General features: G+C 38.6%; 6 protein-coding genes across 6 annotated transcripts; 2 read left to right on the top strand and 4 right to left on the bottom strand.

The window, feature by feature from the left end:
* Positions 1-7,068: 7,068 nt before the first annotated feature.
* On the top strand, positions 7,069-9,546 carry LOC130713042 (protein FAR1-RELATED SEQUENCE 5-like). Its single transcript, XM_057562846.1, has 5 exons — positions 7,069-7,154; positions 7,734-7,908; positions 8,258-8,584; positions 8,764-8,964; positions 9,010-9,546. Exons 1-5 carry the CDS (start codon positions 7,069-7,071, stop codon positions 9,544-9,546), a joined length of 1,326 nt encoding a protein of 441 aa, XP_057418829.1.
* A 13,272-nt stretch (positions 9,547-22,818) lies between these two features.
* LOC130713041 (uncharacterized) lies at positions 22,819-23,628 on the bottom strand. Its single transcript, XM_057562845.1, has one exon. The coding sequence runs from the start codon at positions 23,626-23,628 to the stop codon at positions 22,819-22,821; it is 810 nt and encodes a 269-aa protein (XP_057418828.1).
* Positions 23,629-24,188: 560 nt separating this feature from the next.
* On the bottom strand, positions 24,189-25,027 carry LOC130713040 (uncharacterized). The gene is made up of 2 exons (XM_057562844.1): positions 24,418-25,027; positions 24,189-24,280 (listed from the first exon to the last, which is right to left on the bottom strand). The coding sequence occupies exons 1-2, from the start codon at positions 25,025-25,027 to the stop codon at positions 24,189-24,191; spliced, it is 702 nt and encodes a 233-aa protein (XP_057418827.1).
* A 4,565-nt stretch (positions 25,028-29,592) lies between these two features.
* LOC130711529 (pentatricopeptide repeat-containing protein At1g74850, chloroplastic) lies at positions 29,593-34,886 on the bottom strand. The gene is made up of 4 exons (XM_057561198.1): positions 32,900-34,886; positions 31,019-31,333; positions 30,457-30,564; positions 29,593-30,200 (listed from the first exon to the last, which is right to left on the bottom strand). The coding sequence occupies exons 1-4, from the start codon at positions 34,684-34,686 to the stop codon at positions 29,864-29,866; spliced, it is 2,547 nt and encodes an 848-aa protein (XP_057417181.1). The 5' UTR covers positions 34,687-34,886; the 3' UTR covers positions 29,593-29,863.
* A 1,495-nt stretch (positions 34,887-36,381) lies between these two features.
* Positions 36,382-43,795, top strand: LOC130711315 (uncharacterized). Its single transcript, XM_057560874.1, has 4 exons — positions 36,382-36,582; positions 36,777-36,953; positions 37,776-39,581; positions 43,423-43,795. The coding sequence occupies exons 1-4, from the start codon at positions 36,568-36,570 to the stop codon at positions 43,456-43,458; spliced, it is 2,034 nt and encodes a 677-aa protein (XP_057416857.1). The 5' UTR covers positions 36,382-36,567; the 3' UTR covers positions 43,459-43,795.
* Positions 43,796-62,502: 18,707 nt separating this feature from the next.
* LOC130710885 (TORTIFOLIA1-like protein 3) lies at positions 62,503-65,696 on the bottom strand. The gene is made up of 5 exons (XM_057560269.1): positions 64,768-65,696; positions 64,537-64,645; positions 63,726-64,252; positions 63,249-63,648; positions 62,503-63,124 (listed from the first exon to the last, which is right to left on the bottom strand). Exons 1-4 carry the CDS (start codon positions 65,545-65,547, stop codon positions 63,256-63,258), a joined length of 1,809 nt encoding a protein of 602 aa, XP_057416252.1. The 5' UTR covers positions 65,548-65,696; the 3' UTR covers positions 62,503-63,124; positions 63,249-63,255.
* Positions 65,697-71,433: the final 5,737 nt, after the last annotated feature.

The raw sequence follows: 71,433 nt of genomic DNA, 5'->3' as shown, positions 1-71,433 counted from the left end.
GTGGGATTTTTCACCCTTTATTTAAAATAAGTATCATCCAAAGAAAGAAAGTAATATTTGAGTCTTGAACATCTATATTCTTATATTCTTATGATGCTAGTTTAGTGGATTATTAGTGATTTTGTAAACACATTTAACTTATTTTTTTCTTTGTTTATCATCAACTATAGTTAATTTTGTTTGAGCTGAACACATTTGTACAATAATTTTTTTATCTTAAAAACAAGTATTGTCTCTAAATCAATTTTTGCTCGATCCAAGTGTAGTGAAGGTTAATATCTTCCAAAAAGTACGACTTTTAAAAATTAAAGACTGAATCTTAGGAATTCAAACAATGACTTTTAATCACTATGACTGACATTCATTCAATATATTAGATTAATATGATTGGTCATAAAAGGGACTGGGGAAGTTTTTTATTCATTATCCCTTGGCGCAGGTACACACTTCTTTTATCACTAAATATATTATAAGATATTTGATGATATCCTGATTGATTCAGTGGTAGTCTACCACCGTTGTTGGTGGGGTGCAATTGGAAATGGAGGATAAGCCTCGGATAAGGCTTTGTGGGGTTCCACTGTCGCATTTTGTGATTGTCTCCTTGCCATCGATTATTACCTTATTAATCAGCCACAATTATTGGCTCTATTCACTAAAGCTGCATCGATGTTGAGAGGAAACATCCAATATATAGAGCCTTTAGTTCCTTTCTCCATTCCATTCTTGTAAAAATTCTCATTTTCCTTCATGTGCGTTTAATTTGTTAAAATGTTTTATATTTTTTATTAAAATATAGAGCATTTTTCTTCATATTTTTAAATGTTTATGTGGATTACGAAATGACCAAAATTAAATTTGAATTCTTAGAAGACACTCAAACCTTACTCACATTCTCTTTTTTCTCTCCAATCATCATCCTCAAGATCCCTAAACATTTGCCCTGTTGGAAAATTGTTGACATTTCAAAAGCTTCAATGTCCCACATTGCTTGTGCTATGAACTTTCAAAGACTTTATATACTAAATCTCTTCTATGAATGCTAAAGAGCCTAATATGATATGGGCCTCACGCGCATGAGATTTGGGCCACGATTGGCCCAACGTAGTGCCCCCTTGCACCCACGTACATGGGCTTGGTTTGCTTTTTGCTGGAATTTTCTTTTATTTTTGGAACTTATCTGGCCTGCCTTCCAAATATATTATCTCTATTTTATTCACCAAATATTTATGTGCAGCTTTCATATTGTTCATCATCCTCATCTCTACTACTATCTCATTTCCCTTACTTGATTCCTGAGCAATTATACTGTTATTTTGTTTCTCACCAGTTCTGTTACTCGCCCGTCCACGCCGGAGGAAGCTGTTTAATCCTGGGGAGGTGTTCTGGATATTCCGGGGTAAAACCTTCAAGGACAACGAATTGATTTTCGTGACTCAACTTATTTTTCTTGCAGGTTCTGTTCGCGGTTCTGTTGCTGCCCAACGCACACCTAGGACACGTTAAAACACCATTTGTCATAAACCCGAGTTCTAATCTCCGCCTCCCTCTCCTGCTGAATTATAATTTCCAATAAACTCAAAATGTTTATAAATTATGAAATAGAAACCATACCAATCAAGCCTAGGATCTCTGAATCCCATCAAATTCTTGATCCCTTCATTTCTCCTTTCCAACAATCCAAAACCTCAAACAGTTCTAACCCTTCATTTCTCGTCTCGCGTAAACTCAACCTGGTCACCACTTTCTTCTCTTCCACCATCAAACCAACAATGATAGCAATAGCCCCAAACTCAAACCCTCATTACTATCTTCCCTCCTCTTCATGACAAGGAAGAAAATACCACTAGAAGCCTTATCTTTCTGCTTTCACCTTGTCACTCATAAACCAACTCCTAAAGTTATAGCCATCAAATCTGTTAGAACAGCAACACGAATACAGATCAGAGTAGAGAGAAACACACGAAAGCTTTGTTCATGCAGTTCGACCAGTTGTACCTACCTCTGCGGTTATAGAGTAGCTATAACTCATTTTCATTCAATGTGTTATGAAGTACTTCAATTAGGGTTAGGGACCTTATCTATTTTATCGGACACTACTAACTCTAGTATTACAAGATAAGATAATCTAAACATCTTATCTAAACCCATAAGATAAGATAGAGTCCCTCTAACCCCATATCATAATCCCCTTAAATCAAATTCAAATAAATGATAATATAATGAGTCAATCACAACAAAATCTTAAGCCTTCACAAAATCACAAGCGAGAGGAGAGAAGGCAGCATCGATCGATTCAAGAGCAGAGAGAGGCCTCCACGAAACCCTAGGAGGTGGCGTCGAGTGATTTCACAAGGATTTGGCAAGATTTCAAATGTTTCGAGGGATTGGTTGGGTTTCTCGGTTTGGATTTTTAGGTCGAGATTTCTGAGGATTGGGATGAGTTTCTACGTTTAAGGTTTTCAGGGCAAGATTGGTTTATGGTTCAGAAGAGATATTTTTTAGGCTTTGATGGTCTAGGTTAGGGTTTTGAGGTTTCAGTGGTTCCAAGGAGAGGTTAAAGAGAGGAGGGAAAGAAAAAAAAATGACAAGACAATAGATAAATTGACAAAGATGTTACACACAAAATTCAAGCTGGCCAGTGTGAGTAAGAAAAGCGTAAGGAGTTTTATGTGATCGCTAAGTACCTAAGAAGAAAAGTGTCAGGATAAAGTTGAGGAGATAATAGAGAAATTGACCAATATGTTACACACAAAATTAAAGCTGGGAAGTCAAATTTGAGAAAAGTTTTAGGAGTTATAAGTGACTGCAAAGTACCTATCAAGTTCTAATGAATGTTAGATTTTACCAGGCAATGTGAGAAAAATGTTTGAGTAGCAAAATGAGAATGTTAAGATGGATAAGTGGTCAATCTAGAAAGGATAGGATATGCAAAGATCATATAAGATTATATATTTGGATGGAGTCGACGAAAAATCGGTTAAGGTGATATGGGCATGTATAAAGAAGACCTTTGGAGGCACTGGTGAGAAATGATCATAATATGGTATTTAATCCTATGAAGATGGGTAAAAGAAGACAAAAAACAACCTTATTATCAATAATATTCTTCAAGATATGAATTTTATCGAGTTAAATAGCTTTTGTTTTTGTTGTTGTACACTTTCCCTATTCTTAAAGGTTGAACACATCCTCTCAATAGCAGTTGTTCTTCCTAAAAGCAGACCTGGAACACCTCTTTGGTCTTAGCGGCGAAGTATGACCAAGAGTGGCGATGAGAATGCAGTGGTGTTGGTTACAGACGTCGGAGGTACCTAATACTCCAACTGAATTCAGTGCATGAGAAGTTAGAGAATCCAAGATCTCTATAAGCACTCAAGGTGAAATGTCAAGAATGAGTAGCAAGCTACGCAAATGAATGATGAAACTTGTATTTATAGAGTCAGAGATTGTGTTCAATGTTTTTGCAAGTGTATAGGAAGCCCTTAAGTGGAAACTCCCATATGCATGGTTGGCTTCGCGTCATCATGCTTTACTTGTTTCATCTTAGCTAGTGCGTGGCCATTCAAACACCCGCTGGGGACACCGTTCCTTTACTAGGTCATGCAATCTGCCTTTATGCCACTTAGTGATGACATCGGGTCAGGTTGGGTTTAGCCTTTCCCAAACCCGTCAGGTTTAATTTCGGGTTTACCCAAACACGTAGCCTCAAACCCATATCCTAATCTAACTTGATGCATAGACTTTTTTGTAAAACAAAACGTAACTTATATTATTTTGATGTGAAAAAACTGTTTTATATCTTTTTGCAAGAAAGTATGGTATCTTGTTGTTCAAATATAACCAAATTGTTAACAAATTAAGTTGTTAACATGGTATATATAAGAGTAACTTTGTAATTTCATATATATTGTTCAGGTGAGGGTGACGGTTTCGCCAATACCAAACTCAAACCCGAACCAATCATATCGGGTTTTACCCGTAAAATCAGGTCGGGTTCAGGCACCAACCTACAGGTTCGAGTAACATTGTCATCCCTAATGCCACTTGCTAAATGGAAAGTCTTTTGGATTAGCAACAATGCTTTTGGGCCTAGTGGTCGGGCGGAACATGGGCCAAATTAATTTTTTTTTGTTTAACCCTTAAAATATATAGAAGATAATTATTGTAAAGGACACTCATAGCTTGTGGCTCTTCGATTCGTTGATTCATGCAACTAAAATTTGTAACACGGTGACAAATAATTTGGATAAGTAGCTTGCGAATAATGTAGGCAGTTTTTATTTTGGGAGACCCTTCCTTTTGTTGTGTAACTTGTATTTACAAATCTCACTTCTGATAAAAAGTTAGTAAGAGAGATATGCACCTTTTGTGTTTTTTTTTAGTCATGTATTTATTTCCATTGAAAGAAAGAGAGAAAAAGATGTAAAGGTCTAACATGTAGCTTTAATTACTTTGTTTTGTTTATAGCTTTTACTTGTCTGAATTAAACAAGTTGAAGAAAGCTAAACCCTAAAGCAGGTCAATTAATGACAGCTACAATCCCAATTTCAAACTAGATCAGTAGATCACCTCATTCTCAAAAATAGCTTGTGTCCTCTCCTTGATTTGTTATTCATCACGCATCTATCACGATCACGTACGACTACAAACTTACTTTGCAGCATTAACTTATTGTCCAAGCATTTGAAAGATCCTCACCCACACAAATCTATCGGCTGGGTTTGGATAAAAACTTAATTAAATTCTTAGAGCAATAACCAATAATAGCTTATCGCATTAGTGTTTGTAAGCATTTATTTATAATTAAATTAATTTGATGAAAACATTATTTAAATATGTTTAAAATAGCTTATAAGCTAGTAGATAACTTAAGTGGTAGAGTTGAGAGACATATGAGTTGAGTATGAAGAGATTCAGTGATCGATTCCTGGCGATGCAATTTATCTTTCCTATGTAAATTTTTTTTTCTGTAATACATCTATAAAAATAAGTTCAAAACGTACAATATGTCATAAAATGCTTTCATAAACTAGTTGATTATAAGGTGCAATACTCAGTAGGTCTTGCACCGGTGCAAGAGGTGTTTATGGCCACAGAAATGGAATATCCTATAAAGATGCCAAACTTGTAACCTACTAATCCAGTAATTTTACTTTTGTAATTAATTATAATAATTTTCAATTTGACATTAATGTCCTAGGTCTCCTTCCTCCTCCTTCTCCCTTGTGTGATGCTGCTCAGTCACCAGGCCACCGGCCCCGACCAACCTTCCACCGTTGTGCCACCGCGGCGGCGGTTGCAGAGCTCCGACGCTGTGGTCCGAAAAACCACTATAAAATCATCTCTTTGCCTTTCCCCCTTTTTCTCCACTCTCCCCCTTTATGGGTTTAGGAGAGAGAAAACCCAGAAATGTTGCAACAGATCCATCATAATCTCAGCAAGCAAAATACAAAAATCAGATCTCACCAATTTCCTTTGAAGCATTGACTAATCAGATCTGATCAAAACTAAGAACTTACCACTTGTGTGAAGAATCTTGAACAGAGAGAACAGAGATAGATTTTCAGCGATGATGACCAGTATCTTTGTCTGGACCGTTGGCAGTCTCCTTGTCTTTGCCGTCATCGCGAGATTCATCATCTTCATTAGGGGCTCAGGGATTCTAACGTTGATCTGGGTTTCAAAGATTTGAACGTCGATCTGGGTTTTCAGGCAGATCTTGATTTCAGGGATTCGAATGCAGATCTGGGTTTTGCATTTGTCGCTTACTCTTCTTCCTCACTTTACCTCCCAAACCCATCTCACTTTCAACCCAAACTCTGGTATTTTTTCTGAGACGCTAACCCAAGGTGGAAGAACCTTGTCTCCATGTTCTTCTCATAGCCATTCCTCCCAAACCCATCTCATTCTTTAATTCTAATCGCTCCCGGTTTTGGCATTCTGGGCATTGATCATATTGATCTTCATCTATGAATATGTGGGGTCATTATTTATTATAAAAGATAGTGGAGTGTGATTACTTTTATTTTATATATGCTGAATTGTGTTGTGAGAAAGAAGATTGTGGAAAAATTATAATTAGATACTTAAATTTTTTGATTGATTCAAGATGGGCGGAATCAAATCTAGATCACGATATTGAAGGGACAAGAGAGAGACAGAGGGGAGAGTTAATGTAATGGGATAATGTAAAATGTAAAAGGGTATTTTTGTAATCTTGATTTTTTATTTTATTTATCAACAGGTCACTAAACCCACCATTGTAGGTAATTTTTGCTCTTGCATGATGCAAGACCTAGGATGCACTTGCACCCTAACAGCCACCTCATAAACTCAATTTGAATATTTTCATAATGGAAACTATAAAGTCGTATTCCAACTCTAGAGGCCTATTCTCTAGTTCTTTATTCCAACTCTAGAGGCCTATTGTCATGGGCTCCAGGTCTCATGCAAAACAATTACGACCACCCATGAACACCCTGGCCTCCACCACAAAGTGCACGTGATGATAGACAAAAGAACATTATCTACGTAAATATCAACCAATGGGTAAAGTTAAAAGTTAAGTGTGGACCAACTAATCCTACTTTCTCTAAATGAAAATAAGTGCGGTATGTTATTCTGCAATGATGTAATGTGGATTGAAAAATGTGAATAATATGCATTTGCACGTGTACCAACCTTTTGCCTTTGCCCATAATCTGATCCGATGTATGATATAAAATTCTGGCAAGGATTTTGCCTCTAAGGTAAATAAGGTTTATAAAGTATCACCATTTTTTTTAGAATAATATACCTTTAGTTCCTTATTTTATAAATCAATCCATTTTACCATATTGAAGCAATGAAATTGAGAATAATGAAAACTCACTTTCAATTATCAGAAAAATGTGTTTATACTTTATATACATTAATCGTAAAATAACGAATAATGTTATTTTCACACCTCAAAATGAGGTAGAAAAATGTGGAGGAGGAGAGAGATAAAAAGAAAAGAAAAAGTAAGAGAGAGAAAGCATAAGATATGATAGATGATAAGATGAGTAGAAATAAAAATAGGTGAAAATGAAGGGAGGAATTTACGGTGCACAAATGAATGCTTGTGTAAGGTTACACAAGCTACTTTTGACCTGCAATAGCAGGTTTAGCAGGTAATTTGTATTTTTTGAAAAATAAAATAATTAATAAATTACAATATAATTAGGAAAATAGTTAGTTAATGATTATAGTTAAGTGGGTGTGGTAACTTCTTCAGTTACTTATTCAGAAAAAAAAAATTTAAGTTAAACATTCTTCATTAACAAAATAATTTCATCCATCCCTTTCACCTTTCACCTTCAGTAACAAACCTAATGAATGCATTCCATTCACCTTTCATTTTTTCAATATTTTCCAAACCTGATTGAAGCTGGATCCATCTCGTCATTCATCCCTGTAGCTAGCTTGTTCATCACCTTGTTCATCTCCAGTTAGGTTACACCTACTTCCAAACCCCCAAACCCGATTCTCCTCTTTCAAACATCATCCCAAACCCGATTCGCCTCTTGCATCTCCTCTTCATCATCGTGACCTCCATCGTGACCTCCATAGTGCAGTAGCCTCATACACATCAACGATGATGTAGCCTCATCCCCAAACCCGATTCCTCTCTGTTGGAGTTCCGATTAGGTGAACCCCATCCATTTCCTCTATCGTTGCTTCGATTTGGCCCTCGTGTGTTCTGATTCTAGGGTTTCCTCCATCGCTGCTGACATCGTGTGTTCTGATTCTAGGGTTTCCTCCTTCGCTGCTGACATTGTGTGTTCTGGTTTGAGCGCTGAACTCGAAGGGAGACCTGAGTTTGCTTTCTGGGTTTTTGGTTCGGTTGCTGGAGTTGATCATGTCTTCTCATACCCAGGAGTCTCGGTCCAACTGCCATAACGATGAGCCCCACTGTAGTCCCCAGTTCATGTAACTACTAAGGCCCCCCTGGTCCCTATCTTCTAGCAGCAAAGTTCTGAAAATTACATAGCTGGGTTAGGAAGTTGTGTTTTACCTGCATTTGATACCTTCATATTAAGTTGACCTGCATTTGACCTGTCATTAATTTTAAGTTGTGGTTGTTAATTTGTAAGCAAGGATTTTGAAAATTCCATAGCTGTGTTATGCTTTGTGTGGAAAATTAAGTTCTGAAAATTACATAGCTATGTGTGTATAGCTTTGTGTGGACAATTAATTTCTTATTGGTTGATTGGTTGATTTCATTGCCTGTCAGTATGCACAAGATGTGGTTAGAGTAGTTGTTGAAGGTGATGGTGATGTTCTAGTGCAAGAACATCATCTCACTGGGGTAGTTGGCTCTCTTGGTGAAGAGGAAGAAGGGTCATTTGGAGAACACGAAGAAGATGGGAGTGATGAAGAAGCTGTTGAGGAACAAGTTCATGATATGGCTGAAACTGAAATTGCTATCAATGGTTTAGAAGACTTGGGGGGTGTAAATTTCAAAGAACTATGTGTGAATGACATTCTTAGATATCATTTTCCGGATCGCGGAGTTGGTTACTTGTTCTATAGTTGGTATGCTCGGATGCACGAATTTGCTGTTAGAAGTGCAGGACACTTAAAAACAAAGATGGAGAGGTTATTCAACAAACATTAGTGTGCTTTAGAGAGGGTAAAAGGAAAGACTATGATGGAAATGCGGGTCAAAAGAGAAAGCGTTTTCCGAAAAAAGACACAAGATGTTAGTGTAAGGCTCATTGCATGCTCCATGTTCTCAAGGTTGACAACTGTTGGCATGTTAAATCTGTTTGTGATGATCATAATCATGTACTTGTTGGAGACAATTTGATTGGATTGGCACCTGCCCATAGAAAAATGAACGAGGCTGACATTACTCAATTGAATTGCTATAGGATGTCAGGAATCAACACTCCAAAAGCTTATGGTGTGTTTTCCAACCAGATGGGTGGATATCAAAATGTTCCCTTTGGACCGAGACAAATGTACAATGAATGATTTAAAAAGAAGAAGGACAAAGTATGTGATGCGAGAGGTGTCATTGGTTTCTTACGTAAGTTGAAGGAGAAAGATCCTGATCTGTTTTGGAAACACACTTATAATGAGGATCGAAGACTAGACAAGTTGTTTTGGAGTGATGGTTGCAGCCGTGACAACTATTCATTGTTTGGTGATGTGTTGACATTTGATGCAACGTACAAGAATAACAAGTACAAGCGGCCACTTGTTATATTCTCCGGGGTTAATCATCACAACCAGACAATTATATTTGCTGTTGATCTAGTTTCCAATGAGCAAGAGGATACATATGTTTGGTTGCTTCAGAATTTGTTGGATGCAATGCACAGGAAGTTTCTAGTGTCGGTGATCACAAATGGAGATCCGACAATGAAAAAAGCGATTAGAAAGGTTTTACCAAATGCTCATCACAGGTTATGTGCTTGGCATCTTCTCCGGAATGCAGTGAGCAATGTTGCTGAACCAAAATTCATTAAAATGCTTACTAGATGCATGCTTTGGGATCTTGAAGTTGCTGAGTTTTAGAAAAAATGGGCTGAAATGGTGATTGAATGTGGATGTGAAGAGAATGTATGGGTTCAAGACTTGTATGCGCGGAAGAAGATGTGGGCTACTGCACATATGCGGGGTGAATTCTTTGCGGGCTTCCGTACGACCTCTCGGGTTGAGGAATTACATGCCCAGGTTGGCAAGTTTGTGGACTCATGGAACAACTTGACAGATTTTATGCACAATTTCAACCGATATTTGAGTTATCAGCGACAAAGGGAACTTGAGGCTGATTTTGCATCTATGCACGGAGACCATGTTCCTCAAACCCAACTAAAGAGACTTGAAAGGTCAGCTTCCAACCATTATACAAATAGCATTTTCAAGCTTGTCTCTAAGGGTCTTCATCGGTCAATGATGCTAAAGGTGGATCTTTACAAGGAGACTTCAAGTTCCATCATTTACTTTGTCTCGCATTTCTCATTGTCTAGTAGGAAATGGGTTGTCTCATTGTGCCAAACAAGTGCTGTCTTTAAATGCTCTTGTATGAGGATGAAATCGCATGGTATTCCATGCGATCACATTCTTGCTGTATGCAGATTTATAGACCTTCATGAAATTCCCTCAACCTTACTTATGGGGAGATGGACCAAATCAGCAAAAGAGGGTCTTGACTTGCGTGGGGAACAATTGGCTTCATGGGACCCAATGGATGTTTGTAGATTTCACGTTTTGAGGGGAAACTGCAGGCGGATGGCTAAAGCAGCTTGTAGAGCATCAGATAAATTTCGGGAAACAAATGAGATTGTTTTGAAGCAGGCAAGAAAGATGGAAAAAGGTGATGATGTAGTGAAAGAACCTGTACCAACTGTGGATAATGATCCTGACAGATACTTGTGTGACCCCCTCAAACACGTTAAAAAACGCATGGATGGTGCACCTGGAGTGAGTAGAGAGGGAGACGTATTACCCACTGCGGTCTTTGCGGTGATGCGGGCCATAATCGTAAAACTTGCCTAAGACAAACACAATGAGGTGAGAATATTTTATTTGTGTTTTGGTGCTACTTTCAATATTTGTGATGCTAGTTGATAGTCTGAAATGTGTTGAGGCTCTATCCTTCCTTTTTGCTTTTGACATATCAATTACCATGACAATCCAATTAATTAATTGATAGTACAAAGAAATAGTTTTGACTCTTGTATTGTAACAGGTGTGCTGGACCATTGATGCAGTTGAAGTGCATACTTGGATATGGTCTGAAGTGTCTGGTTGGATGATATAAGGTTGCTGGTTGGAGATGGTCTGAAGGGGACAGTTTGTACCTTACTCATGTATTTGATTTCATTTATGTTTGATAATGGATGATAAGCAAATACATTCATGAGTTGTGGTGTGTTTGGTTTGTTTGAATTGTATTAATTCTAGTTTGTGGACCCTAGTTGGTTTCGTTTGAATTCTATGTGACTTTTGCAAATGTTGTTTCAAAATGTCCTGGACCAGTGGACATGCCTTAATTATAATTATGTTTAGGAACTAACAATTAACTATTTCACTTCACGCCTCACGGTTTAGGCTTTTATTTTGGACAGGTTGTAATTTTTTTTTTCTTTCTGTTTTAGCATTTTTGGAGGAGGATATTGGATGGGCCTTAAAATTTAGTAGCCCAAACAATCCAAACAAACTAGGGTGATTCTAGATTTTTTTTTTTTTTTTTCTGTTTTTGCATTTTTGGATGAGGATATTGTTTGGGCCTTAAAGTTTTGTAGCCCAAACAATCCAAACAAACTAGGGTGAATCAAGATTTGTTTTTTTGTTTTAGCATTATTGTTTGGGTCTTCTCATACAAAAACAAAAGTGTGAATCCATGTGAACAAAATATAGTCATGCATCAAGAGTGAGTTTTTTCCTCTCCTCACTGACGTGTGAATCCAGACTTTTTTAAATGGTGTTATAAAAACGAATAACCATTAATTCATCAAGTGAGAATTTTATTTGAACAACCAAACATTAAACTACATCCGACAAATTTAAATTAAAGCGGGGAGGATGTCAGTTTACATTAAAGTTCAGTAACGGCGGCGGTGAATAGTGACTGCATAAGTGTCACAAAACTTAGTAGGCCTAACCGTTATGTTGTCACCCTCAACCAAATTTTGATCCGACACAAAATCATACCACCCTGTCCCCCCATATGCACACATGAATGCACTGTCGTAGGGCCAAATGAGCCTCACATTGTAGCGTCTCCCTCCTGTGGTTTCCAAATCGACGTGGGAATACCTCCTTGAAATCCATGTTCTGACAAAACTAGCGGGTACGCACTAAAAATTAAAATTGAGCACAAATGAATTAGATGCTGAAAAAATCAGTTTCACTACTAAGGTTTGGACCGCTGAAGACTGAGAATACGTAATATCCTTGGTGAAAGAAGGATTAAACGGACCACACCCCTCTCTCTCTTCACGTCCAACAGGTTGTTGGACCTCCGGCTAGATCACCTCTTCCTCATGTTGTGATTCATCATCTGAATGAACCTCAATTTGCTCCTCCTTGATCTTGCCATAGGTAGAGCTGGCCACTTTTTTCTAATTAAACTACTAAGTGGAATAATGGAATTGAGTTTGTGAGTGAGGGTGGGTTGAAAGGGACGTGAGTGAGGGTGGGGGTGGGTTGAAAGGTACGTGAGTGAGGGTGGGTTTATATAGAAGGGTTTGTTGGTGGGGGTGGGTTATAAGAGTTAATGGGGTTTGGTGGGGTGTTAATGTGAAATTGATTCTGGAGTTTTGTATGGTTGAAACGGTTTCTTCTTATAAATGCTATTCAGCAACTTTCAGCAACTATGACCATAAAATGAAGTTGGAAACAGCAACCATTAAATGCCCTGACCATGCATTTAATTTTTTTAAATTTTGAAATTCTGACATTCTGACCGTGCATTGAATTATATTTTTTTATTATGACATTTTGACCATGCATTGAATTCTTATTATTAATAGTTTAGTGTTAAAAATTAATGGGCCTAGTCAGCCCACTACTCACATTTTAAATAAATTATAATGGGCCACAGTAAATAAAACTAATGGATAATGGCCCAATGGTCAGTTTTTTCAATGCAATTTGGCCAACAAAATAATTTATAATGGATGAGCCACTACTCAGAACTACAAGTACTCATACAGTATATGGATTGAAAATCTACTCAGAACTATAAGTACTCAGCAAATGCAATTATCATATGTTCCCACAAATGGTGGTAATACTATGCATTGCCTACCATAGGAGATTCAAGGCTTTGCATTACCACAAATCATCCATGTCAAGAACTGAGAATTGTATGTTTGAATTGTGTATCCTTCTGCTGGAGGATTCTCATATATATAGTATAATACAATCCCTAAAAATCTGCTAAATTGTTATAACTGCTATCCTATGCTAATTAAAGATATAATTACATAATTGCATGATTACAGCTCTGCAATAATGCAGGATTTGCCAGCTTAAATGCTGCAGTAATTCTGCCAGCTAATTCCATTGACATCCCCCCTCAAATTGATGCTGGTGATTCTACAAGCATCAATTTGCTAACTAGGAAATTATGGCACTGACGTGTCAATGATTTGGTGAAGATGTCAGCAATTTGAACAGATGTGGAGACATGAGGTAGAGTGATAACTCTGCGGTCATAGGCTTCTCGGATGGAGTGACAATCAACCTCTATGTGCTTCGTCCGTTCATGGTAAACAGGATTTGCTGCAATTTGAATGGCACTTGTGTTGTCAGCATGTAACGGAGTTGGTTGTGATTGTAAGAAACCGAGTTCCGAAAGAAGACCACGCAACCAAATAATCTCAGAGCATGCTGCCGACATGGCACGATATTCTGCCTCTGTGGATGACTTGGAGACCGAGTCTTGTTTCTTGCATTTCCATGATATTGGAGAATTTCCGATAAACATACACCAACCAGTAGTAGGTTTCCTTGTGTCCGGACATCCAGCCCAATCAGCATCGCTGTAGGCTTGGAGTTGTCGTGATGAACCAGAAGTGAAAAATAAGCCACGATCAGGGGTACCAAGGAGATATCTAATAATGCGGTGTACAGCGGAAAGATGGAAATGCTGAGGAGTTTGCATGAATTTACTTACTGTGTGGACAGCGAAAGAGACATCAGGTCGTGTGATGGTTAGGTAGATAAGACTACCAACCAACTTTCTGTATAAAGTTGGGTCTTGTAGAAGTTCACCTTCATCTCGTCTATATTTTACATTAACTTCCATGGGGGTATCAACAATAGTGGCATTGGTAAGACCTGCTAACTGAATTAGATCTTGAATATATTTGTGCTGAGTTACGAAGATGCCTTGTTGTTGATAATGGACTTCTAACCCCAAGAAGTACGTAAGCTGGCCAAGATCTTTCATGTGGAATGTGGAATGCAGCAATTTATTGACCTTAGCGATAGCCTCTTGATCAGAACCAGTGACTACAATGTCGTCCACATAAACAAGTAATACCACAATTCCCTTAGAAGTCATTTGCAGAAAAAGGGACGAATCATACTGACTTTGTGTGAAGGAAAAGCCAGGTAGTGTTGTTTGAAACTTTTCAAACCATACCCTTGGTGCCTGTTTCAAACCATATAAAGAACGCTTCAGTTTGTAAACATCATTAGGGGATTGGGTAGGCATACCTTTCGGAAGTGTGATGTACACTTCCTCCTTGAGGTCACCATGGAGGAATGCGTTCTTGGCATCCATTTGATGTAGTTGCCAACATTGAGATGCAGCAATGACAAGAATAGTACGTACAGTAGTCATCTTGGCTACTGGTGCAAAAGTCTCCTCATAGTCTAGACCATATTCCTGCCTATTTCCAAGAACAACAAGCCTAGCCTTGTAGCGATCTATAGATCCATCCGAGCGCAACTTGATAGTGAATACAAATTTGTTGCCAAGAGGTTTAACAGACGGGGGACATGGAAAAACTTCCCATGTCTGATTTTCTTCTAGTGCTAGAAGTTCTGCTTCAATAGCTTTTTGCCAACATGCATGCTCCATTGCTTGCTTATAGGAAGAAGGAATAGGAGTCGATGTTAAAGTTGCTGTCAAAGATAAAGGGGGAGCATACCTTTCTAGGGGTTTACTAACGCGAGTGTTGCGTCGTAAAAGAGCTGGTTCTGGAACAATTACTGGATCAACAGCCAGAGAGTGATCTGGAGAGGGCCCTGGAGGTGCAGATGGCTGATTTGGAGTGACAGTTGGACGTCTTTGGTATACCAAGAAAGGTTTGGGTGATGTTGGTTCTGCATAATTATTATGAAACAATGGCAAAACAGATATGGATGATGCAGAGGAAGTGTCATGATTAGCTACAAAAAAATGTGTATTTTCTTGAAAAATGACATTTCTAGAGACTCGAAGCCGATGTAGATTAGGATCATAGCATAGAAAGCCTTTTTGGTGGGCTGAGTAACCAAGAAAAGCACATTTAACAGATTGAGCTGTGAGCTTGGAGCGTTCTTGTGGGGGAAGATGGACATAACAAACACAACCAAAAGTGCGAAGATTGGAATAAGTGGGTGGGTGACCAAATAACCGTGAGTCAGGAGAATTATTGTTTAATGATGGAGAAGGCAAACGGTTAATGAGGTGGGCAGCAGTGGAGAAAGCTTCACACCAAAACTTTGATGGGACAAAGGATTCCAACAAAAGGGTGCAGACAATATCAAGAAGATGGCGATTTTTTTTTCCGCCACGCCATTTTGTTGGGGAGTGGAAGGACATGACCTTTGAGATAAAATACCATTTGTTTTCAAAAAACTTGAAACAAATTAGATGTGTACTCCCCCCCATTGTCAGAACGAAGAATTTTAATTTTTGAAGAAAATTGGGTCTCAACATAGGCATGAAAAAATTTGAAAGCAGAGAAGACTTCATCTTTAGAACGCAGAAAATACACCCATGTGAAACGACTAAAGTCATCAATGAAAGTGACAAAGTACTTGTAATTGGCATGATATATAACAGGTGTTATCCCCCATAAATCACTATGAATCATATCAAACGCCTGACTTATATTTGATTGATGATTTGAAAATGGTAGAATCTTACTTTTACCAAGTTTACAAGAGGTGCAATCAAATTTAAGAGTACTAAGAGACGGGGTCTCTTTATTACCAAGAACACCAGATTGGAGCAATTCATGAAGTACATTGGAGTTTGGATGTCCTAGACGCTTATGCCATAATTCAAAATTAACAGCAGTAGCAGAATGACAAGAAACAAAAGGCAAAGAAGAACATGGAGACATGGAAAAACAAAGTGGAAAAAGACGTCCAACTTTAGGCCCCCTCGCGATCAGTTTCCCTGAGTGTTGATCCTGCACAAGACAACCAGATTTTGAGAATGCAACTCGGCAATCATTGTCAACCAATTGACCAACAGAAATAAGGTTACTAGTGAGACCGGGTGAAACATAAACATTAGTTAAAGATGTAGAAATATCACCAATAGCTGTGATGGGTAAATGGTTTCCATTAGCAACCTGAATTTTGAGATTTCCAGAATTTTGGGTGATGTTTGTAAGAGCTTCAGCATTGTTGGTCATATGATTGGATGCCCCAGAATCAAAATACCAAGGAGAAGAGTTGGGAGAATGTTTACCTGAGAGCCCTAAAGCAGAGAATGCTGAAATTATCATCTGTTGAACAATTTCAGGGGTCAAAGCTTGAAAAGGGGTAGGAGCATTATGCTGCACATTTGCTAGATCCACAGAACTAGGAGCAATAGGAGAATGAACTGAGGTGGTAAATGTTGTTGCATTTTTCTTAGGTGGTCTTATAGGACATTCTTTAATGACATGACCATCTTTTTTGCAGTAATTGCAGGACTTTCTAGGACAATTTGAAGCATAATGTCCAAATCCTTTGCAGCAAAAACATTGAACAGCACTTAGGTCCCGTCCTCTAGGCTTTCCTTGAACAACATAGGCAACAGGAAGTGAGGCAGATTTGTGCTGCTCCATGGTTGCTAGAGTAAGGAGGCGGCGTTCTTCACAAAGCAGTTCATTGAGGCATGCATCCAAGGAAGGTACAGTAGCTCTATTCATGAGATTGGTTCGAATACCTTCAAAATCAGATCTCAATTTCATAAGAAATTGATCTCGTTTGGTGGTTTCATGAACAGTTTGTACGGAAGTAAGACCTTCAGTAGACACACTATCATAGACAATGTCAGTGTAATCAGCCCAAAGATTCATGAATTGAGAATAGAACTCAGAAATTGAAAGACTCTCCTGTTGAAAAATGGCGATGTCATGTTCAAGCTGGAACCTTCGAGCGGTGTTATTCTGGCTGTATATTTTCTTCAGGTAGGCCCACATCTTGGCTGCAGTGCTGAATGGTCTAAGATTGAGGACAATATTTGGATCAACAGATCTGATGATCCACGCCATGACTTGATTATCTTTGACTTCCCAATCGGCATATTCAGTTTTTTGTTTCTCTTTGTCATGAGCAGAAGTGCTTCCATCAACATGACCCCAAAGGCTCTTACCTTTGACAAAGATCTGGAACTCAAATGCCCAGGCTGAGTAGTTCTTGCCATTAAGGCGAACCAATAAAACTTCATACTTTTCAGTAGACATGAGGCTGAGGAAAAGAATGAAGGCTGAACAAGAAACAAAAGGAACTTGGGCTTGACCAGGATAAACTTTGAGACAAAAGAGAGGAAAAAGAACTAGGAATTTGGTGCAAAACTATTATAGGATCGCAACCAAGACTGATACCATGTCAAGAACTGAGAATTGTATGTTTGAATTGTGTATCCTTCTGCTGGAGGATTCTCATATATATAGTATAATACAATCCCTAAAAATCTGCTAAATTGTTATAACTACTATCATATGCTAATTAAAGATATAATTACATAATTGCATGATTACAGCTCTGCAATAATGCAGGATTTGCCAGCTTAAATGTTGCAGTAATTCTGCCAGCTAATTCCATTGACAATCCAATCATCCAATCATCCATGTGGCATAATTACAAGAGGTTCAAGGCAGCCAACAAAACAAGAGGCATTACAATCAATCACAGCAACAAAATCATATCATATCAGTGGTGGAAAAAAATGTAAATCAACAACAAAAAAACATATTTTCCAACTTGCACTAGCCTCATCCATAGCCACATCCCTCTGAACATCAGCAAACAACAAAAAAACTTCACGGTTTTCTCCTCAATCTATATCAGCGACATGAAGGCTGGTCCAGAGCAAGCAAGTCTTCTCTTCGAACATTCTCCTCATGTCGTTATACAACAAACTAGTGGTTGTTTTCGTACGCACAACACAATCATTCGGCTACAACATAAACAACATCATGTTAGTCATAGAAACAGATAGCATCAGACAATGATTGGGGCTAAACAAATGTTATTAATTGGAAAAATAACACAAACAAACAGCCACATGTACATGTGTTGAGAAAACTTACATATCCACTATAATTGGGGCTAAGCCCGGCTCCCATCTCAAGCCAATTCAGCACCCAAACCGCTGAATCATGACTGCAGTCAAAACAGGAGGAAATAATTAGGCAAAAGTACAAAACAGTTGCTGCATTTCTATATAATCCATTAAGGAATTATACACATACCTGCTCCCTGTGTTGGGGATTCCCCTTGCTTCCTTCAGCTGCCATGAATGGAATTCTGACATTTTTAGGAAGAAATCTATTTCAACATATCGGTCTGATGTACTCATCATTTGCATAAGTGTATCACACTGCCAACACCACCAGAGAAACATTAAATTTGAAGGTGAATAAATAATGTAAGTAAGATATTTTGAAGTGAGACAAATAATTACCATTGTTCGCATGCTTGCACATCTTATGGGTACATCCTCCACATTGAGATGAGAATCAAAGTAATAGAAAGCATAATCCACAATAGAAATGACCATCAAATACCAATGCCCAGACTCACTCTTCATAGGAACATAAATCTACACATGATTCAAATATGTTAAATGGTGACCACAAAGAGTTTGCATCCCCCCCCCCCTCCAATTTTTTGCAGCCCCCCAACCCCCCCTCCAAATATACATGTACAAATAGCTATGTCAATACTTACAAAGCTTAGTGTGTTCCATGGAGTCATGAAAGGGATGAAGTAAGCCCTAACAAGCTTTTCAATAGAAAGACCCTTGTAAACATCATCCTAATAAAAACAAAAAACAACAACTTAAATAAAAATGCTCCATTCAATATTTTCAGACAATTTAAAAAGAGGATATGAAATTGAATTAATACTTACCACAAAAGATGGAGGAATGCACCATATAGTATCATTCAGAAGATAGCTCTGTTCCCGTGCTATCTTTACAACAATCAAATTGAAAATATAAATACAAACAAACAAAAAGACAAATATAAGAACAGTCTTCTGCCACAAACAGCTTAAATGCAAGCATGAACATTCTAAACAATAAACCACCTTATCTGTAATTTGTTGACCAGGCACCAAGCAATCAAAATCCTTTCTCCTTGCTTCATAAGAATCCATTGTTAGGACAACCTCCCTGTTACACAGCAGCGCAAGACATTAAGTATGTAAACAGGATTGTAACAGATTACAAATAATAAACATCAACTTACTTTGGGTCTTGGTCCTTTTGGAATAAGTACACAGCAGCTTGAGCTTCAAAATGACCTCAGTCAAACTCCGAAGGGAGGTTAAACTTTAAATTGGCACTCTGTCATCATAAATAATAAGTTAATTATTAATATTAAAGAACAATTTAACATTTCACACCAGTTAATTACAAATAATACTGTTATTTCAGCACTTTATATTGTTACAATTACCTTGGGAAAAATGGGAGCAGGTGAAGGCCGAATGTATAGTCTTGCTTGCGTCACCGGGTTAATGACTTTAGAGGCAGGGAGAGTAGTTAGAAAATTGCTTGGAGGCTTTTTGGCGGAACACGGGGAATGAAATAGCTTCTGCTTTGTTTCTTCAACATCTTTCCTCACAAAGGCTCCAATAACTCCCTACAACATTGCAGATTCAAGGTCAAACACAAACACTTAGGATGTCATTTAGAAATAAAAATTTAAAGCTTGTCAACTACTAAGAAGATTACCTCCATAGATGTAGCACTCCTAAAACGTTTTTGCAACCAAGATGTAAGAAAGGGTGGGTTCTTTGGAGTTTCTGGAGTACACAGATTTTCAGCACTAGCAACAACATCAACATCACTCTCTTGGGTTTGGATAGCAGCAGATGCACCTTCATCAATCTCCAAATCAGCTCCATCAAAATCAACATTCAATATGTCATTTTCCATGATCTCAGTTGCAGCTCTTGTCTTCATCCTTTTGTTGTTACCAGCAGAAGTTGAAATGCGTTTAGACCTAATACCAGCACCAGATGCACTTTTCCCTTTTGATTGACTACCACCTTTAGGCTCCAATGTAGTGGCTTTAAATTTCATACCAGCAGAAGATGCAAACCCTTTAGACTGACTAACACCTTTGGGATGTGGTTTTGTTACAACTGGTTTCTCAACCATGCTCAAATACTTGTCTACCCTCACCATATTAGCTTGCATCCCAGCCTGAATAGTTTGAAATTCCTCTAGCCGAGCATCTACACTTTCGAACTTCAGCAACGCAGCTTTCACCGACCCAGCAAGACTAATAACAGCAATGTTAATCTGTTTAACATCACTGCAAAGTGCTGTTGGATCAAAATGCTCGACCACCCTAGCCTCCTCATGTACAATGTCTGTCATCATATCTAAGCTGAAGATTTAATACAAGAGAAGAGGTTAGAAACTTAGTTCTTGGATGATTTCTGGAATATCTCATTATAAATAAGAATATTTTGAAACTCATGTTACATAATTGTTGAAGACAAGAAATAATGTTGAAACTGATATTACAAACTTAGTTCTTGAAGGCAAGAAAAATAATGCTAAATAAATAAATGTAACAAATTTTTAAACAATGTTATTCTTTTTTAAAGATCTGATGTTAAATAATGGAAGAGAAAAAGAGAAAAACTCAAGTTACGAAGATAGTTCAAATCAAAATGATGTTACAAGGCAACAAGAATAAATCAACTAACCTTCCTTCCCCTCCATCCAATGGAGTATTGAGGCTTGGTTCATCCTCAACAAACTTTCCAGGTTCAGATCCACCCATGACTTACACGAAAATAGAGTTAGAGTTAGCCAAATTCCAAACAGGTTCAACAAGACTCAAGAGTAAGAGTAGGGAAGAGGAGAGTAGGGTAAGGGTAAGAGTATCTTACTTCAGAGGATTGTGATTGTGATAGGGTGGGTGTTGAAACCCAATTCAATTTAATAGTAATATAGTACACTTTGTCACTTTGTTGGGTTTACAAGTAGTCACCAATCAGCCCATTACTCAGTCACTTTCACTTCAACTAGGTAGTTTAAACATAGTTACAAAAGGACTAGAATTTTCCAAGTAAGACCGTGGGACCCCACGATCAGAAACACAAAACCACTTCCATTTCTAACAATGAACTGAACTCAGGACCCACAATCCAATCCAGAATCATTCAAGATTATCATTTAATTTAAATTTAACATTAAATTAAATAAAACAGACATGCATTCCAAACATAAACAACTTAAATTAATATATATTACACATTACAATAACACTTGGATACAACACAACACACAGACATACATAATTAAAAAAAACATTTAATGTCAAATTACAAAACAACAAAACTAAGAAATCACATATGATGTCAGCATCATGCCAAGGAAAATACCAAACAAAATAAAACACATGGAATCCCACATGTTATTTCTTGGTCGAGCATTTGAAATCCCGAGCCCTTGATTTTCAGAGGATGACTCTCTCAAAGACTCATCCAAGCCTCCAGATGCAGCAGGGGAGGGGGCAAAGTGTAAATCCCCCTCCCAGTGAACATGTTCCATTGGCCTTGCTCCTCTACGAGGAAAGTTCCTCATACCTCCCTCGGCCAAAAAACGCATCCACGCGCCAGCATCTTCCTCGCAAGTGGGGTATTTTTTAAAATATGAATCAGGGAATCCATAAACCTGCCGGTTGCAATCATGTCAATTTGTGTATATCTCAGACTCTCTACCAACAAAAACAACATATCTACCTATTGTTGCCTCAAGTGGTGGTGGTCGTACCCTATTTTGTCTTTGCATTTTTTGAAACTGGTTTGGATGTATCCCTACCTTGGCTATATAACTAAGTATATTATATTAGATAATATATTTACTGTGTATTATTACTCAATCGACTGGACAACACTATGCAAGCTGCCAAAGCTGCAACAGAGTACAGAGACAGAGTAGGCTTTAAACCTACGTCTGTCATCTGTGGTCGTTCAAAGTTCAAAAGAAAGAGGAAGGAGAGTAAGCTTTTGCACTTCACGTGCTATGTTAGCTGAACAAGCAACATGCGTGTCAGCAAAAAGAAGCTGAGAGAGAAAGAGAAAGAGGTCATGAAGGAAGAAGACTAACGACAGTACAGCATATTATTTTTAGGTAATAATATTTTAAAATTTATTATTTAAATAGAAATTAATATTTAATAATGTTCCAATAATTTCATTTAATTATTTTTCAAAATTATTGAATATTTAATTATTAAAGAAAATAATATTCAAATTTAAATATCTTATGAATTGTTAAATTTAAATATTCAATAATAATATTTAAATATTTATTCTTTTAATTTAATATTTATTTTTTTAAAATTAAATAATTTATTAAATAATAATAATTTATTTTTTTTCAAATTAACATTTATTTTTAATTTATTACAATATTTAATATTCATTATTTATTTAAATTTTAAAAAATAATATTTAATATCAAATTAATTAATACTTTTTTTAAATAAATAATACTTTTTTTTTGTCAATTAAAAATAAATACTTAGTTTTTTTTGTCAAAGTTTGATGAGCTTTCATTAATAGTGGACCTGGCCCAAGAACAACTGAATACAAAGCCAAAGAATACGGCAATAAGCACATGGCATAGTCAGTCAAAGAAACAGACAAAACAGGGGACATGCATTATAACCAAGACAGTGATTGCTCAACTTCCAACTATACATAATTAATAAACCGGGAATCTCAATGCTGGACAGGGAGAAGGCATGAGAACGGTAAAGCTAGCAACCACACAAAAAACCTTCACTGCATGCACACAGCCGCTTGAGGAAGACTGGATCTAGCAGCTGCAAAGACCAAAGCTTGCATAAAGTCCCCTGTGAAAAACCAGAATCAACCAATTCCAGTTCTATCTCCTTCATGTCTCCCTGAGTCCTTGATGATGTATTCCTGGGAAAGTTGTTTATCTCTTACCAGAGCACTCCAGAGTTCTTGAGGAGGATTCCATCGCCGCTGAGGGTTTAGCGAGTCATGGAGAGCTAAATTGGAGAGTACATGAGCACTATGGTTCTCGGATCTTCCTGTCCAGGTAAATCCCCAAGTGGGGAAATCCTTCTTCCAAGTCAAAATGTCTTCCACAATATTTTGTATAGCTCCCATAGTTTTCCTTCTTAGGCAAGCCTCTATCAGTTGAAGATTGTCTGATTCAAATAAAATTTTCTCCATTTTCATGTTTGCTGCTGCAAGAGATGCTGCCCTGAGAGCTAAGGCCTCTGCGATGAGAGGTTTGGAGGTGAAGAAGCGAGAGGTTGAGCCAAAGGTAATATCTCCTTTGTCATTCCTAAAGATCATACTTCCCATAGCCTTATTTTTGTGATTGTTGAGACCTGCGTCGGTATTACACTTCTGGAAGCCTCGAGGTGGTCTCCTCCACTGGTAAGACCTCTTTGTGAGGGGATGGATCTCAGAGGTTTCCGGGGATGTAATAACTCCAGGTTTACCTTCCTGAAAAGCCAAATTGATCCTTTGAATGCAAAAGGCTGGGTTTGGCTTGTAATCGTTAAAAACATAGGCATTTCGCATCTTCCACAGCTCCCATAAGGTATATCCCAGATAGCAAATGGCAGAGTCAGCCTCATCTCCCCTCTGAGCTAAGATTTGGAACTTCCTTTCTAGCCATTGACCAAAGGAGCTCCCTTCCATGTCGGTAGTATTTAATTGCAAAGTTCCCACAAACCAAACCGGTCTCGTCCACTGGCACCCAAAGAAGCAGTGGTTTATATTCTCCTCTTCTGTCTCACAAATGGGACAGAGGTTATCTCTTCCACACCCTCGTCTACTAAGGTTGCCCTTCAGAGGAATTGCGTTATGGCAAAGTTTCCACATAAACTATTTAATCTTGTTATGCAGCCTGCTATTCCAGATGGTTTTCCAGAGCTTATCAGTTGGATTGGTGGAAGAAGAGGTCCTCTGAGATGGATGATTTTTTTTTCCTCTGGCTTGCCTGTACCCAGATTTCACTTCATAAGTCCCTGAAGGTCTATAGTGCCAAATCAGTTTATCTTCTCCGTCAGTGAGTCTAAAGGGGGTTTGGATGACTTTACCAACCTCAGTGCTTGGGAGTACTTGGCGAATTTTCTGGACATCCCACTAATGATTTTCGTTGTTAATAAGCTCCCCCAACTTTGGTTCCTGTTGGGCCTCCTTGAAGGAGAGTATTCGTTGCGACCCACTTGTGCCCGGAGACTTCCACTATGTTCCCATTACCAACATTTCATTGCCCATGTTTGAGGATCAAATCTCTGCCATGAAGAAGAGTCGTCCAGACCCAAGAATTTAACCTTCTCTTCCTTGCCTGTAAGAAATCACAGTTTGGGAAATACAATCCCTTTAAAATCTGCACCCAGAGGGCATGTGGATTTTGTAAAATTCTCCAAGCCTGTTTACCCAATAAAGCTTGATTCATGCTTTCGAGGTCTTTGAAACACATACCACCTTCCTCTTTTCTGTAAGTTAGGATTTCCCATTTCTTCCAATGTATCCCCCGCTGTTTTTTCCCCCTCCACCAGAATTGAGCAATTTTGGAGCAAATTTGAGAACAGAAGGACTTAGGAAATTTCAGAATTGACATTGCAAAAGAAGGAATTGCCTGAAGGACTGACTTGATAAGAACCTCCTTCCCTGCCTGGTTTAGAAGGTTGCCACTCCATCCTTGAATCTTATTCAGGATCTTCTCTTTAATCCACTGCAAAGACTTTGCTTTTGATCTTCCCCACTCTACTGGCATTCCTAGGTACATTTCTGGTTTGTCCCAGACTTGTATTCCTAAGATGTTGGCTAAGGTAACCTTCCTGCTTCTCAGCAGGTGCTTTCCCCCCATAAGGCCAGACTTCTGTATATTGATCCTCTGCCCTGATGCCTTCGAAAAGGTGTTTAGAATTTTATGTAATTGGTAAAGTTCTGCTTCCGAAGCCTTGGCAAATAAGATGGCATCATCGGCAAAAAAAAGGTGGGTGAGCTTGGGACAAGTAGGAGACATATGAAAACCATTCAGCAAACCTGTTTGTAGACCCCTGTTTAGGGTATTAGAGAGCACATCCATTGCCAATAAGAACAAATAAGGAGATAGAGGATCTCCTTGTCAGAGTCCTCATTCAGGGATAAGTTTGTCCCCTATGACACCATTTATTTTGTACCTGTAGGAGACTCCCCTAACCAGATTCATCACAAGCTTGATCCAATCACTGCAGAAACCATACTTCATTTTGACAAGTTTATAAGTAATAAGGCCCATGAGGAATTCGGGGAAAAAACTAAATGGGCCAAACAAAAAACAAGAGGCCAAACAAAAAACGAGGAAGTAAGAAAAAAAATATATGCCAACGGCCCACTAACCTTACCGGACAAAAAAACAAAATGTTACACTGGCTCCGTCAAGCACTCCCAGCATTCCCAGATTCACCTCCTTCTTCTTTCTTTCTCATTGATTTTGATTTTCGGATGATTAGCCGATAAACCCTAAGTTCAACAAATAACAATTGTTAGTATGCATTCAATCAATCAGATCAAATCAATTATAAAATGCATAGATGAGTTGATCCCCAAATCAATACCCAGAAAATTATGCAATTACAACAGTGATTCAATTCCAGAGACAACAAGAAATCAGCTAATGTACCCTAAACCCGAAATCAACTTAATGAAAATCCCAAATTTATACCACAAAAAAACCTAATTTAAAAAATGCATGCAAAAACAACAAATTAATTTAACCCAAGTCACCATTTTCAGCAAACAATTTCCAAAATCCCAAATTTTTGAGCCCGAAAACCCTAATTTGTAAAATCATCCAAAACCCCAAATCAATTTAACCAAGATGACCATTTTCCCCAAATTATTTCCAAAATCCCCAAATTTCAACCTAGAAATCCCCAAATTTCAACCCAGAAATCAAGAGAAGAGGGAATCGAAACACTTACGCGTGGGAGAAAGAGGAATAGGTCCAGAATCGAAGATCCGTGGACATGAACAGGGAGATCCAAAAAATGTCTTTCACGAACGATGTGTTTCGATTGCGATAGAGGATAACAAAAGAACCATGTGTTTGGAGACATGCGACGACGATAACAAAGCCACACCCAGCCTCGATCGAAAAAAACCCACGACAAGGATGGAAGGTTTCCATCGATATCTAGGTGTGGGTTTCAAACGATGGGGGATGTGGGTTTCGAAGGGGGAGGTGGGTTTCGAAGGGGATGTGGGGTTCGAAGGGGATGTTGGGGACATAGAAGATTGGAGTGGGAGAAGGATGGAGGGTTCTGGAGACGGAGAAGATTGGAGTGTTCGATGGTGGGTGTGGAGGGTGGCTAGGAACCCTAGATGAACATTCTGGATTGGTTTGTGTGTGGAGTTGGAGAGGATAATAGGAATTGGTTTAATTGAATTGAATGGTGTATGGATGGGTAGATGGGGTAAGTTGGGTAGATCTGATTACCATTAATGTGGTTAAAAGATTTTTTACATTATTTAATTTTTTTAACTTATATACCTTACTTATTTACCACATGGGTTACCACATGGGTTAATGTTAAATGAACCATAATTATATTGTAAGTATTTACTTAATAATTGTATAATATATTAACTTTTTTAATTTTCAAAAATATAAAAAATCAAAAAAAATCTGAAGTAACAGGTCAAAAGGGGGATGTGTATGCTAAATTTTTCCGAAATAAAGCGTATAAAAAAGGAGATGTGTATATATCATTGTTGTAAAATAACTAGGGTTAATCGTCTACTTGGTCCCTGTCTTTATCTCGCCATCTGAAATTAGTCCCTCCCCGGAAAATTTGTAAATTTGGGTCCTCTCGTTTGCAATAAGTCTGGAGCAGGTCCTCGCCGGAGCCCGGAGCTCCGGCGAGTGATGAATAGGCATGCTGACTAGATAAATGAGGCTTACGTGGAAAGAGAAAAAAAATTAAAAATTACATGTCAAATTAATTACCCAAATAAACCCTAAATTAATTAACAAAATCAATTCCCCAAATTAATTCTAAACAGAATCAATTCCCCCAAATTAATTCAAATTCCCCAAATTAGGTTTCATATTCTGCAATTCCAGTTTCAATTCCTAACCCTAAATCAATCACAATTCCTAATATTGTTCTTCCATCTTCATCTTCACTGCAGGCAAGAAGAATTCACTAAACCCCATCTGCACTCCCTTCACATCACTACTCTTTCATCCATCAACACTCTCCTTTAGATGGGGTTTCTTCTTTGAATCCAGGATCATGTCTCAACTCATGGGACTTCACTCTTGACCCAGGTCCCTTCTTTCTTCGATCAAGGTCCCTTTTCATCTTCACCTACGAACCCAGAAATCCACCCCCACCTCCAGCAAGCTCAACAACCCCACCCATACCCAGCCACCGAGAAACCACCACCCAAACCCAACCAGACTCGCCAGTCGCCACCACCACCCTGAAACCCACCCCCACCTCCTGCAACCTCAACAACCCAGCAACCATTTTCTTCCCTTTCATACCACCAACGCACCAACACCAAAGAGACATTGACAAAGAAAGAAGAAGAAGAAGCAAAACAAGAACAAAGGGCAGATCGAGAGAACAAGAGGACCGCGTTGGCTCCGGCGAAGTGTCAACGCGGTCGTGTGCTGCTCCGGTTGTTCTTCAGGCGGTCGCGGTTGAAGAGCGGGAAAACGGCGTCGTTGCAGAAGACGCCGTCGTCGTCCGTGGCCTCAAGCCCCTCTTCCTTTCTTTCCAGCTTGTGAGCCCTTCATCCTTGCCCGTCTCTTTAACATTGTCGTGGTGGGGTGGAGAAGAAAGGTGAAGACGCGGCTGTCGTGGGGTGAAGAAGTGGTTCATGAGAGATGAAGAGGAAGGTTCAAGAAGAAGAAGAGTGTCCATGGCGGTGGGTGAAAGATGAAGAGGAAGGTTCCAGAAGAATTAGGGTTTGGAATTGGTGTGTTTCTGAATATGTGATTTAAGATTTGGGGGAATTGAGGTTAATTTGGGGAGGGGGAATTGATTTTGTTAATTAGGTTTGGATTTGATTTGTTAAAAGGTTTTATTTTGGTTAATTGGGTTAAATTATTTGACATGTAATTTTTTTTATTTTTTTAAAAATCCATGTCAGCTCACTTAATTGAGTCAGCATGCCTATTCATCACTCGCCGGAGCTCCGGGCTCCGGCGAGGACCTGCTCCAGACTTATTGCAAACGAGAGGATCCAGATTTGCAAATTTTCCGGGAAGGGACTAATTTCAGACGGTGAGACAAAGACAGGGACCAAGTAGACGATTAACCCAAATAACTAACTAAATCTGATTTAAAACTAAAATTAATAACTTAAATAACATTTAAAAAATTGCAAACATACTACTTCTAACTACATTAACTTAATTCTAACTTGATCAATCTAATACTATATAATTAAACATATAGATGAATTAACATGATAGTAACCACTTCCCAATCTCGGCGGAAAAAGTTTCTTATATAAAATATGATGCGTGAAAATGGAGATTGAAAGAAGTTAATTGTTACTTCATATGAACCATTCCTCTGAAGGGATATAAGCAAACATTGTAACATCACTTCTGTTAACATCATTATGGTCAGTTGTGAGAATGTGGATCAGGTCTAACATCTTCATTACTTCTTTTAATGAATGATCATCTGTGTTAACAAAGCCATAGCCCATATCAGATTAAACATAAATAAGAGACAGTAGATAACTAGATATGCATAAACAGCTGAGGACCTGTTTGCTGGCATAAAATTTAGTAAGAAAAAAAATCCAGCCCCAAAGATATACAAAAAGCAGAAAATAAAAGTCTTAAAAGCAACCTAGTAGTCAACCACACTTGCAGCCAGTTATGAAAGCCAGAAACTTTACCCCCTTTGTTTGATTTCTCCAACAAAAACATGTTCAAAAGCATAAGAGGACCAAGAAATGCAGCCACGGCCATAAAGGTAAAAAATATACTGGTCAAATATCATTGTTTTGAAATCCTGCACAAATACATCCTCAAGAGTTTACATTACACGCACAACAATACCCTGTTCAACAAAAACTCCATAATGTGTAATCTGATTCCATAAATTGAAAAAATGAAAACTAACTTTCAATCATTAAGGAATTGTGTTTTTATACATCAAATTGGTAAATAACTAAAAATAACTTAATTAACACGTAACAAATTACAAACTTACTTCTAACTACTATCAATAATGAAGAAAAACTAAACCAAAAAAATCTACTGCCTCTCAAACTACATCCCATCAGCCTAAGCTTTCACGAAAAATGAAATACGAGTGACCAGAGGTTGAAGAACCAGACTCATCTTGCTCACGGCCTTGTTTTGCAAGATAGTCCCCATTTAAATTAAATTTATTTCTATCATGAGACAGACAAAGAACTTATGCGCAGACTACCAAGCAAAGCAAGGGGGTGAGCAATGAGCTCATTGTGATTTTCTGGTCACCACAAACTTGCATTTCGACCATGGAGTTGGAACTGCAAAGTGGTGGCAGGTTTTTTATGTACTCTCAACGTAGTACAATAATAATTTGTTTTGTATCTGTCAAATGTGATCAGAAAGTGTCCAAAAGTAAGAACTATCAGCAAATTAACATTTATGAATAAAGATCAAAAGAAACATGTTTATTGTTTTTATGGTGTATCCTATGCAGAATCAGGAATCAAATGCACAGGTAAACATTGGTGCCAATGGCCAATTGAGCTTTCTTCAGATACCTTGAGAACATATTTACCAAAATTTTGGAGACCAGAATGCCAGCCCACTTTGAACATTATTAGTCTAACAAATAGTACAGTGCCCTAATCTTAATTTCAAATCAACCAAAACAGGGCATAGGGAAGTGAAGAATAAGATTTCCTATATTGCTCTAATCTAAACTGAACTAGTTAGAAGCTCTGTTCTTGTTCTATCGGTTCTAGAATCAACATCATTAGCTTTACCACTTTGCACATCAGATTTAGATGACATAGCTCCTGCATCAGTCAAAGTGGTATTACTTAAAGATACTAATGGATCCATTTTTTTCGAACTTGAAGATGATCCTGTGCCCGAAAGCATTCGCCTTAGTTGTGACTGCTGACAAACAATGCGACCTTTGTTCCATCCAGGAAAAGTGAAGGAGGATGAGAGATTATCCTGCAGGAATGTAAAGGCAGCCTTTGCGATAGGGAAATCTTGGGTATTTGCGCTTTTCTCCATTTCACCCCGACTGGTTGAATCGAAAATATATCAAAGTTAGAAAAGCTCTAAAAGGTTATTTAAATAAAGTAATGGATAATTCCTTTTTTTTCAATAAAAAAGAAAGCATGCCAATGCAATTTCCACCTCTTCATAACCAAGGTGGATCAGATGCAAACCTATAAATGCACGATTTTTACACCTTTACTCTAACATGAATGGCTTCAGACTCAGTCCAAGGTGGTACACACAAAAGGAATAAATGAATAGTTTTTAAAGCAACTTACACCACAACAACTGATGCAAGCTCAGGAAGATCCTCGCCAGTCATGAACATCTCCTGCATATTGTTCAGCCAAATTGATAGCGCGGTTAATGCACCACCTTCCGACATCCTGCAAGACAACCAAACTTTAGGTTTCATATAATTCATCAAAGATAAAAATGCATAGAACCTCCTCATTTGGAGGCTAAGAAAAAAAGACAACTCAACTTTCAATTTCAGTAATTTTCCCCCTTTAAAATTTTTAAAGGTTTCAGTAGTCACATTTATCCAATATGTTATCCATTTCATCTGCACTATCATTCTGGCATTTAAATTTCTTAACCTACCAATTTATCCATATATTCCTAAGGGGAATTCATGATTAGGAACTAAAATCTCCAAAATCAATTATTCGACATGAATGTAAGTTAGTTATGGAGACCTTTTCTGAAATTAAAGAGGTTAATTGCCTGAATTGAAAGTTGAAGGTTCTAATTCTAAATGCCCCAATAGTGGGGGGCTTTGTATATTTTTCCCTTATTAAGGAACAATACAAGTTTACAAAGCATTGATTGCTACTATACCTGTGGACATCCACAGACCACACAAGTTTATTTTTACGAAAAAGTTCTGGGAAAAGCCCTCTCTTTAATGCTTCATTGAGAACTCTTGCAGCCCTTTCTCTCTGGTACATCCACCAAAGAGCTTCTAACAGTGCATTGTAGAATCTCATTCCATATCCACATCCTTCAGAATTGAGTTTGTCAAAGACATACTCCACAATCTGCCAATTAGACTCATCATCAAAATCTCCCTTGATCATTTGCCCTATCACTTGATGAATATCTGACACCCTTATCGTGATCATCTCATCAATTAGATTATAGGCATCATTCGACCTGATACCAATAAGAGATTTAATCTCAGGTATAAAACATAAATAAAGCATCAAAAGAAAAGCAATTAATAGGTGATAAAAGTTTAAACAAAGGTCCACACAGAGTTTGACTTTACCTTAAACAAGCATCAGATAGCAAATTGAAGAAAAAAGAAGGCCCCCATTTAAATATAGTGAGATGGGTTACTAAACATGATAGTAATCAGCACACTAATTTGGCAGAAGTTGTTAAAATATCAATCACGGATCATTTTTGTTTCGTTAGACCTCCAATTAAGATTGACATCTATACTTGATTTTATTTACTCATACTCTGGTTAATAGGAGGAAGTGTTGGGAGACAGGCTAACATGATGGTAAAACAACTGGAGTGGGATTAGATTCTGTGATCAAGTAGCAGCCAAAAGAACTTGAAACAATTGAGCTAAGCCTCTAAGGAAATTTCAAATTTCAATATAAATAGAGTCACACATTACTCATTCAATTAATACAAGCACACTAGAAAATGTCATAACATGTATCAATAGCAAGCTTGATTACAAATAATATATCTACTGTTCTACATGAAGCTCTTTAATACTTAGCAGAATAAGATTATTTACACAAACACAGCACCAATAGAACAAATGCATGAGAATTCCTAATAGATAGCAACCCCTTAGTTAGTTAAGGAAATCCCTATATTAGTTTGTTAGATAGATAGTTACTAAAGGGGTTCAAAATCCAATCCCTCCTGCTAAGCCAGGGGGAGATAATAAGAAAGTAGGAGGTGATAGGTTATAAATAGGAGAAAGGAGGAAAAAGAGAGTGTATCTGAATTGTAATCAAGGTCATTTAGGAAGAGAGCTGATCTCTCGAATACCAATTAACCCTTGTAGTTTCATTGTTTTTTTCATAAAATCAGTTTCTGTTCTTCTCCTAAAATTGGTGCCAGAGCTCAGATCTTGGAGCAGTGGGCATTGAATGTGGAAAGACTAGATTCATGGTCACCAGAAGTGATGAAGGAAAATTCTGACCTCCTTGGAGAAATGAAGGAGGAGACATGAAATACAAATATATAAAGGGCCCCAACCACTTAATACACATGAAGAGGTAAATAGACAAGAAATTTCAACATGAGAGGATCCTGATCCTAACATATAGATGTATTTTTTTTTTCAGAGTTTGCTGGGAATAACAGCAAAAAAAGTTCATTGTAGAGGTAGAAGAATAAAGGACGAAGTGGTTACTAAAAAATTGTGCAATACTACATAAATCTAAATAAGATTGTGAGAAAAATAAATGAACCACATTAGAAAGTCACATGGAATGTCAAGAGTCAAGACCAAAACTAATAATTTAGCTAAGCTTGTAATTATCCAATAACCTAATTATGCTGTTAACTGCACAAGTGTTGGTCACATGAACTTATGCAATATTTCTTTGTTCAAAAAATAACAAAAACTAGTCATGTTTGAATGCGGATAATGAGCCAAAAACTCCTTGACCTGGACCACATTAGAAAGTAGCACTGCAATGATTTTAAAATATCACCAAAACACAGCAACACGAACTAAAGAGAGCTGACCTATCACTCTTTGCATAAAGAGCCAGCATCATGCAGTAGCACATAACACTAGGCAGTATCCCTGAAGCTTTAATTTCTTGGAACTGATCCTCACTCTCATCAACAAGACCTGCAGAGCAGTATACGCTCAATGCTGCTTCAAGCGTCAGCTCATTAGGATCACAGTTTGAGTTTCCCATCTCAACATAAGTTTTTACAGCCTCTTCATACCGACCTCCTTGCCTATAAGCTTCAATCACACCATTGAATGAATGCACATCCCGTTGTAAATCAGACTCGCCCATCCGGAATAAAATTGCTTCCATTTCTTTGTATAATCCCCCCCTTGCAAATGCATGAACGAGTGAATTGTAGGTCTCAACTGTCGGGTCGCTTCCCACTTCAAACATAGTGTTAAACGCAACTAGAGCCTCTTCATACAGTGAAGCCTGCCCATATGCTTCAATTACCCCAGTATAAGCCTTGGAACTTGGCACTATTCCCTTCTCATTCATGTGGAGTAAAATTTTCTTGGCATCTTCATACAGCCCTCCCTTCCCACAAGCAAATATCAAACCCTCATAAGTCTCCATGTTTGGCTCAATGTTTTCTTCCACCATGTCATGAAATAAAGTGACCACCTCCTTAAAGTATCCACCTTCCCCAAAGACCTGTATGAGAATGTTATAAGTACCGGCATTAGGGTCAGTGTTGCTCACCTTCATTTCAAGAAAAAGATCGCGAACATCATCATACCTCCCATGCTTCCCATGCAAATTCAACAGAATACTATACGTGGCTGCATTCGGCACACACCCCGCCGCCTGCATCTGCCGAAACACGCCAATCGCCTCTTTGATGGACCCTAAACCCGCATAAGCTTCCAACAGCACATTATAAGAGCTAACATCCGGCAAACTACCCCCTGACTCCATTCCCCTAAGAAGCTCCGAAACCTTCTCAAGTCTATTCAACTTACCAAACGTGTGAACAAGATAACTATAAGTATTAATATCAGGAACAACCCCACCTTCATTCATGGTCCTAAACACCATTTCAGCTTCATCGCCTAACCCCCTATGAGCACACGCGCTGAGCAACGTGTTATAAGTTACCACATCAGGCTGTATCCCTTCATGCCTCATCTCAGCAAACAACCCCAACAACCCTTCCCAATCCAACCCACCCCTAGCACAAGCATTAATCACAGTGTTATAAGTCAAAATACTCGGTGAAACCCTCTCCTTCTTCATCCTATCAAGAAGCTCAAGCGACGCGTTAAACTGACCATTCCGGCCATATGCATTGATAATCGCGGTGTAAGCAAACACGCTGCGCGGAACCCCTTGGCTAGGCATTTCATCGAACACCTCGCGGCACTTATCCAACAACCCTTCCCTCCCCAAAAGCGTCATCATGATAGTGTATATATGCTCATTAGGCTTGCACCATATCTGCCTCTGCATATACTTGAACAACCGGAGCGAGCGCTGCCAATCACCGCGCTGCGCGAACTCCTTAAACACGACGGCGAAGTCGTTGAGGGAGAGCTTGCTCTTGAAGGAGTCGAGACACCGGGCGATGCTGCCACGTGGCGGGAGGCTGCTGAGCTTGTTGATTAGGGTTTCGACGTCGTAGGTGTACTTTCCTTTCTCGACGGTGACCGAGGGGTTTCCGAGGACGAGCTCCTTGGTCTTCGCGCGGGCTTGGAATCGGAACTGGAACCTCCATTGGGTTGTGGAGTTCGAGCTCGGGAAGAAGAGTTTGGTGAAGGTGAGAGCAGAAGGGGGTGAGAGCAAGAGGGTCATTGAATCGGTGCGTTCGCGGCGGTTTCAGAAGCTCAGAAAACGGTTACGCATCGTTGGGTTGAACTGAATCGAGTTTGTTGTGGTGGTTCGCTGGTGGAAGAAGGAAGAAGAAGAAGGAGGAGGAGGAGGGAACTGAGTTGAGGAAAGGCCACGTGTGTTGTGGATAACGGTCGTTTGGGGAGGGAAGAATGAAAGTGGAAACTGGAAAAGGAAATCGGGTTATTTATTTGACCCGGGAAATACATTGACGGGTGCGGGGTGGGGCCATGGTGAAGAACTTGGCTGTGTAAACGGATTTTGAACCGGGTTTGGTGGGAACGGACTTTCAAACATGGTTCAAGCGGGAGGAAGGAAATATCAAAGCCCTCTTCTTTGTCTTTGGGGAAAAAAAGCCCTTTGTCTATTTTATAGGAAAATATTAGCTTAAATATATGATTAATCACTGATTTTTAAAGAGAATTTTAATTAATTTTTTTAAAAAATCTTTAGTAATTAGTCCTTAAATAATGTATACAATATGGTCAATTGCTGACGTCTCGTAAATTTTGTCAATTACTGCCCACGTGACAAGTCAAGTTAGTTGAAGGATGAACACGTGAACTTTTCACATCAATATAAAACTTGTTGAGACATTGGGCTCGTCTTGTGATAATTCATAGTGATTCTATTTTGGTAGTGACAGTGGTAGGATTTCGGCAAGCGGGGGTAGTGGGGTGGAAGGTAACTAGTTAGGTCTAACTAGAAGAAGATACGCCAAGACACATAAGCTTATAACAACTAAATCTTTTTAACTTACTGTATTTTCAGTTGCAATATGTGTGAAAGAAGTGAGCCAATAGGTATATATATGGGTTGAAGAGCCAATGTGATTCCACGTAAATTAAGAAAGAGAAATGAGAGGTGTTTGGTAGGTTCCACATAAAAACTAAATTAAAGCGAATTCAAACCACGTGATCATATACCAAAAAAGAGGGGTCATAACATTATTTACATAGTATTATTAGACGAATTCAAAACTTCGGGGTGGCGGTGGCAGTAGTGTGCCAACCCCAACGGCTTCGCCTCTAAAAGAGTTATTCAAAGTTTCATTATGTCTCCATCATTAAACCAATTAATAGTATTTTTAAGAAGAATTGAACCATCAAGTTAAATCACACCCTAAGGAAATATAGCGGTTGATCTTTTAGCCATTGAGGATGTTATTGTTAGGTCTTCTAATGGTTTGATTATTCATAATCACTCTCTTTTGATATTGTCTCTCTTTTGTCGGAAGACTACAATCTACATGAAATTTTTTTTAAGAAGTTAACTCATCTTCTTTATTTTAAGCATTTTTTACAAAGAAAAAACTAGTACTAACGAATTATTATACATATATATTTTTTAAATTATATTTTATTTTGAAGTTTGGAAAAAAATTATATTGATAAATCTCAAAGACGAAACGTGGGCGTTTGAGGCCTCCTGTCAATGCGGTCAGTGATGGGTCCACGTTAGCAGTCCGAGATGGATCAGGACCCACGGGAGAAAAAACAACAAAACACGAGGAAGAAAACCCGGGCCCGCACCGGTGTAACGGTTTGAGTTTTCGACGTGGTAAATGACTAAATGTAATTGCGCGAAGGACAATCTGGTAAACTCACCCTAGTGGGACTTTCACTTCCTAACAGACTCACACAGCTACTTCTCCTGTTCTCGTTGTATATAGAGAAGAGGGAAAACCAGCAACAACAAAAAAAAAAAAAAAAAAAAAAAAAAAACAGAAACAAACTCCCAATCCATCATTTCTCACTCGTGTTCCTCGTCGTTTGTCTCAACCAACCAACCACCAACGCCAACAACAACATCATCGTCCTGATTCTGATGCATTAAACAACAACAATGGAGGATTCTGAGGTAAACCGTTTCCGCTCCCACCCGTTTTCAACTGCTTTTTCCTTTTTCTCTCGCCGCTAACCCCTTTTCTTCATTGATTTTTTGTTTCATGGGGTTTGAGTTTTACCGGGAATGGTTTACTACTATGGTTGTTTCTGATTTTGTGGTAGGTTTTGGTTTTTGATTTTGATTCTGTTTTTTTTTTTCTTGATTAGAAATTGACGCCTTTGAAGAAGGCTTATGCGGAAATCATACTGAACACGACCAAGGAAGCCGCTGCGCGTATCATGGTGGCGGAGAGGAAGGCGACTCGCTTTCAGCATGAGCTTGCTTCTAGTAAAGATCAGGCTCTTCAGATGATGCTCGGGCTCAAGCAAATGCTTGATTCCAAGGTATACGAATCATGCTGCAAAGGGTTGCTTATCTTTTTGATAAAGTTATGTTCTTTTTCACTTTTGTGCTTCTGTCTGTTTTTTCAATTTAGCTTTAGCAAGTCTTGGTCGGGTTTTTAACCTAAAGTTTTGAGCTTCCCATTTTACTGGGATAGTTTTGGACTAAATTTTGCTGATCAAATTTCCGATCAAATTTGATCGTTGAAATGGATGGCAGAAAAGTTAAATTTTGATTTTGAAGATGGATATCTTTCAATCCCTTAAAATGTGGGTTACCTTTGTAATGGTTATACAGTATTATTATTTATGTTGAGCTTGTCCTCTCATTGATATCATCAATGTTAGGCTTCTTGAACATCCTTGGTCTAAGAGTTCTTCTGAATCATCACGCTGCTGTTGTCGATTAATTTCTTCTTCATTAACACTTACTTTTTTATTTTATGTTTGACAAAGTTCTTTGCTAAGAATAAGGATTGGCTATATTTTATTGTATGACCTTTGTGGTGGTCATTAAAGGAAAGCAATCAATGTACATTCGTGTAAGTATTTGATACTGTATATTTATGAATCAGTGTTAGGGGATCAACTACCACATGCAATTGCCTAACTCTCCATCAATTTACTCAAAAGTCTTGTTTTGTGGATGAAGATAACTTGTATTATTGTTCCAGCTTTTGAGCCCAAACTCAACTGTCTCGTAACATATTCTATTAAGAGCTTACGCATGGAAAATACTAACATTCGTGTAATTTCATATGCGAACCTACCATTAAGGTTTGGTCGCTTGTCTCTGGTTATGCTTGACTAATGGTAATTTTACAGGTCAAAGAATCAGAATTGACATCATTGAATCAGCAGAAGAAGATTGAGGAGCTTGAAGCTCAGCTCGGAGAAGCTGAGGAAATAGTTAGAGACCTCAGGGCAGATTTGAGAGAAACACAGGTTGTGCTGGAGAATGTCACAAAGTACCGAATGAATCCCCCAGTTGAACAAAACATAAAGGGTGAAGTTGCTGCTCAGGAAAATTTACTGCAGGAGAAAAGATTTGATCCTTATGATGGATCTGTGCATTCGGCATCCAGTTTACAGTTTGAATCACACTCAATTTCTGACACTAGGTTCCCAGCTGTAAATGGAACAATTGATAGCAATGAGTTATGTATGTCACATGATCATACAAAGAACTGCTACATTCACAACACAGATTTTGCATCCATAGTTATTAGGAGGAAAGAGCCTGAGCTCTACAGAAATGGATGTACTCAGAGAATACGTGCATTTGAAAGGAGTCCTTTTTATGGAAATGAGTCTGTTTCAGGAAATTTAGATAATGTACAGGATCAAACTTTAGTAAGAGCACATGAAGAAGGTAAAGTTATGATTGTAGCAACCAATGTCAAAGCTGATGTTATTTGTGAAAAGGAAAAATCAGATGAACTTAAAGTGGTGAAAGCAGATGCTGACATTGTCAAAGTTCATGATCGTAGAAAAAAGAGAGGACTTAAGACCATGAAGGTTCATCGATCTAGATTACATTCTGACCAGGTTAAGGAAACAAGTAAAGAATCTTATATGTCTTCTGCCAAAGATTCTCCACATGTGCTGGATAACAATGACCTTTCCAGTGGGAATTCTTCTATGGAATATGAAAGTGAAGCTCAGAAGGATCTGATGTCTCCTAATTCCAAAGTACCCACAGACACAACTGCAACAATTGAGCAATCAGGACCTCATAGCTGTGCTGAAAAAGGGGAAGAACTTCTTGAAGGCTTCAGTGCTAGGAACCAAATCAAAGATGATAAGGAACCACTGGATAAATCATATTTGACAAGACAAGACAGTTTGTCCACTAAAAGTTTGGAGGTTCCAGCTTGTAAAGATGTTGAGGTAGCTAATGTGTCACCAGAACAAATGGATCCCAAACTTTCTGATTTAGTTCTTGTTGGTAGAAAAAAGAGAACACTTAAGTTGATGAAGGCTTATCAATCTAGATTACATTCTGACCAGGTTAAGGAAACAAATAAAGAATCTTATCTGTCTTCTGCCAAAGATTCTCCACATGCACTGGATAACAATGACCCTTCCAGAGGGAATTCTTCTATGGAATATGAAAATGAAGCTCAGAAGGATCTGATGTCTCCTACTGCCAAAGTACCCACAGATGCCACTGCATCAATTGAGCAATCAGGACCTCATAGCAGTACTGAAAAAGGGGAAGAATTTCTTAAAAGCTACAGTGATAGGAACAAAATCATAGATGATAAGGAACAACTGGATAAATCAGATTTGACTAGACAAGACAGTTTATCCACTGAAAGTTTGCAGGTTCCAGCTTGTAAAGATGTTGAGGCAGCTAATGTGTCGCCAGAGAAAATGGATCCGAAAGTATCTGATTCAGAGGAGAAGGTTTCTAGTCGATCTGTAAAGGATAAGTTTCTAAAGTACACATTCCATAGAAAGCGTAAGAAGGAGTCTGTTAGCAGTGATGGTGTAGATTGCTCTCCAGATAATAGCAGTTCAAAGAAAAGGTGTGGAGAGAAGCAAAATGTTCATGCGGAGCCTCAGGAGTCTTGCACAAAGACTGAATCATCACGGGAAAGCCGACGACTAGCACAGGTTGCTCGTCAGGTTGGTGATATATATGTGAATGCCTGTTTTTCTCTTTCACTGTTTTGGCCCTTTTGGGTATGCATGTTTCTGTTTGCCTGTCCATACATTTGCAAACTATGTGCTTTTGTATCTGTATCAATAAACTACTGTTCTATTTCAAAGATGGTTGTAGCCAGGTGGAAGTTTTATGTTGTCAGTTGTTGACAAGGGAAATTGATTACATTGACTGTTGTTTTATAAAGTTTTGGCATACCTAGTTAGAAATAGACAATTAGTTTCTATACATGGTAAGTTTGTGAGCCTTAAGGGTTTTAATGGTCATGGTAAGACCTAAGAGTTGGTGTTTATACAAGTCCAAGACAGAGGACTGTATGACTTAAGCTATATGTATCAGAAAGTTACCATTTATAAATGTAGCATTCACTAGCCGTGTCGAAGGTACCAGAGAAACAAATTGTAACTTTGGAGTCTATGCCCCTCTATGAAGTTTGTGCTTGAATATTATGGCGTCATGTGCTCCATTTGGCTAACCCCACTTAATTGGAAATAGGCTCAGTTGTTGTTGTTGTTTCCAAAATAGATAACAAAGGGAAAATATCTCTGTACAAAAACAATTGATATGACCACCTTGTACCTTCTCCATGTCTGACAAATAAACTACCCTTTACATTATTTGGGAAATTTTGTGAAACCTCTAAATGTGAAGGAGCTATAGTTGTTTTCCTGTTGAGCTTGATTTATTGTGTAATACAGAGCTGTGCAAATGTTCAAGGAGTCTTTCTATTGTTGTAATTTATTCTGGCAGGTGGAAAATAGAGTTAGTATTTTTTTCCCTTTCACTATTATACTTGGAAAAGAGGGCGACCTCGGCGCAACGTTAAGGTTGCTTCCATGTGGCTTTGCGGTCACAGGTTCGAGCCGTGGAATTAGCCTCTTCCTAAAATGCAAGGTAAGGCTTCCATGGACCTCGCGCATAGCGAGAGCTTTATAGCACCAAGTTTGCCCTTTATACTTAGTAAAGGGATATTAACATTGATTTATACAGACATGTGACTAAAACATCAATATTCTTCCACATTATCTATGTAGGAAAATTTGCATGCACATAATTGTAATGTAAGCTACTAGATCTTTTGGAAGGATGATAGGTAACTGTTAGTGAGAGTTACTTAATGCAATAGTTAGCTAGTTAAGGAGTTGGTTAGAGGGTGAGAGATATATAACTAACAGAAAGGGGAGATTAGAGGGTCATATCTTGAGATTGGAAAGGAAATATGGGAGAGTTCCAGGTCTCTCGAATACCAGGTGTAAGAGAAGGTTTTCTATCAATGAACATTGTTTCTACTATATTCAAACCAATTCCTATCAATTGGTATCAGAGTTCCATCCTGGAGTTGAGGGTAACTTGAGGGCGAGACTCATGGTCAGCTATAAAATGGAGGTAAAATTGGAAACAATTGAGAGGGGTCATCATTGTTCCATCCAGGAGCAGAGGGTAACCTGAGGGACGAGACTCATGATCAATGAGAAAATGGAGGGAAGATTGGAGACAGTTGAGAGGCTCCTTGAGGTGTGGAAAAGGGAAGATTGGTCGTGCAACGCAATCAGAGAGAGGGGGGATGTGAACTTAAGCTGTGACAGAGGAGATAATCGAGTCAGAAGGAGAGAAAACCGGCATCTGGAGGAAGCTTTTGATTCTGTTAGGATGGTTGATTAGCTGAATAGATTGGAGAAAAGGCAGCAAAACTCTTTGATAGTCAGAAAACTATTGGGTTTCTTGTAATCCAGTCAGCCCACAATCATCGCCACAGGAACTGCGAGACAATGTGTTTGTACTGAGCCGAAGGCAACTTTAGCATCAAAGATGGTCATCTGCGAGGGACAGTGTAACAAGTTTGATCAAGGATAGAGTTGTTTAAAGCGAGCACCACCTATGAGGTGAATCTTTAGGGGGGGAGTACTGATTGGTAATTGTAAGTGAGATTTAGTTAGTGTAATAGTTAGTTCAGAGTTTATTAGAGAGTGAGAGATATGAAGGGTTATAACAACAAAAAAGGGAGACTAGAGGATCTGCCTTGAGATTGAAAAGGAAATTTGGGAGAGTTCTAGGTCTCTTGAATACCTGGTGTAATATAGAGTTTTCTACCAATTAACATTGTTTTTTATATATTCAAACCGGTTCCTAACAAAGGATTAACATTATTTTTTTGGAGAATGAAGATAGTCGATATCAATGACATTGCAAATAAATGATATATTTCTATTTATTTCAGGCAAGTTGAGAGGAAGATCACTTTGAGAAGTATCTCCAGTTTTGAGCTGCACTGAACATATAACATTTGTTAATTTTGACTCTTTTTCCATTTAGATGTAAGACCCTTAAGAGTTAAGAGACTTTATCATGCTCCTTTGTTTGGTGAGAAAAGTCATGAGTTGATGATTGATTATCATAACACTTTCAAGTCCTTTTTGAACTGCTATTGAAGTTCCCAACTGTTCCCCAAATCCTTCCCGTTTTCCTTTTCAACCTTCTTATGAAGAACAGTTAATATTGTTGTGATCCTTTGGAAGATTTTAAAGTATTAATGATGATTAAATCTGATATTCTGAATCCCTTGAGCTGAGTTGTAGACAAATCTCATCCAAAGATTCTTTCTTGGCTTCAGGGTCAGGGAAGTTAGCAATTGCATTTCACGTAGCTATTGTACCATCCCTGCATGTCACACAGCCTCCTCATGATGCACTGCTCATCACATCAAGTTCTAATTATTGGAGCGGCCATCACGACCTGCTGTCTCTGCAATTCACCGATGCGGCTCCCTTTTTTTCTATTGTCTCCCATTATTTCAGAAGGTTTTTTTTGTTGATTCTTGTCTTGGTCAGAAATGTTTTAGGAAAACTATATCTTCAAACTCATTCCACCCACACCCAATAGAGAGAGATAGGAATAGAAAAGAGAGAAATGTGAGATATGATGAGTGGTGTGATAGAAACAAAAGAGAGAGATAGGAAGAATAACTGGTGGAAATGAGATGTTAGAGGTGTGAATATATCAAAATTGAATGTTTTACGATTGGAAACTTTCTGCAAGCAATATTATTTGCCTTTGCCTTTCGTTTGAGCTTCAAAAATCGTCCGATCAAACCCTTTGGCCTTAGCAATATTTCTGGTAACCCACTCGCATTCTGTGCTTTTCTGTCTTCAGTGCAATTCCTTACTCATTTCTTCAAGCCCTCCTCTGACCTTTTTCTCCCCTTTCCCGCTGTGTTATGTTATGTACTTTGCACTCGCAGACCATTATTTTTGTCCTCTCAAGTCTATTCCTCTGTTCTTATTTCCCTTTCCACTTTTCTATCAGTTCCAAGATATCATCTTCCTTTTCTCTTTTTGAATTCATTCCGATGTTCTCATTTCTCTTTGTGGCTAGGGCATCATCTTAGAGGTAATGATTCTAATTACGGAAAATTTTGTGATGACTTCAAATTTTTTGTTAGTTAAACCTTCAAGGCTTTGAATGTCTTTTTCCCCTTTTGCTCCTTGACTTTTGTTGTTATTAGCTAACTAATTATGTCTTTAAGATTTTTTACGGTTATTAATGGATGGTGAATCTGACTTTGAGATTTTTGGCTTGAAAAAATTTGACACATTCAAAATGATACTCCTTCTATTGAGTTGAGTTCAGTCTCTCTAAGTGTAGTTGTGTGTTTCTCCTATGCTTCTTGAATATCATCTTTTCTGAATTTGCTTTAAATTGTAAGCTTCCATTAGCTTCGGCTTTATTTTATGATTTTTGGGTCATATATTTTCAAGAATCACAAACATACTGACATGTTTTTTTATTTTCCAATTTTGTTGGCAGCTCATATCCTTATCTGAGAAGAAATGGTGGCAGTAGATTTGTGATTTGTCTATTGCTGTGGTGAGTGGACTGGATGGCAAGAGGGTTTAGATTCCAAGCACAATCCAAGGCTGTTATTGTTTTCTGGAGTTGGCCTTTCATGGAAGCTTTGTGTTGATAGAGCTGTGGAATGTGTTAATATTACATGTTATTACACTCTATGACTATAACTTTTTTTATTTCATCCTTAGTATAGCAATTGCTACCCTTACATCCTACATAACGTAAATTCCATTTGTTGTTGCTGCCCTTTTCTTAGGGTCATGTTTGCAATACAAATTTTGCTGGTTATATTTTAGTTATATAATCGTTAATGGTATTTGCTTTTTCATTATTTTACCTTTCAAGAGTATGTGTCTCTTTTTGCTTGGCTGTTTTTTGCTTTAAAATATTGTGCAATCAGGCCAAGTTTTGCTGGTTATAATCAGAGAAGAGTCTTGAAGGGGTTTTGAACGGTTTTCAAAAATTCTCCAAATCTGTTCCCCTCTTTAAAATCTCCAAAACAAGGGGAGAGGTAGAGCTTCTCATAAATCTTCCCCCATCATTTTCTTCTCGTCCAAAATTCAACTCACAAATCCAAAAAGACAATGAATATCAAAGGAACTTAAGATAGTGTTTGGCCGGAGGGGAGGGGATGTGTTTTTTTTCAAAATAATAGTGTTTGGTTCAAGTTGTAGGAGGGGAAGGGAATGAGGGGGACATAAATCTCTCATAATTCAATTTTTTGTCCCGTCCAAAAGGTGGGGGGGGGGGGGGATTGTAGGAGAAACATTTCTTAGACAAAAATGTCATTCTTATGTTCAATGGAGTAAGGGCAAAAAGTAAATAAGTATTTGAAAAGAGTTATTTCCCTTCTATTCCCCTTCTCTTAACTAAACATGATAAGATTTAAAATTCCTCATTTTCCTTTATCTTCCCTCCATTAAAATCCCTCATTTTCTCCCCTTTGAACCAAATATTGGCGCACTAGCGTTTCTAGTTGGATGTGACTTTATGAGATTTCAATTATATTTTTCCACTCTCATTTTGTAAACATAGTATTATAGTTGTATTAGTGGGAAATAAAACAAAGAATACCTTATATGAAGTTAACTCTTTTGAAAATCTCACGAAATTTTTAAATTTGGAGTTTAAATTGTTACATTTGATATGAGCAGTACTTTTTATTTGGTGTACAACATAGATAATAATTATTCTTTTAATTAGGATTTTCACAAAAGAAAAATTTTACGAGGGGTTGGGATTGAGAATTCTCACAAAAGAAATTTGCCCTATATTATTTAAAAAAAAACTACATTTATAGGCATTTATTGACTATTCACAATCATTAATTCTTTTGGTCAACAATCAATTCTTAAAAGATGGAGGGTGGGGATTTGTACTATGTGTATTTTTTAGTAGTTTAATTTTTTAGTAAATATCCCACCGCCGGCAGCCGCGAGACTAATCTTTTGTCCGCGGTCAGCGCAGAGGCGGATCCAGACATTATATATCGGTGTGGCTAAACATAAAAGAAATTATAGACTAAAATATAAAGTAGAAATTATATTAGGTAGCAAGTAAGAAGTAGCTATAATCTCACATGAAAAAAGCACAAAAGTTTATTCAACCATAAATAGTTAAGACTAATTTGTGTAGTAAAAAAGACAAATTTTGTTTTTTTGGGAGAAAACATTACAATGCTGCTAATTTAACATTCCAAAATTTGCAGGCACGAATCAACAATCAAAACAAGAAAACTCATCAGGAAAAACAAACAGAGGTAGCTCCAAACCCAACATGGTTCACAAGCTAAAATTCTCACCCAAAAAATCGATTCAACTCAACGCGTGCATAAACCAAAAAAAATCTTTGAAAATTAAAAAAAAATAGAAATAGGAAAAGATCATCCAACATGAATTGTGTGTAGCGTAGTAAGGTGAATTACGAAGTTGATTTACCTGAGAGACAGTAAATCAATTGAATTTCCTCTTGAATTGTAGTTGATTGGTGCGGAGATCAGGGTTCTCCATGCGATGAGATATTTAGGAATGCGAAGATTGGTGGGTTTTCAATTTATGGGGAAAAGGGTTTTAAATTGATGAATGCCAAAAAGCAGCAATGGAAGAAAGAAAGAAAAACCGCGTTCTAATTTGATGTTAAGCGTGAATTTTGATTATTTACTTATTAAGCTATGGCTGCGCTTCCGACCGTTGCCATACATTAACACAAAACTTTTAGCGACGGATCCAGAACCGCCGCTATATACGATATTAACAAAAAAAATTAAAAAATCTGGTGTGGCTATAGCCACACAGCCTACACATGGGTCCGCCCATGACTGAGCGGTAGGAGGCTGGCCAAGGAGTTTTCTCTATTAGCATGAGTTGAGATTCGAACCCCCAACTACTTGCTTAAAGGATGAAGTGCAGAACTACTGTACCAACCCACTTAATTAATTTTGATGTAATGTGAATGTAAAACTTCTTTATACATACATCCAATTATTTAGTGTCACATATCAAAAGCATTTACATTATTTTGTATTTTAATTAAATTAAATGCTTCTTTTTCTAATGGAACTAACAATCATGAACGTTAGCGTAAAGAAATTTAATTTACACTAAGAATGCATTCAAATTAAATATTTATTTAATATAACTATAATATTATATTTACAAATATAGTTATGCACACATGGAAGTCCTCGAAATATAGCTCAGTGATAAGAGCTAGTGAACATATGATTAGGAAGAGAAAGAATCAACCTTAAAAAACTGTAATTTATTTTTCCGACAAAAATTGTTTCACCCTAAAACATGAACTTTTTTTTTGAACTTTAGTCAATATATTGAAACTAGGCAGGCACAGAGGCCAAAATGTCAGAACGAACAAAAGCATTAATTTATTTTAGGAAGCACCCTTACATAAAGATTAATTTATTTTACTAAATAAATTTTATTTTGATTTATGTAGATAAAGTTTTTTGTTTTTTGTCTTTGTAATAAAGTTTATTAATTAAAAAAAAAACAGAGCTAGAGAATTATCTTAAAAATACACGTATTACAGTTATGAAACGGGCTCAAAAGCAAAGCGGTGGTTAATTGAAGTGCGGAAAAGAAACCCTAACAGAGTCGACAATGGGAATCGCCGGCAAGGTTGGGGATTACGCGTTCAAGGCATTCACCGCCACTCTCGGCGTCACCACCATTTACCTCACCGCCACTTTCTCCATCAATGTTTACAAAGGCCTCGCTTGGCACAACGCTCAATCCGTCAGTACTCTCTCTCTATCTACCCCAATCAATTTAGCTTAATCGTTGATTCATAGTGTTGTACTATTTGTTTGATTTTGATCCCTATCATCAATTTATATGGTTTGGATGTTTTTTCAATTCCTGTCAAGTATAGGCTAAATTAATTTTCTGTGATGGTTTAATGCTTATGGATTTTGTTATGATTTAAGATTACTTTGTGATATTATGACCTAAAATTTGGTGTTTTTGTGCAGAAACTTGATAAGCAAGCTGCTGAGGAGCAAGCTCCATGATTTGATCTCGTCGGCCGTCGTTCTTAAATTTCAATTCGTCGTCTGTAAAAATATAATGTGAGTTCCTTTCTCGTAAATTTTAACTTGATTGGCCAATGGCCGAGTAGCCAAACCCTTGTAATAAAATCTATTTAGATATAAAGAGGAGATAATGATCTTTTATAGATTATATCCGTATATTATGTGGTTATTCACTTATATGCTTGAAGAATTTCAGGAATAGATAGTAGAGTTGTATTGAGGGTCTTGATTGGCAATCTAGTTTATTTGAGATGATAAAACCTTGTGTCTTTTTGTGAAGCTCTTTTATGATCCTCCTTTCTTGAAGCTCTTTTTTCACTTGTAAGTTATAGTTGTATTATTCCATGTTATGGGATGTTTCTCCTATTGACTTGAATCTCCATTTGTCCATTTGTTGTTGTAGTTTCTGGGGCAGGGTTTGAAGTTTAAAAACATTTTATAAAAACATTTTGTTGTACTTAGGGCTTTCATTCAGCTGTATGGCCAGAAATCTTAGCTCATTTCCCCCTTTTTATTTGGTCTTTAATCGATGTGTTTCTATTCTATCTTTTTAGTTGCCAAAGAAACACAATGCCGGTGACACCTATTTGAATGTCAATTTCATATGTTATTAGTGTAATTTGGCACAATGGCGGGGACACCATACCATGTACTCCTAGTTTTGCCTCTTGTCAAATATTTTCTTATTTCTAGTGATATGAATTTGTGCATTAAGATGTGTATACAAAAGCTCAATTTTATTCTCTTATTGCATAATGAATCATATTAAATGTTTCTTTGTTCAATGATACTAGCATCTTTTGCTATGCAATTGACTTTTTTTTAAAACATTGTATGAGTCCAATTTTGAGGATTGAAAGGAATAATTAGATCTCTACCTGACAATTAATAATGTGGACATAGATTTGAGGGTGAGAAATGAGTGCAATCTAATTGGGTGTATCATGGCCATGAAAATATCCGGCAGAGCATTCTAGACAATGACAATGCCAAAGAATTTTTGAAATTGGTTGGTGAAAAGAAGTGTAAAGATTTTATGAAGTCACAGAAAGGCCATTATTTATATTGCTTGAGAAAACTAATTATGACGATGTCAGTGGAGTCCCTGAACATATGACGAAGCTGGTGCACTATTATAACACTAAAATCTCTAAAGGTTTAGCAGGGAGATGGACACCATTGATTTGGTAAGGACTAGAATGTCTTCTCTAGTTCTCTCGCAGTTTGTTGTTTTCAAGACCTCCTTCAACACTCAAAATCACGAGTGGTATGTTAATGAGATGATTAGAGCATCTCCAATGCAAGGTTCTTAGTTCTTATTTTTGAGTTAAGAACTAAGAACTGAGTTCTTAACCATTGGAGGAGATGACGTTGAGTTCTTAGTTTTTAAAAATATGAACTAGGTTCTTATATAAGATGTTTTACTTTTTGAGTTCTTAACATAAAAAGTTAATTTTTTCTCTCTCATTCATCCATTCATTTAATTTAAATATTGAATTAGTATTTAAATTTAAATCAAAATTATATGAAAGTAAAAAATATTACTACTATAATGATATTTTGAGACCAAATGAATAGTGCTAAGAACTAAGAACTAAAAACTCATGGTTGGAGCAAAATCTGCATAGAGTTGCTTAAGCACATGTGGTAATACGGGCCCACATAAATAGTGCTAAGAACTAAGAAATAAGAACTAGCATTGGAGATGCTCTTACGATCTCACGGAGGAAGAATCAATAATGAATGCAAAACTACATAATATTCAGTTTGCAGGTTCTAGTTATGAGTTTAAGAAAAAGGGCCGCAAAGGCAAGAAAACATCAAACTGAGAGGGAAGAGATCCATTAACAAACCACGTATGATTCTAAGTATTGTAGGAGGTTTTGAGAACATCAAACTGAGGGAGATCCAAAAACTTGCCAAATAAATTAAGGCCCCGTTTGGATAAACAGCTTAATTAAGCGCTTATGGTCATAAGCGCTTATGGTCATAAGCGCTTATGACATAAGCGCTTATTCATAAGCTATTTTTAAAAATTTATTGAAATAAATTAAAAATAAGCTGTGTATAAGCATAAGCTGTTTTTCATAAGCTATCCTGAGTAGCTTATTGGACTGGGCGGGACATAAAGAAGATTATGTCCCGCCCAAAATGAACAATAAACCATTGAAGATAGCCATGGCGGGGAAGGCAACATAACGAGCTTCATAGCCCTCCCTCAGGTGATGGACCCACAAGCCAGCTGGAAGATTCCTTTGGATTTGTCTTATATGTACGGGGATTTGGGCCCTGATTGTCAGGCCCAAATATAGGAAAGATCCATATCATGACCACCCCCTCTATAAAAGGGGAGGTCATCCACTTGTACGAAACCAACTTTTTCAGCATTAATGAGAATATTCCTTTTATGGTAGTTTTGCTATTTTAGTGCTCTGCTAGGGTTTACTTTTTGTCTTTCTCTTACGTAAGCTTGCCCTAGTACAGAACATTGACGCCGTCTGTGGCTCTGACTCAGCTCTTCCGGTGACAAAAAGGAGGAATCGCGAGCCATGGAGACTCGTTCTTGCGGCATGGGTCGACGCGATCATCGCCGGCGCGGTGGTGGTCGACATGGCGGTTGCGGCGGCGGACGAAACAACAACCGTCCCGTACTGGACGAGTAGGAGCAGGAAGCTTCCTCGGAGGGGGTCCACTCAGTGGCGCCGTCGCCAGCGTCATTGGTGAATGCAGCTCCGGGAAGACCTTCAGATCTGATCGCTAAATCAGATCCAGGTGTTCGGCGGCGTTCAACGCCGCCTGAATATGTGAACTTGGAAGATTTTAAAACCACTGCTCCACGGAGAGCACAAGAGGCAGTGACAGGTATCACGCCTGCGGCTTTGCAACAAATGTTAGATACCTTACAGAAGGTGCAGTCCCAAAACGAGCAGTTGCAAGCCCAAGTTGAGTATCTCACTCAGCGGCAGGATTTTAAGCAAGAACAACGCCTGGAGGCGGAGGATGTAGTTGAATTCCAACCTTTTGTTCCAGCCATCACTAGGGTGGACATTCCAAAGCACCTGCAAACCATGGCATTAGACGCCTTTTCGGGCGAGTCTGATCCTATGGAGCACCTTAGATATTTCAATACCAAAATGGTGATCGGCGGGGCGACGGATGCGGTAAAATGTCGATTATTGCCTTCCACGTTCAAAGGCATGGCGATGCAGTGGTTCATTCGACAACCGCCCTTCTCCATTGATAATTTCACTGATCTGTCCACTAAGTTTCTGACTCAATTTTCCGCCAATAAAACCACAAAAGCAACAATGTTTGATCTTATCAGCATACATCAGCAACCAGGCGAGAAATTAAAAACCTACATGGCACGCTTCAGCAAGATGGCGGTGCAGTTGGAGGATGAAAATCCAGATGTTTGTTTGGCGTCATTCAAAAATGGCCTTCGGGCGGGAGATTTGAATAGAGACTTAACAAGGCGACCGGCGAAGGATATGATGGATCTTCGCGCTCGTGTTCAAGAGTTCATATTAATTGAGCAAGATGATCAGAAGAAACAAGAAAGAGAGGAAGGACGCAAGCAGTCTCAATCTGGCGGTGTTTCACAGGACAAATCCAAGGCGGGGAAGGAAACCAGGATAGCGCAAACCCCCCGTGTACCAAGACCGGGACCATACCAAAACTCTAAACCTGGCTTTCAAAATACATGGCACAGAAATCCACAAGGTCCACCTGCTACCACAGCTGGTCAGACTGGTGCTTCGCCCGCACCAGTTCCACTTACGAAGTTGAATGCACCCTTAAGTACCATTTTAAGGGCGGTTGGACAGACCAACGTTGTGCAGTACCCACCACCCCCACGGCGGCCGCCAGCTAACGTGGACACCAATAGGTGGTGCGAGTACCACAAGGCGTTGGGGCATACGACAGATAATTGCTGGAATTTAAGGCGGGAAATTGATCGCTTGATTAAAGCCGGCCATTTGGCAAACTTTGTTAAAGACACAGCAGCGCCGGAGGTAGCTAAAATCACTCAAGGGGACAAAGGCAAAGGTAAAGAGATAGTTGAAGAGTTGGGCGATCCTGTTGGGGAATGCTCATCTATTGCAGGAGGATTTGGCGGGGGTGCAATTTCAAGTAAGGCTAGAAAACGCTACGTGGCGGCAGTACACTCAGTACAGGAGTCGAACGAAGGCGAGTGTTGGGTGAATCATTCCCCTATTATATTTACCCCTCAGGATTTCGCGCATGTAATTCCCCATGACAACGATCCAATCGTGGTAACAATTAGGGTTAACAATTATGTGACAAAGAAAGTATTCTTAGACCAGGGATCTTCGGCGGATATCATCTATGGAGACGCCTTTGATTGCCTGGGACTAAAGGAATCAGATTTGAAACCATACAAGGGAACTTTGGTGGGATTCACAGGGGACCGCGTCAGTGTGCAGGGATACGTCGAAATTCCGACTGCCTTTGGAGAAGGAGAGTTTGTCAAGAAGTTTCAAGTAAAGTACTTAGTATTGGCGTGTAGAGCCAATTACAACGTACTCTTGGGGCGAGACACCCTCAACAAGGTCTGCGCGGTCATCTCAACTGCTCATTTAACTGTTAAATATCCCGCCTGCAACGGGAAGGTCGGGATATTGCGTGTAGACCAGAATGCAGCAAGGGAATGCTATTTGAGAAGCGTGGCGCTCTATGGGCGGAAGGCCGCCAAGGAGAGCCATCGAATTACAGAAATCTTCCCACAAGAAGGATTTAGCTTGGACCCAAGAGATGATGCTGATGATTTTCGCCCACAACCGCTGGAAGAAACCAAGCAGGTGCAAGTCAAGGACAAGTTTCTAAAGATTGGCAGTGGTTTGACAACAGAACAAGAGGACAGACTAATCACCCTTCTGGGTGATAATCTAGATCTCTTCGCATGGACCATCAATGATGTACCAGGGATTGATCCCAAGGTGATCACTCACAAACTAGCCATACGACCAGGGGCGACCCCGGTCATCCAACCAAGGCGAAGAATGAGTGAAGAAAAGAATAAGGCTGTACAATTAGAGACTGAAAAATTGATCAAGGCTCGCTTCATCCGTGAGGTACAGTACCCAACGTGGCTCGCCAATGTTGTAATGGTCAAGAAGGCCAATGGGAAATGGCGAATGTGCACGGACTACACGAACCTGAACAAAGTGTGTCCCAAAGATTCGTACCCACTTCCCAATGTTGATAAGCTTGTGGATGGAGCTTCAGGGAATGAACTTTTAAGTCTCATGGACGCTTATTCGGGCTATAATCAGATTATGATGCATCCCTCGGATGAGGAAAGTACAGCATTTATGACCAATCAGGCGAACTATTGTTACAAGACAATGCCTTTTGGTTTGAAGAATGCAGGAGCTACGTACCAACGGCTCATGGACAAAATTTTTTCAAAGCAAGTAGGCAAGAATATGGAGGTGTATGTGGATGACATGATTGTAAAATCCGCCAGGGCTAGTGATCATGGTGGCGACCTTAAAGAAGCGTTTGATTAGTTAAGAACATATCAAATGAAGTTGAATCCTGAGAAGTGTTCTTTTGGGATCCAGGGAGGAAAGTTCTTAGGATTTATGTTAACATCAAGAGGAATAGAAGTGAACCCAGATAAGGGAAGGGCGATCTTGGAGATGAAAAGCCCAACAAGTGTAAAGGAGGTTCAGCGTTTGACAGGGCGAATGGCCGCCTTGTCACGTTTCTTGCCAATGGCGGGTGACAAAGCGGCCCCGTTCTTCACATGTTTAAAAAAGAATTCAAAGTTTCAGTGGACAGAGGAATGCGAACAAGCTTTTACCAAATTGAAAGAAACATTGGCCACATTACCGGTACTCTCCAAGCCAACACCAGGCGTTCCATTAGTGCTCTATTTGGCGGTTACTGACAAGGCGGTAAGTACGGTTTTGCTCCAGGAAGAAGGAAAAAAGCAGAAAGTTATATATTTCGTGAGCCATACTTTACAGGGGGCAGAATTGCGGTACCAAAAAATTGAAAAGGCGGCTTTGGCGATTCTGAAAACTGCAAGGCGCCTCAGACCTTACTTCCAAAGTTTCCAAGTCAAAGTTAAAACTGATGTTCCCTTAAGGCAAGTACTTCAGAAGCCTGATTTATCAGGGCGATTGGTTAGCTGGTCAGTTGAGCTATCAGAGTATGACATACAATATGAGCCAAGGGGCCAAGTCACAGTCCAGAGTTTAATTGACTTGTGGCGGAACTAACACCCACTGAAGGAGAGAAGACTCAAGGAGAATGGGTCCTGTCTGTGGATGGATCCTCTAATAACACTGGAAGTGGGGCGGGAATAACAATCGAAAGTCCAGATAAAATGATCATTGAACAGTCTCTCAAGTTCGAGTTCAAGGCGAGCAATAATCAATCTGAGTACGAGGCTCTGATTGCCGGCTTAAGGTTGGCCATTGAGTTGGGAGTCCAGAAGTTATTTATCAAAGGAGATTCGCAGTTAGTGGTTAAACAAGTGAAAGGCGAGTACCAGGTGAAGGATCCGCAACTGTCCAAATATTTGGAAGTGGTGCGCAGATTGATGATGGAGGTCAAAGAAATCAAAATAGAACATGTCCCGAGGGGACAAAATGAGAGGGCTAATGTGTTGGCGAAGTTGGCAAGCACAGGGAAATTGGGCAACTACCAGACAGTCATTCAAGAAACCCTGCCTCGCCCGAGCATTGATTTGGTAGAAATAAAGTTGAAAGCTGTAAAGTCAGTCAGTGAGGGCGAGATATCTTGGATGGAATCGATTAAGACCTTCTTAGAGAACCCACCAAAGGAGGATGATTTGAACACGAGAACAAAACGCAGGGAAGCCAGTTTCTACACACTGGTGGGTGGTGAGTTGTATCGGCGAGGAATCATGTCTCCTATGCTCAAATGTGTCGATATCAAGGACGCCCTCGGAATAATGGCGGAAGTCCACGAAGGTGTGTGTTCTAGTCATATCGGCGGGCGATCCTTGGCAGTTAAGGTGATAAGAGCAGGATTCTATTGGCCAACGATGAAGAAGGATTGTTTGGAGTATGTTAAGAAATGTGAAAAATGTCAAGTCTTTTCTGACCTACACAAGGCTCCACCAGAAGAATTAACAACCATGATGGCGCCTTGGCCGTTCGCCATGTGGGGGACTGATATCTTAGGACCATTCCCCGTGGCGAAGGCACAAATGAAGTACATTATCGTGGCGGTTGATTACTTCACTAAGTGGATAGAAGCTGAGGCAGTGGCAACTATCACGGCCGCCAAGGTCAGGAGCTTCTTGTGGCGAAGGATTGTTTGTAGATTTGGGGTCCCCAGGGCATTAGTAATGGATAACGGAACACAATTCACAAGTAGTGTTACCCGAGAATTTTGTACAGAAATGGGAATCGAGATGCGATTCGCCTCTGTAGAACATCCACAGACCAATGGGCAGGCTGAATCGGCTAACAAAGTTATCCTGAAAGGTTTAAAGAAGAAACTGGATGAAGCAAAAGGGCTTTGGGCGGAGGAACTACCAGGCGTTCTTTGGGCATACAACACCACGGAACAGTCAAGCACAAAGGAAACCCCGTATCGTCTAACTTATGGAACTGACGCCATGCTCCCAGTGGAAATTGAAAACCAAAGTTGGCGAGTGGCTCGGTTTAATGAAAATGACAACGGAGAAAACTTAATAGCAAATCTAATCATGCTGCCCGAGGAACAACGAGAGGCCCACATAAGAAATGAGGCGGGAAAAGTGAAGGTGGCAAGAAAGTTCTCAACAAAAGTGGTGCCAAGAAAAATGAGGGTAGGAGACTTAGTGCTCCGAAAAAATACAATACCTGATAAACACAACAAACTTTCACCCAACTGGGGCGGGCCTTACAGGATTATTGGCGATGTTGGAGGAGGAGCTTATAAGTTGGAACAACTAAGCGGTCAAAAGGTTCCACGAACATGGAACGCCTCTCATCTAAAGCAGTATTTTAGTTAGTAGAAACAACAAATGTAAATGAAGTCGCACTCTTTTTCCCTTTCTTTGGAAAGGTTTTTAATGAGGCGACAATTGTAATGAAGGGACAATTGTTCCCATACGGAAGAAAATTAATGAAAAGATCATTTCAACAGAATCGTATATATTTTTTGAATTTTTATTACGAGTTCATGCAATGCAAATCGTATCAAGGTATGCAATACCGCGAGTAAACCTTTCGGAATAAGAAAGTATCGCCTTCAAAAGTTAAAAGCCTTGGCAATTCTAGTGGCCACTAGAAACCAAGCCTCGTCGAAAAATCGGCTAAGGTATGTAACAACGAAAGTTGGAAACAACTAAAACGAATGAACTTAAGGTGATATCCATTTAAAGTAGAGAAAAGGGGGCGATGCCCATACATGATTTGGAATGAAAATAAAACAGGGCAATGCCCAAAGAAAAATTTCAACTTCATAAAATAAAAACAAATTCAAGACAGGTTCTCGTTGTTGGCGTTGTTGCCCTGGCTTGTCCCAGCTTGAGGATCTTCCTTCCCTTGATCCTCATTCCTGTGCTGCTCATTCCCATCCTCGCCATCTTCTTCAGGCTCACTCTCATCATCGAATTGGGGAAGGAGGTCGAGGCTAATGTCATCATCACCAACTACTTGACCATCCTTGATCTCCTTCAGCCACCCAATGCGGGAAAGATCAAAGCCCGGCTCAACTACACTGATCTGCTCTTTGGCCGCCAGAAAGCCTTGAGCATATTGGAGAGAAGCACGCCCTAGGATGGAAGCATTCAGGCGATCATATTTCTTTTCCAACTTCTGATATTTGGCTTGAGCGGCAGTGTGCTTGTCATTTATGGCTTCTTTAAGAGACTTGGTCTTTTGAAGAAGCAGGTCCGAAGCAGTCAAGTCTTCAGTTAACTTAGCACACTTCTCCTCAGCAGATTTCAGCTTGTTGTTGGCAGTCTCAGCATCAGTTTTAGCCCGCTCATAGGCTGTCTTGTAATCAGCTGCCTTCTTCTCAAAACGGTTCTTGGCTGAGATCAACTCCTTCACGCACTGAGCCATTCCCGCCACAGTACTGGCGGCAGAAAGCGCGTGATGGATCGCCATGGAAGCAATGTTGGGGGGACCCTGACCGGAAAGGTCCTTGTGAATCCGGTTGTCAAAAGTACGGGTCATGAATTCCAGCCCATTGAAGTGAGGATCCGACAAGTTCAGCAAGGGGGGAGGAGCTTCGCCACCAATGGCTGAACTAGGGCCAGCCTGGCCAAATGGAGTTGATGGGCGGTTGATCAGCATGCTTGAATCTTGTTGAGGGGGCGGGACATTGTCATGTCCCTTCTTTTTCTCAGCTGGACGACTTTTTGAATCAAGAGTCGATTGGTGGAGAGGCTTACCACCAGCAGCACCTGAAGTTTTTTGACGTTTAGGGTCCCTGACGTTGTCAGAACCCGAAGTACCTTCATTCTTCTTCTTCTGCTCAGTTTCGGTGGCCCTCTTCTTCGCCGCCGCAGCAGACTGGGCAAGGTATTCCTTCATCTTGATTGGGTTCGCATCAACCTTGCCTTTTCCCATTGTAGCTGTATGGAAAACACCAATTAGACGAGATACATGAACAAAAAGAAAAAGAAGTTACGTACAAAGATTATAAACTTACTAAAAAATTGATTTAAAGTGCCGGATTTCGACGCCTCAACCAAGTCGTGACCAGAAATTACTGGTAGTGTGCGGAGGTAATCGGCGACGCCTTGTTCAGATTCATCCAAGGCGTCGTATGAAACGGATATTTTTCGGCGAGGGTTCTTTGTCCAGTAAAAAGGGAAGAGAGGGTTATTTTCGGAATCTCGGAACAGGTTCTTTATTTCGGGCGACTCCATAACTTTAAAATATTTCTTCTGCCATACTTTGTAATGGCTTTTAAGGGCGGTGAACCGACTCATGTTCTTACGGGCTAATAGTGGAACCCATTTCACAGAAGTAGGTTTAGTGGTGACTGATTTATAGAACAGGAAGAACAAAGGATAGGTCGGAGTGAAACTCAAGTGTTCACAAAGAATTTCAAAGCAGCGGAGAAAACCCCAGGCGTTGGGCTGGAGTTGGCAGGGCGCCACATTCAGAAAAGAAAGAACGTGACATATAAACGGCGAGAAAGGAAGTTTGATGTTCAAGTCTAAGAAGAAATAGCCATAAACAAAGAAGAAATCGGGCGATTCATCGGCTGGTTCTTTACGCAACAGAACACAGTCATCTTCGCCACATGGGAGGACATTCAAGAGATGATCTTCATTATTCGAGGTGGCGGGATTTATCTTCGTAAACCCTTGAGCAGATATTCGAAGCGAATTAATGCTCCCAACGCCGCCCCAGATAGAATGCAACAGACATTTATCTTCAACTAAATGCACGTCAGAGCGCCATTCAGGTGAAGACAAATCTCCATTAGAGGAGAGAATTGAGTCTACAGAGCCGGCAGGACCGGAATCATCATGGGTAGAAGGCGAGGAGTGAATTTCAATTATAGAGGGGGCGACAACTTCCTCCTCCGTAGAGGGCGAAGAAAGTTCTAGGGAAGAAAGGCTAGCGTTTGGTAAAGACATGCGAGGCAGTTTCATAAAAAGAAGAAAGAAGATGAACAAACTAAAAGTAAAAAGAAGATGAACAGAGTCAAGAAGAAAGAAGATGAACAGTCAGAGAAAAAAGAAGTAAACGAAGAATCTCAGGAAAGAGAAAAACTAACCAGGGGAAGAACTGTGGATTTGAGAAAGGAGAACGTCGGCGATAGGGGAGCACCGCGCAATGACGACGGCCGGAGGAAGAAAAGGTTTACCGGAGTTCAAAGAAGAGAATGAAAGCTGCGGTGAAAAGGGTTTTCAGAACAAAAGTTTTAAGAAAGTGAAAAATGAAAAGTGAAAAGGGGATTTTATAGAGAGAAAGGAAGAGAGAGAATGAGTGGGGGAAGATCGTGGGATCGTGGGATTTGAAATTCGAAAAGGTAGGAAGCGAAAAGACATTACTCCTCGAGACGCACAACTGAAGATTGCATTTATAACAAATGATGACGAAATCCCGGAAAATAAGGATACGTGCGTCAGTTGAAAAGACGTGGTTGACGGTTATGATTAATGGCGACATATCCTTGAAACGGCAACAAAGGTGGCGAAGCGTGAAAATGGCGATGTAACAACGAAAGTAAAATGGCGATGAACGAATAAACAATAGAGGCGAACTACTAGGTAACATGATGAAGACATTTCGACTCTTTACTCGAGTCTCATGTCTTGGGGGCATGTGGACTGGGCGGGACATAAAGAAGATTATGTCCCGCCCAAAATGAACAATAAACCATTGAAGATAGCCATGGCGGGGAAGGCAACATAACGAGCTTCATAGCCCTCCCTCAGGTGATGGACCCACAAGCCAGCTGGAAGATTCCTTTGGATTTGTCTTATATGTACGGGGATTTGGGCCCTGATTGTCAGGCCCAAATATAGGAAAGATCCATATCATGACCACCCCCTCTATAAAAGGGGAGGTCATCCACTTGTACGAAACCAACTTTTTCAGCATTAATGAGAATATTCCTTTTATGGTAGTTTTGCTATTTTAGTGCTCTGCTAGGGTTTACTTTTTGTCTTTCTCTTACGTAAGCTTGCCCTAGTACATAACACTTATGAAAATAAGCTGAAAATAGCTTATGGCAGACCATAAGCTGTTTGCATAAGCTCTCCCAAACACTGGCATAAGAGCTTATGCTATCAGATAAGCTCAAATAAGCTCTTCCAAACTGGGCCTAACTATCTCCAAGCTCAACCTTTAGACATTTCAGTTTGTTATAATAGAGCACCAATTTAATGATATGCTCACGAACTCCACTGTACTTAGTTTTCTCCAGCAGAGATAATTATTGATCCTTTTGTGCTGCTTTCTCAGAAATCTTAAACTTTTCACCAACCAATTTAATAAATTCATTGTCAATGTCTTAATGTTTTGTGTGATAGACTTGTGTATTTTATGACCATAAACACACCCTATTAGAATATACTCATTTCCCATGAAAAGCTTTTTGAATAGCAAAAGCATATTCTCCCTCAAAGTTATGTCCATATTAGTTCTTCCCTGGTACAGATCCAATGATTCATTACAGTCCTCACAATTGGTTCCATTCGGTGTTTTGATAGAAGTTAATTGCATAGGCAAAGATGTTGGTATCATTGAACGAAGAAACATTTAATATGCAAAATTCATAATGTAGTTAGAGAATTAAACCCTTCTGTGTACACAACTTAACATGTCTATCATAAAAAAATTCTTATTCAATCTCACGTAATGGTCTCCAACCATGATAAGTAAGAGATATAGTATTACAATACATATACTCCTGTCACTAGAAATATAGAAGCGAAAACTAGAAATAGGACATCAGGGAAAACTAGAAATACTATCAAACATATAGTACACAAATAACAAACCGATAGTACAATACTAAATATGCATTCTTTTTTTTTTTTGGTCAAAACTAAATATGCATTCTTATTCGTGGAATATTAAATATTTATGGATGTTGGAAAATTTAAAAATTCTACCAAAAATCAGAGATGAAAGGTTTTGGTATAAAAATTAAAACTTTGGGCTTTGGGAGTTGGGCCCTCGTGTGGGTGCTAGACCTGGATAGTGGATACAAGAAGAGGGTTAGCTACCCGATTTTGTGCCAAAAAAAAACACTAGCAATTTACTCATTGAGATTAACCCAAATTTTGTAGTCCTGTTCACAATCAACACGAGGAAAAATTGGTGTTGGCTTCGGTGTGACAGTTAAAAAGTGAACCACGGTGGTTCAGTTCTCTCATTAGCCCTTAGATATAATGTTAAATATTCAATGGTTCAGATTCAATCAAGAATAAATTTCAAACTACTAAAATACCCTTTTTTTGTTCTCCACCCTTGGAATTCACCCTCCACCCCCACCCCAGTGCCGCCACCACCACCACAGATCTTCCTAAACAATTAGATCTGCTTTCAGCTGAAGTAACGCGGCTGAAGGCCTTGCTAGATTCAAAAATGGAAACAGAGGCTAGTGAAAATGAGGTTATATTGAAGCTGAAAACAGAGATGGAAGCTCTCAAGCAAGAACTTGAAAAGGCCAGGGTTTATGATGAGAACTTGACAGAGAAAGAGACTTCTATCGAACAATTCAATGTTGAGCTTGAAGCTGCAAAGATGGCTGAATCTTATGCACATAGTCTGTCTGCTAGAGGAGTGGAAGAAAAAGTTTGAGGAACTAGAAATGAGGGTTGAAGAAAAAAACAAGTTGGAGAGATCTGCATCAGAATCTTTGGAATTCCTTAAAAGTTTAATTTTTTAATGTGGACTTCCAATTTAATGGTTGGAATATGATGTGTTTTGGTTCTTATTGGAAGAAAATCAAATAAAGTTCAGATTTTGGCATTTGTTGAAGACTAATTAATGTCTGTTATTGGGGCATGCTGATAGTGGGCAAATGGGAACAGCAACAAGATTAACAATCGCATCTAATTCCCAGATCCGAAAGTTTTGGTGTCAATGGAGGAGATCTGGTTTTATTGTGTGACGGTGGTGGTGGCCTGTCGGAGATGGTGGTGGCTGGGTGGCAAGGCTTAGGTGAGAGGATGAAGATATTTTGGGTATAATAAAACTTGAAAGGGGTATTATTAGAATTTCACTCAATTTTTTTTAATGAACCACCGTGGTTCACTTTTGAAGTGAGCCACGGAAGACAGCGTCAGGAAAACCTCCAAAAATGATTTTTGAATCGGTGTTCATATTTATAAAGGAATCTAGATCGCAATTTTCGAGCTCAAATGGATTATGTTTAATTGATCGATTATCACGATATACTCAACGAAATGAAACAAAATTTTAGTATGTTTTTCACAGTCTGACAAAACCCCTAATAATTTTTTGAAATTATTGACTTGAATGGAAACACCCAAAATCTAAGTGAGATTGACGTAAGTTTATGTTTTATAACTCTTGGTAACTCGTTGATATTGATAGTTTAATGTAAAAATGAAAGCATGTCCCAATTTCGAATAACAAGCTCAATTTTTTAAAAAACTAAACTATGCCACCATGATACAAAGAAGCAATCAAACTGGAGGGAGGATGCCTCCAAGTCTGCCGTTGCATTCCATCCCGAGAAGCTTGTCGTGCCAACATATCTGTCGTGTGGTTATGCTCCCAGGGAACATGGATAAGAGAAGCAATCCAATCCCAACCCATCTGGCTCTAACTCACATAAGTGTATCCCTCGCCCATAAGGTAGATATGTCATCCCAACATTCAAGAATCTCCACCATGCTCGCGCAATTCAAAGCACAAACCATCCTCCTATTGCCAATATCCTAGCCATGTTGTAACCCCAATTCCACTGCCAAGACTTCAGCTAAGAAAGCATTACCATGATCAAAGCTCATCGCGGTCCCTGACACCCAAATTCCAGCATCATTGTGCAAGACGACGCTACACCCCATCCTCATGACTAACAAGTTCCGACTTCCATCAACAGCAACATGTAGCTTGGGGACCAAAGGCACAGAACCAGGGGCCACCACGACCACAGTCAGAACCGGTGCAACATGCGCCTACGAGGGGCCCAAACTCGTATGTGCAGACGACCAATACCTCCAACTCTGAGCATCCAACAAGATCTGTCCCAAAACATAACTGATATCACAAGACCGTTCCTCAAAGATATAGTTGTTTCTCCACTTCCAAGACCATTAGAGCACGACAATAACAAGAACATTGTGTGACTGAGACAAAACTTTCGTGAACCAGGTCTGGAACGGCTCGTTGACTGCAATAGAGAGAAGCATGGATCTGAAATGGGACCAAAGGGAGGAGGGCGCTGGGCAGATACGAAATAAGTGGTGCTCATCTTCAACCGTCACCGAACACCGAGGGCAGGCCGCTGATTGACTAAGGTGGTTCCTATGTCGTTGTGGCTAGATTATTTATGAGCAAATAAATAAATGTGAATTATATATATTTATAATATTTTAAATTATAATTATAAATTTTATTTTAAAAGTTAAAAGTTAAAACCATCTAAATTTTGTTAGAAAAAAATTATACAGAGATCTTCATAATTTATCATAACATATAAAAATATTTATGGATCAATAATAAGTACTTTTTTTTTCTTCTTTTAAAGTACTTAACTGAATTAAGTCAGTAACTAATGGAAGATTAAAAAAAAATGTTTTCTTTCAAAAGGTTAGAATTTACTATCATTCAACAAATCGCTCCACTCTATCAATCATCCATAAACAAGTCCAAGTTTCCAAGTCCAGCCTATAAATCGCTGGACATGGGTTTGCACAAGAGAATCATATTGGATCCGTTTCCTTTAAACTACTTTAGAAGCCTAACCTAATATTGACCAAAAAAAAAAAGAAGCCTAACTAATAACCTTGACTTCATATTGGAAAAGAATCTAAACAAAAGGCAAGATGAGAGAAGGAGAGAATAACAGAGGCTTTGTTATCCAATAATGAAATGCCAGGAACGCATGCCAGTGAAGTCCCCTTTAAGCAACATAATTGGAATACACTACGCATGGCAATCATAAAACCAAAAGAAACGTATGCAACCTGTCTCACCTCTATTCTAGCACATGTTTGAATCAACTTATATTTTATCACAATCAATTTTGAAACTCAGAAGCTAAGGCTTCCTTTTAAAATTAATTATGCCTTCAGAATCAATCGTGGAAGAATTTCCAAACATACACTGCATATACAAATTCACCCTCTTCGTGGTATCTAGCTGCCGAGGTCAAGTCACTCTGCAGTTCTGGTCCAAGATTTATAACGAAACTCTGCACAAGTATATTGACTATAGAATGTCTGGTCTAGCCAGGTTCTGTCCTTCTTCACCAGTAACAAGACTACATGGACTATTTCCAAGTAGCACAACAATTTATAATATTCTGACCAAGTCATAAATTGTTGATTGAAAATATGCAAGTTAAATCAGAGGCTTGATCCAATCAACACCACCCCAGTTAAGGGATTTTCCATCAAAGCTGATTGCTGATTGAGAATCAAAAGATCAAACCTGCATTCTAGATTGTGCAGCACATCTGCAAGAAAGTTAAAAGTAAGGTAATTCAAAATTCCAACTGGTGTCATTAATCTCAAAATTGCATGTCAATATAGGCTCAAGACTAAATGCTTTATCCAGAGGACAACAGAAACTAAGCGAACCTGCTTTTTAAACTTGCTCTGATATAGTAAAACTCCTTGAATTTGTACGAATCTCTGCCAACGGATTAGTGATGAAGCGTCCATCAAGCCTGGATCCGTTGTTTGTCAACTTAGTTTCAGCATTCCTACCAGCTTTGTAGTGCATGGCAGCATGTGATGCGATGCCACCGGATCTAAAGAGCCGTGTGGTTGAATACCGGCCTTGTGTTCTCCTCCAGAACTTGGAGCTCAAAAAATCTGCTCCGGGTGGCAAGCAACATGTGTGAGCAGGAGCATCAGAACTAGTCATCCTTCCACTTGATACAGCCAAATCATAAGAGATCTCATCCAATGACAACTCAAGGCCATGTACCCGAGTCTCTAGAGAATGCATTCCATTTTGTGAGCTTCCAATGAATTTCTGTAAGCATGTTGGACATTAAAGGACAGATACACATGCTACATGTATAAACCTGGTATGAAGCATTAGGTACAAACCTGCAGAAGATCAACAAGATATGACTGCTGCTTCTCAATTTGCAGTAACTGGTCACGGATCAAAGACAAATCTTCACTCTCTTTGTCATTCCTATTGAGATCTTTAGAGACGTCATTACTGACAGAAACTGCGTCTTGAGTCTCTTGACTCTCTTCATGATACGGAACCACACGAGATCCAGCTTTGGAGCCACCATACTTTAGTGCGCGTTTAACTTCTGGCTTAAAAATTCTGCTTTTACCCTGAAGATCACCCTGATCAGCCATGGCTGCGGAGGGAGTATTGGACTGGAAAATTTGAGCATCCCAATTCTTATGGTTTAATTTTCGTGATGAAGCAACTGAACTCATTCTCTTGTTACTACTCAACACTTTTGTACTCTTAGCATTGCTAGCAGAAGAACTATCTTGCGGACTGAATCTGCTAACAGAAGCAGATTTCTTCCGCAAATTAGCCATGACTAAACCAGGACTACATGAATTTTGAGAGACTGGGGGGTAGCGCCCATGCCCATCACTTCCGTTCCCTGAGATAATACCATAAACCCAGAAAGTGGTATTAAAAACACTCAAACACAATTCAACTTAACAGATTGATCATACATTCCAGTTAACAAAAAACATGAATTTATTGCAGATCAAAATTCACCAAATTGAGCATCACCTCCATTTATATTTTTCCATACCCTCTATATATTATCATATTAAGGAATCAATGTTTCTATTTCTGGAAAAAGATCTAACTCTTACTCATCTTAGATTCTCAACAACAACAGAATCAATCAAAGAGAAGATAACCAAGATTAAATACCTTTTGAAGAAGATTGTGATTGAGGAGGTGGCGATAATTCATCTGAAACATCAGGAATCTGCTTCCATGATTCCAACATCTGATTCATAACTTCACGAACCAACTTTACCTATACCAAAATAACAACCACACTCAATTCACTTTTCCGATCACCACAAATAAACACATAATTGAATTCTCTGATTGATAAGAAGAAGAAGGAAAGAATATGAAATATTTTCAGGAACAAACCTTATCAAATCGTCGATTCTCAAAAACTTTCAAGCACTCAGCCTTGAATTCCGACAAGAATTCCCTCTCCACGGTGGCCAACACCACCAGCGCCTCCGCCGAAGCCTTCCTCACCGCCCAATCGTTGCTGCTCAACGATTCCACCAAGCAAGGAATCAAGTTCTTCAACACCGCTTGACCGGACGCGCCACCGGCCTCAACGATGCTTCCGATCAGTGTCAATAGCGCAGGCTTCGCCCTAAACCCGTCACGCTTAAGAAGCTTCTCGAATCTCGGTAACAGTTTCCCCAGCTTGGCAGGATCCGGATCCGGAGCTCCGTCAATCGCCGAAGCTAAACACAGCGCCGCGCAAGCCTGCGCGTTCTGGTCCTGCTCCGTGAACAGAGCCTCCGCCAACGGCTTCAGGAACGAAGCAAACGGTTGCTTCGTGACGTGGCATGACAATGCGGAGACCGAGTCGACGCACGCGGATCGGACCGACGAGTCCGGGTCGCGGAGGCGGCGGATGATGCTGGCGAGGATTTTCGAGAGGTAGGGAGAGAGCGCGTTACCGTGAGCCTCGGAGAGGAACGCTACGAGGCGCACGCATTGCTTGCGAACTGGTGATTTGTCGGTGGCGTCGGTGGAGTAAATGCAAGAGAGGAACGCCGGCACGGTGGCTGCGTCGAGATTCCGTGCGATGGACTCGAGTTCGGCGACGGCGAGGGAGTGCGTGTCGCGGTCGGAGAGCTTGGTCAGGCACCCGAGGACCCTCTGTTTTATGGTCTGAGGTGTTGACATTGTGAAGATGGAGATGGCGGAGGTGGGAGTTCCGGTGGCGGAGGAGTTATTTTCGCGGCGGCGGAGGTGAATTTTCCGGTGACATCGCCGGTGACTGGTGCGTTGGATTCTGAGGGGAGTGAATGGAGGGGAACGGTTATATGAGCAGTTGTTGTGGAATGTGGAGTGAAGCTGAAGAAGGAAACGGTGTCGTTTACTAGTTATGAGATACGGTGTCGTTTAGTTGAATACGACATGGGTTGGTTTTGTCTGGGAATTTTTTTTTTGTGGCTCCTTTTTTTCACTCTACTCAATAGCTGGTTGGGATTGTTTTCATGGTGCTGACTTCTACCAAAGAGAATGAGACATGAGTGAGCTTTGCCAAATCTTGTCCTAAATTGTTGGTTAAGTGATGATGTTAAAATTACTACTTAAATCCATAATTAGACTTCACTTTATAGTTTTTGCAATTGATTTTATCACACTTAATCTATATATGTATTTTACAATTTGTTTTTGGATTTTAGTGATCCCATACCATGTATTGAGCCCTATGATCCAATCTCTTCCCTTATCATTAAGCTAACAAATTAGTAGAGATATACCAGAAATATACCTACCAATAAGGTTCATGGTCGTCGCTAGATATTTGGACTCCTTAAGCATTTAGTTCAGGGTTTATCTCTAGGCAGTGTATCTCGAAAAATATTTGTTGGGAGAGACTTACACACTTAATATAATCTATGAGTCTCTCGAGATGATTAGTCTCATTTCTACCGGATCTGGAATACTTTGGAAAAAAATATAAATTCAAGTTTCAAAATAACAAGAGAAGAAATATTGATATTAAAAAATGTAATTAATATTGTTAAATTTTTAAACCATATTAAAAGAGGAAACACGTATATTAAAAAACGTAGTTAATATTGTTAACTTTTTAAAACATATTATTTCTTTTCTTGTTTTATTCTTTGAAATGTATTTTCATTTCTCTTCATTTATTGTTTTCATGAAGACATTATATGAAGAAAAAAAATATCAATTAATGCTCTCTTAAAATTATAAGTGAACAGTTATTCTGAAACAATTCCCCCCTGAGTGGACATGCAATTATTTTGCAATAGAGCAGGTAAACTTCTATATGTATCATCTTTTTTTTTTACATTCTATATGTATCATCTAATTTTTCAATAGGTCCAAAAAAATTTCTAAAATAAAATCATAATATTTATAATAAATAATTATTTATTTAAATTTTTTAGAAACATGTGAAGGTCCTAGGGGTGTATTAGTGTATAGGATCCAATTTTGTCCCTTGGCCTGTCTTGCCTCAAGTCCATTCAACTCACACTTCACTGGATTTCTTCGGGTCTATGGACGAGTTTTAGTTTAAAAAAGCTGGTCCAGTCAATATTTAGGGTCGGGTGAAAGACAAGTTCAACCCGTCCCAGCCCGTTCTATGAATACTCTTATTAGAAATGCATCTCATTGCATTGTTAGATTGAGTATTAAATCATGCAAAATTTAGTACAAACAATCTAATTTATGTGTAGCTTTTTTTATAATTGATAATAGATTGAAAATTAATATCATAATTATATACATTCATTTATGAGATTTGAAATTGTATTTTAACTTGTCATCGGGTCAACCCAAAATCATCATTTTGTGACCCGATCTTTCTTAAACTTGCACCTTATCAAGTTTCTTCCATTCTAGATATGTGTTTTGATTTAAAAATTGGTCAAATCAATATTTAAGGTTGAGCGAAAGTCAAACATAACACATCTCAACCTGTTCGGAGAACATCCTATTAATTTTTTTTTAAGAAAGTTATTTGAAAATTTAACAAAACCATAACGATTTGTATTTTAACATAAAAATATAAATATTATATTTATTTTCTAATAATATAAAAGATTTATTTTTGCAACTAATTGATTAAGTTTAAAATGTTTTTTATAAGCTATAAAATATATATTAAAAATAAGTATAAGGGTAACTTTAACCCAATACAAGCAGAAAGAACGAAAAGCAAGCTAGGTACCGCTATAACAAATTACAGTGTCATAGAAACCTTCTCTAACTAAAGTTATCCTACCAACTCCTTGAAAAAGAGACTTTAGAAATAATGTCTCATTAACTAGACATTACATATTTGGAGGAGTTTAATACTTTGCTTCGGAAGTGGCGGTGGCACTCGTTGTCAGAGAAAGATAGCTTGTGGGGGGAAGATGTTAGGATTTTCTTTTATTCAATAAGATTCTTTTGTTTCCAAAAAAAAAAAAAAACTTACTAGGATTTTCTCTTGGGATTTTCTCTTGGGAAAACCTAGTGTAACTTGTGAAGTTAAACCAGCTTGACTTAATTAAAAAAGGGTTTGTCATGGTTAAAATGTTAATTGTAGCTAAGGTAGGGTTGAAGACATGATTTTTACTCAACTATGCATAAATGCCATTTAAAATTAAAATGGATCTTCTCAATTAAGTGAAAACTTTCTAAATTGAAATTGAAATTTTGTGTTAATCTGTTTTCATATTATTATGAATGTTTTTTATGAGCCAATTTTTTTTGTTGGGTTTTATAATCTTTCCAATGGTTGATCTAGTCATCTTATATTCTCAGTTATTACCATTTAAACTATATCATTCAGAACTCAAATATATTTATTAATTATGTGGGTCTCTTTTAATATTTATCAAGAGACTAAAGACATAATATTTCGTGTGAAATTACTAGGTGGTCCAAATCCATTCAAAATTCTACCAGACACCTGCTTCTTAAATATAGGGACCTAACACCACACACAATATTTGATGGAGTAGAGAGAATTAAAGTGAATGGAGTAATTAATGGCAGCATCGCAGCACTATTATAGTAATCAGGATTGCGTGTTGCTGCAGAGAGAGCCACAAAGAGGGGGAATTAATTAATCTGAGATGCTTGAAGGAGAGGCTGGCCTGTGATTGAAGAAGATCAATTATGAGTTGCAGAGAATAATCAATCATGGGAGATGAGTGATGACATGCAGGTCCAACATTAATTTATAGTGTCAGGAAGAAGGCGCAGGGCATCATCATTCAAAAGTGACCATGCTTACAATCCAGTTGCTCAAGAATTCACTCCACACAAGCATTGTTTTCACCTTTTCTTAATGAAAAATATTGGGTAAATCAGTAAATGAGAAGTGAGAGATAAAATAAAAATCAGATGTAGGTGTTTGTGTTATTTAGGTACCATGACTTCTTCTCATAATTATAGACTTTACATTTTGGGCTTTGATTTACAGTTTTTATACACTCTTCTCATTTTCTTATATTTCATTTTTTTATATTTTTTATTTTCTTATTACATTCCTTCCGGTCTCGCCCCAGCTACTAAGTGAAAAGGCCTAATAGCATTGCTGCCGACCCAAATAACTTGCACATGATCAAATGCCATAAGGGTGGATTGAATGATTTAGTAAAGAAATCATGTATTAGCTAGTGTCTGAGCAGGCCTTACATTGGCTGAATACAACATTAAAGCAAGGCGGCTCAAAGCCAACCTTGTGCAGAAGCACTCTAAAGGTTTTCCTTGGACTTGTAAAGATAATGATCACAACGTAATAATCCGATGTATTATTCTAGAGTTTATGATCAGTTTTTTTTATTGTAGAGTTTATGATCAGTTTGATATATATACAATTTTAATAGTTAAAAACTAAAAAAATTAGTGTTGTTTGTTAGATTATTGTGGAAGAATTTCTTGAAAAATGAGAATTTAACAATTTTAAGAGAATCTTCAATACTAGGTTCTTAGTTCTTAGTTCTTAGTACTATTCATATATATGACCCCGTACTGTCACATGTGCTTAAGCAACTCTTTGCAGATTTTACTTTAATCATGAGTTATTAGTTCTTAGCACATTCATTTGGTATCACAATACCATTATGCTAGTAATATTTTTTATTTTCATATAATTTTGATTTAAATTTAAATGTTAATTCAATACTTAAATTAAATTAGTTGATGAATGAGAGAGAAATAATTAATTTTTTATGGTAAGAACTCAAAAAGTAAAACTTCTTATATAAGAATTAGTTCTTATTTTTAAGAATTAAGAATTCCACGTCATCCTCCTCCAATGGTTAAAAACTCATTTATTAGTTTTTAGCTAAAAAATAAGAACTAAGCACCTTGCATTTGAGATACTCTAAGTAGAAAAGTAATGATAAGAGGACTTGATATATTTGCAACAACTAAAAGGTGGAGGGACTGAATCTGCTCAAAATTTTATTGAGAACTATATCAAATTCAAAATTTGTGTGTCAAAAAATTCACTCGAAAAGCTAGCTTCATGAAAATGTAGAGTTCCATGGAAATATATCTATACTCGTAATAGATAAATTAATTGAGATATATAGGAAATCGGACTGGATTAACGATCTCAGAATCAATTAATATCATTAATGATTAATCATACAAGAATTTAATACTTATGAATTTGTAACGTAAGAGCAATTTGTAACGCGTGCGCGGTTTAACAAATTAATTGAGATGGTTATGGTGGTCAATGTCATTCGGTACGTTATTGTTGTCCATAGTGAGCGAGAGGGTGGCATTAGTTAGGACTCATGTCTTTATTTGCATAACATTAATTGTCATAATTAGGTCAATTTAATCATATCTTATCATAATCACATGGAAATATTATACGAGTATAGCTTGTATTAATCAAGCATGGCATGGTTATCAAGGTGCAAATATGATTCAATGTTGAACCTACTCACAGCGTGGGTCTCAACCTCCTCACCTACCTTCCTTCTTGACACATAAAACTGTTGTAAAAAGAAGACTCATCTCTGAAAAAGATTATCCTAGTTTGTGTTAGTTGGTAGTTGGAACCATATTTTCATTATGGAGATTAGTAATGAGCTTCGTGGGCATGCGTTTGCAATTAATCTCCATCTTCGTTAGAGGGAAAAAGGACCTCCACTTGAGGATTCCTCATTTCCAAATTCCCATTTGGATCTCAACTTGCCTAATTAGTTGATATCATGTGATTATGTGAAAGTTTACTTTGTTTTTTTTTATAAGCCTATATATTGAAGAGAACCCAACACAAGATAATGAAAAATAAAAAAGATAAGCTAACATCAATAAAATAGAAAGTAGTAGCACAAGAACCATGTAATACTAATAACTTCCCACCAACTCCTTGGAGGAAGACTTGAGAAAAAAACTCAATAAAACCTTATTAGAAAAAACTCATCGAAAAAATTTAGTGAAGGAAAAAAAAATACTAATTTCTAAAGCCAAAGAGGACCCTCCAAAAAGCCCAAGAAACAGAGAAAGTAAGAACCAAAATCCAACTCTCCTACTCTAATCCAACGCTACCAGTAACAGTGAGTCAGTGACCCTCCAAGAATCTCCAATAGCTGCCATATATATTGAATGAAGATCAATATGAGACCAGACCCTGCAAACATTAGCTCTTCCTTCCTTTAATTAGCCAAACAGTAGCAGCACACTAAGACCACCCACGCCCATAACGCCAACAAAAGAAATATCAACATATCACTGTAAGCAAATCAGCAATCACAACAGCATCCCAACAAATTATCCAGCGCGCCCCTTAACAACAGATCTCATCATGACATGGATTGGAGACATAACATTGGAAGCCGTTTCCATTCGAAAAGAGAATTCAAAAAATCCGGAAATTTCGCCTTGAGCCATAACCAAGAACGGACATGAATTAATTCAAAAACAGTGCCTCTCTCAAAATAACCATTACTGAATACCACACGGACCATACTACTGCCATCCATAAAGACCACCCTGAACAACCTTACTACAATCTGGCCGAAGAAAGCTCAAGAGATGAGCGTTAGGACCCAAGGGATAAACCAACCACATGCCCAG

Source organism: Lotus japonicus, chromosome 4 (genome assembly GCF_012489685.1).
Source record: "Lotus japonicus ecotype B-129 chromosome 4, LjGifu_v1.2".
NCBI classification, from domain to species: domain Eukaryota; kingdom Viridiplantae; phylum Streptophyta; class Magnoliopsida; order Fabales; family Fabaceae; genus Lotus; species Lotus japonicus.
This window is presented reverse-complemented; position numbering and strand designations above follow the sequence as displayed.

Bases quoted from the DNA above. Each gene is read 5' to 3' on its own strand.
- LOC130713042 (XM_057562846.1), top strand. From the start codon at position 7,069: ATGAAGGGAGGAATTTACGGTGCACAAATGAATGCTTGTGTAAGGTTA. The intron at 7,155-7,733 runs GTAATTTGTATT...TTCTGATTCTAG, and splicing joins TGCAATAGCAGGTTTAGCAG to GGTTTCCTCCATCGCTGCTG. The intron at 8,585-8,763 runs GTTAGAAGTGCA...CATGTTCTCAAG, and splicing joins CTCGGATGCACGAATTTGCT to GTTGACAACTGTTGGCATGT.
- LOC130713041 (XM_057562845.1), bottom strand. From the start codon at position 23,628: ATGGAAGGGAGCTCCTTTGGTCAATGGCTAGAAAGGAAGTTCCAAATC.
- LOC130713040 (XM_057562844.1), bottom strand. From the start codon at position 25,027: ATGGATGTGCTCTCTAATACCCTAAACAGGGGTCTACAAACAGGTTTG. The intron at 24,281-24,417 runs GTATGTGTTTCA...GATTTCTTACAG, and splicing joins TTACAGAAAAGAGGAAGGTG to GCAAGGAAGAGAAGGTTAAA.
- LOC130711529 (XM_057561198.1), bottom strand. From the start codon at position 34,686: ATGACCCTCTTGCTCTCACCCCCTTCTGCTCTCACCTTCACCAAACTC. The intron at 31,334-32,899 runs GTCAGCTCTCTT...TATTGGTATCAG, and splicing joins CTTTATGCAAAGAGTGATAG to GTCGAATGATGCCTATAATC. The intron at 30,201-30,456 runs GTAAGTTGCTTT...CGATTCAACCAG, and splicing joins CTTGCATCAGTTGTTGTGGT to TCGGGGTGAAATGGAGAAAA.
- LOC130711315 (XM_057560874.1), top strand. The intron at 36,954-37,775 runs GTATACGAATCA...GTAATTTTACAG, and splicing joins AGCAAATGCTTGATTCCAAG to GTCAAAGAATCAGAATTGAC. The intron at 39,582-43,422 runs GTTGGTGATATA...TTTTGTTGGCAG, and splicing joins TAGCACAGGTTGCTCGTCAG to CTCATATCCTTATCTGAGAA.
- LOC130710885 (XM_057560269.1), bottom strand. From the start codon at position 65,547: ATGTCAACACCTCAGACCATAAAACAGAGGGTCCTCGGGTGCCTGACC. The intron at 64,253-64,536 runs GTATTTAATCTT...GTATTATCTCAG, and splicing joins ATCACAATCTTCTTCAAAAG to GGAACGGAAGTGATGGGCAT. The intron at 63,649-63,725 runs GTTTGTACCTAA...ACATGCTTACAG, and splicing joins ATCTTGTTGATCTTCTGCAG to AAATTCATTGGAAGCTCACA.